Genomic DNA, 71,910 nt, shown 5'->3' with positions numbered 1-71,910 from the left:
TGTTCTGTAAAATTAGCTTGAGGGTAGAAAAGGAGATAAACACTTCAAAAGAAGAACTATTTGCATTAAAAGACAGAGTTAGTGCAAGTAGCTATAAACAAACTCTCCGTAAACACAGGCTGGAAACATGTGTTTCTTACTCATGAAAAGAATGAGATTTTGGAGTCGTCTGCTAGTAGAAGGAACCAAATTGTGAAACCCAGCAAGGGATGGAGTCTATCAAAGGGATTTCATCGTTCATGAGAGATCGATGCAGCTGCCTATGACAGTAGAAGCCTGAGTTTTGTGAAAAGAGATCCTTTCCAATCCTGTGCCATCATAACTAATGAATTGCTGCCAGGGTTTTGCCTCTTCTAGTTCTGTATGGTAGTGAATTTTCCACGCTGGAAATGTTGCGAGTCCCACACATGAGGACGGTGCTCAGATCTTCTGCTTGAGAGAATAACTAAAGTAGGAGCCTGAATCATGCTACTTGAGAGTTATAAACTTCACTGCTCTAGAATGGTCATTATTAGCCAGTGAAATTTATCTTCACTCTTTTGCATCTAGAAGAAAAAATGTTCTTAATCTGAAATTGCCAGCAAATCACCCTGCTTGAATATTAGGCGAGGAAGAAACAAGATCTCCTAAAGCATATTTTCCTACAGAATATGCATGTCTCTCCTATCATCTCATCTTCTCTTTTAAAGAGTTCTTTAAAACAAACAAACAAAAAATTACCTTCAATGCCTCTAGTCTTCTGTTTCCCTTCTTTGGACTGTGTTGCTAGCACCAGTCCTAGCTTTTCAGCCCCTGAAACATCCTTTCTAAGACGGACTCCTTGCCCGCTGACGGGAGAAGCTTGCATGGTCACCACTTCGCCGCAGCTCTTTTGCGAAAACAATCTATTCATTCTTCCTAAAGCTATCAGGCTAGAACTTCATCTGTTGCTGAAGTGGTCTTAGCTTTGGGCGAAAAGGTATACGCAGCCCTGCTTCCACACAGCCTCAGACTGCAGAGTCCTTTTCCATTTTTTTTCATCTCCCTAGCCCGCAAGTATTGAGAACAAGCATGTTGTTTGTTAGCACAGCATGCATTTCCTCTGCCGGCTGAGCTCTGCCCGAATGTGCTCAGACCTTGAGTCACCCGAGTGTGTTGGAATCAGCGGAGGGAGCAGCAAACTGCTTGCAACTTCATGTGAAGGCCTGCTTCGGATTTGCCACCCAGCGCCTAGCCCCTACTGTGAAAAGGGCAGCAACGAGTTTTAAGCTACTAGATGGTTTCCTATACAAATGCTTTGGCAAACTGGATTGCAGAAAAGTTTCCCTAGAGGTCAGCATAGCAAAGAACATGAAGCTAGAAGAGAGACTGCACTGATACAAGCACTTCTGCTGCAAAATCTTTGTTCATCCTCCAAGTGCCCCTGTGGGGATGGCCTCTGATTTATTGCTTTAGAATAGCTCCCAATTCCGGAAGTAAACTAATACATTTCATGCCATTCTCCCTCCAGACGTAGGGGTGAAACATAGCTTTTATAACAACTTGGTACTTCCTGGGAAGATGATATGACGATCCTACAATTAAAGTACGAAATTCTGCCTCAGAGGCTAAGGGAGGTAACTTTTCAGAGGTGCTGAATATAGAGATCTATAAATGAAGAGAGCCATAGAACTATCTCTAGCTTTTGCATACAGCTTCCTGTGTGATGTTCAACAGGTCACCTCGCTATTTCATCTCAGTTTTTCCCAACAGTAATTAAGGAGAACAGCCTACATTTTCATATGACTAAAACTGATTTTTTTTTTCTTTAACGTCCAAGCTTACAGGATCCCTCAGACGACAGGTGAGTAAAATACTTTGCGGATTAAAAATGCAAATTTTTGCAGGCACCATTTATCCAAGTTGCATTTCAAAGGCAGTATGCAAGCCTGCAGCCAGAAGTGCAGCTCCAGTGGAAAGTTTTGACCACATTAGTCATGAATGAATTCAGAGCCACTTATAGGACCCTTGCACCTATTTAGCACTCACAGGATGCTTAAATTAATAACTGTACTTATCAAGAGGGTAAAGATGTGCAAGAAGTTGCAACAAAAAAAGAAAAGCAGGAGGTTAAGATAAAAGGTGTTTTTAGTTTCTCCTTTGCACGTATCGTGTCCCGAGAGTCACTCTGCAGTGACTATAAACAGAAACTATGAGATAGCTCTGAAGGAGAAGCCTATTTTGTAAACTAGTGGAAATGAATCCCATGCTACACATCCTCACAGAGGGCTAATGTAACATGCTCTAAATACACGCTTCAGCCAGTCTTGTATAGCTTCCCTATGTGAACAAGTTCTCCATAAGTCCTTTTACATCACTATTCAATTTACCAGCCATCCAAATTCCTAGTTTCCAGTTAGATACAGCCACGTAAATTCAAAAGGCTGTCATTACTTTGGACTTATATCAGTGCAAATGAGCAGAGACCCTAATTTCCAGCTGTATTTCTGGTGTGCTCTGAGACAATGAATACTGTCCCACGCTTACAGAATAAAACCTGTCTTGCCGAATCCTGTGCCTTATCCCCAGGGTCCTGAGAAACCAATGATCTGACTTAAATCAGTTTCTTCTGTTCTAAAAAGGCACTTGCTTCAGTTTACCACTTGCATTATACAGGCAGAACTGATCTTCTTTCTGAGAGTTTTTACAGACACTACACTTGGAGATATTGTGAAAACTCCAGAGAGTTTACTCATAAGACTTCCTTATCTCAGGCCACTGCTACAACATTTCTTCCTTTCTCTGCAGTAATTTAATACCACCTGGTCCTTGATGATGGCCTCTCCTCTCTGTGAAACATATCATCAGAGTACTCTCAAACACTAACTAACCCGGACTTGAACCATCTCATTCCAGAAATGGACAAACAGGAGGCAAATAGTGAAAATAATGAATGATAAAATGACCCTGAACTGTAGTGCAATAGGAAAGCCAAGCCAGCCTCCCCCTCAAAGAGAGAAATCACACACACAGTTTCTTCAAACTTCCACTCTTCCTACTTGCTCAAATTGAAAACAGTTTTTCATCTGTTCCTCTGAAGAGCTCTGACCACATGTAGCAGTAGCATGCTTGCTTCTCTGTTCTTGCAGCTGGCATCCTTTCTCTGTTAGCTGGAAAATGTCTTATTTTATAGTTACACATTGTTATTGTGTCACATTTGTCTGTATTCCGCTTCTGCGGTTGCAAAGAGCCTGAATGATAAATCGCCTTTACACAAACAAACACAGTCTTTGGAAACAGTCACTTTAAACTAAGACTACTAATTTTGCTCATCTGCGTGTATACCAATACAAACTAATGTTTTGTTTCAAATAGAAAATTAGAATTCTTCAGGAAAACTGGAATCGTGCAAGACATTTGATTTCTGCAGAAGAGTCATATCAATCAAGCTTGAGCCCATAGGGGCAGGTACAAGGTTTTTCTAATTCTTTTCAGCTTTTGGACCTTTCTGTAGAAGATTTAACCTCCAAAAAGTATACTGTTCGTAGGTACTTTTCGTGATCTCTTAGAAGGAGTTTGCAGATCAGAGATTAAAAGCCACTGTACTAGCATTTAAATGCCTGCCTCTGGCTTTGAACTTCTAAGATCCAGAAAGCAATCACTGTATCTCAGCAAAGGGAGGAGGGGCCAAAATCCACTCTGATTAGCGATAGCATGACTAATGCTATCATTAGTCAAATACCAAGACCACCGGAAAATTTATGCAGATTCTTCTTAGGTTCTTCTGTCATTTTATGAAAGTAACAGTTGTAAATGTTTCAAAGTATATGCATTATTTCAAGTCTCCTAAAAGACTTGAAAAGTCTTTTGCTCTGTTATCTGACTTTCCTTCCCATTTCCCATTTTTTGTTCTGACAAGGACACTGGGTTTGCTGCCTGGTGCCACCACAACATCCCTCTGTGGCCACAGAGCTCTGATGCAAGTGACCCAGAGTAAATCAGAAATCTTCAGCAGAGTCTGCGGAGTTACCTGCTGCAACCAAAACCAGCATCCAGGCTGCTATACCTTGAAAGATCATAGGCTGATGACCATAATAAGCTTCCAGAGACTAAACTCTGCTCTCTGCTGTTGCAAATAATTTCCTCAGAATAAATCCAGAATCATTCCACAGATCTCAGCATTGCTCCTCCAGACACAGAATGGGAAAGGGAAGCAGCCAACTCCAGGAGCATCATTAAGCTCTACATTCAGATAAACAGCACCTGCCTTGAAATCCAAGCCAGACTACAGTTAACACTGTCTGGTGAGAGGCACCTTCCTGAGCCATATGGCAAGTGCAGGAGATGCTACTTTAAGCATCCAAAGAAAGCAAGTGTGAAAATAACTGGCAGAGACAACTATCTTCATGATTTCTTCTTGCTGCTTTTTCCTCCTGATTTTGCTAAAAAAGATAACTACAACCAACTGCGACAGGCATTTCTGAGTGGAAGAGGGATAGTCTAGTTCTAATATGAAAGTAGTACATCCTTGTGTTTTTCGATGTCCCTTTCCATCTGTAAGAGTTAAGGTCTTAACATCAGAAACGATACGTAAGGTATACTAAAAACTATTCCAGCCTTTTCTGCTGCACTCTGTAGTCACAAGACCGCTCATATGACCAGAGGAGTGTTAATGATAAACAAGCTTGTAGCTTGTTCTAAACATGGTTTCTTCCATCAGCTGATATTTCAGCAAACAGCATCCCCAAGGGCCCACAGCGCTGTCCCATTTAGAATTGTGTATTACCCTGGTGACAACCACAGCCGTTCCTGAAGGAGGAAGCACTGTGCAGTGATCTGTTTTAATACAACAAAAGGAACTGGCATTAGAAGAACAGCTAGGTGTCCGTGGACCACAGTCCTCACTGTAGGAGCATCTGGGCTAGCCATTAACACCCCCACTGTAAATGCTACTAAGCCAAGGGATAAGGAGGTTTATCATTTATAAGGTTCTGGGAAGTCAGTGAAGAATATCCTTGTTGCATTACAGGTTTACATAATGCTGCAACGCAGAAGCACTTGCACTTTCTGTTATCTGCTTTAGTTTCCTATGTGAAAAATTGCTGCTTATGGGCAGGAAATTCTCCAAGCTTCCTTCATATTATTAGATGCAGCGTAAGTCTGTCACAAGCAGCTAAGGGTAGCTAGCACCTACCTCTTCAAGTCAGTTCTGCTGACACTCACCGGGGTTATACAGCCTACAGCCAACTGCTATCCGTAGAAATGGTAGATTATTTTTAACTGCTCTTTTGACACTTCCCTAGGCTACTTCAGGAGGCATTTTGGCAGTTATCAGATAAAACAGAAGGATGACTCTTTTAGGATCATTCTTTAGAGATGACTAATATTTAACACATTAGTCTGGCAGCATTTCAGCCAACAAATCCTCCATCTCGTTGCTTTGAAAAAAAAAAAAAAAACAACCAAAAACGTATCTCACAGGTTTTTCCTCACAAAACAAGAGAAGAGCAAAAATAACTGTAACAGAAACATACTAGCCAAGTTCAACTCAATTGAAGACAAACAATCTTTATGACAGCAGTCAGCGTCCAGAAGACAATACTTCTAAACCCTTGGACGTCGCCGTGCCTCCACTCTCAGCCAGGACATCCAAGAGGCTCTGGCCCCATCCCAGTGAGAGATTCGCCACCTCCTACCTGGGATATTGACAACCAGTGGACCATCCTAATGTCAGTCAAGAACAAGAAGAAGGTGTAAAACAGATAATTTTCAGCCTTCTCATGACAAATATGGGAAAAAGAACAAATCTTCACTACCTTGCAATCTCAGATCTTTCTGAAGAGCTTCAGCAGAAAAAGAGAACATGACTGTTTTCGCAGCTGCTTTGGTCTGCTGATGATACTTCTCCCCCTAACCTTCCCCCGCTCTTTACTCTGTGCCTCACAGCACAAGCACAGCAGGCCACATTAACAACATCAGTGGCTCACAGGCCATAATTGCTTATCCCCTGTCCTGCTTTCAGGGAGAAATGAGAGATCTGTGTGAAGTGGAAGGCAGAGGAGTGGAGAAAATGTAGGTGCTACTGCTGCTTCCCCACAGCAGGTGTAAGTGCCTGCTACTCCTATAGTAAGGAAACATCTGAAAATCAATACTAATGTTGCCAGGAAGAGGTAAAAAAGAGACGGCATATATCTGGTTTGCAGCCTTATCCTGTGCTTCCTTTATGTTGCCTTGTATTCATAGACCAATGCCCACTTTGAGCCTTGCAGGGCTGGATCAGAGCTATCAGCCCCATGGGCCTCTTCAGTGGTTTCTCCCATCTGTCGAGCGAAGGAGACAATCCCACCTTGCTTTTGGCTGCACGAACACTTCAGCATTTTGTTCCCATCGCTGGTGCACACAGCTTTGGCTCCCACTCCTTCTCTTAGTTCCTAACTCATTGCAAAGACTCCCTGATCTTTTGCCCAGGCACCGCGCACTTCCTGATTTCTTCATTTTCCCAGTCGCTTTTCTCATGTAGACCTGGAATGTGATATAGTCCTTGTTTTCTCCCTGATTTCTCTGAGTCTCCATTCACCCTGACCTAGAGATGTCTCTGATTCTAAACCTACTTCTGGTGTGACCCAGTTGCCCATCGTTCCTGGCTGAGATCCCTTAACAGGCACAGCTCAAACTCCACCACTAACATTGTGTGCTCCAACAGCTGCCAATGGCTGGCAACTTCCCAAGCAGATGGTACCCCCATCCCCTCCTTGCTCTCCTGCCCTAAATATGGAAAAATCCAAATAAAAATGGGTATGGAGAAAAAATATGATCACTGCCAGGCTTAGCAAGTGAAGAAAGGTATATTTTTAAATCTATACCCTAATATGTGTCTTTTCCTCCATTTGCAATGTAACATACTGGTTCCTTAAGAATCTGTAAATAACCTTCCCTCCCACCCCCACCCCAAATGGTTTCCTCCAAGTAGGAAGGAAGCAGATGAGGAACCTTATTTAAAATTGGAGAGAATAGTCTGGGCATGGAGAAAGGACAGAGCTTAGGGTGGATAATAGCTGGGAAGGAATTTTAATATGAAGTGGGGAAATTCTTCCTTTGCTGCCTCCCTTTCTATTCGGTGGTTGCATTTAGCATGAGGGCATGTCTAGGAGCTAGCTACCGGATTACCAATGAATAATTGCTCCTGAGGGACGTTAAACATCTTCTAGAGGATGAACTCTTCTAAAAAGCCACTTTGTATTTTACATTTTGCAGATCATTTCTATATGTTCAGGTCACCCACAACCTAAAGCCAGAAGTATTTTCTAAGCAGCTTTTGAAATAAATGCGGTTGTCTTTGTTACCAAGGGGCGAATCAAGCCAGGTCTTAGATTAACCCTACAATTTAGCTCACATACCACAAGGTTGCAGACAAGTCGCATGCGAATGAGAAGTTTGGTAGAATGCTTGACATACAGTTAGAGGCAAAAAAGGAGGAGAAAATAGCATTAGCATTTATGGAAAGAACAAGCTGGCTGTGGGAGGCAGCTATGGATTAAGGTAAATGTGATCACCTTACCTAGAAGATGTGTTTTTCGTAGAAACAGGGCACATGTAAGCGCCACTGCACAAAGTGCAGGCGAAGCTAAAATAAATGGTAGCCTGTACCAGTCACCCACGATCCAGATGAACTGGAATAGGTTCAGCAAAGGGAAACAAGGATGATCAGGGGAACAGAGAAGCTGCCAAGGGCTCTCGCCTTCCTGGAACCAGCACTGGAAGCAAAAGAGAAAACCCCTCTTTAGGAGGAAAGGGTGTTTCTTCTTCAAATACTATTTTCTATAGCTGCTCTGTGAATCAGCTGTGGTTTTCAGTGGTAAAGGGGGCAGGCACCACCATTACAATTGATCTGCGTGTGAATGCCAGTGAAGTGTGTATAGTTTGTACTTAAATTCAAAACTTGTCAGCACTCCAATGTGAAATCTAACAGATCTCAGTGGCATAGCTCCTTTTATCTCACAATTTCAGGGTCATTTATCAACATTAGTTACAACTCAAATTCCCAAAGGGGTGAAGATTTCTATGCTGGTAAGAAAGTGACTCATATAAGAAGGCCAAGGGGTTTTTCCCAAGGCCGCACAACGACAGGGACCCCACCAAAGAAAGATCGATATCGAGGCCTTCCCAGAGTGATTAGAGAGTTACAGAGATGACAAAAATATCTACAGCAACAGTTAACTCAAAAAAAAAAAATCACAGAGAGTATTTGAAACTCCTCTCTAAGAGAATTAAGACCAGGATGGTATTGGATACAGATTGGCAATATACCTGCTGTGTGCACCTTTTCCAAGTCTGAAGTATCTGGAGTTGGTCACTGCTGGGCATAGCTAGCCGAACTGGCAAGCCGTGCAAGTGGATGACTCCAGCTCTTTCCCTCTCCTTGCTTCTACCGCGCCCCAGCTGGAGAAAGGCAGTGACTCCACTGGCAGCTCTCCTGTGCGGCAGGACAAAGCAATATCCTCTTGTTCAATGCCAAACTACTCTCGACTCTTCCTCCTCTAGCAAGCCCCTGCTGATGAATCGCTCTACCACCATGCCCCTCTAAGATACATTGGTATCTCTCGCATTTTCAAATTAGCCACAGATACCTAATGTCTTGATGGCCATTAAACTTGCCACACACTTCACACTGCCCTTGCTTTAGCAGCCTCGGATGATCACTGCTATTCTTTCCAGATGGAGGCACTTGGCTACAATATTCGGTTTGTTAATTAAAGGCGACAGGAGTTTGGTGTTGTAGCTTGGATAGTTCAACGAGGTGGCTCAGGGATGCTAATGGCCAGCAGGTGGCTGTGTGTGACAAGATTCTCATGAAGTTTTAGGGAGCAGCTGTACCTGCGGCCAGGAAAGCCAGCACATTTTTTCCAGCAAATGCTGCTAATAAATAATATGCTGTGATGCAAAACTCTCATGTGAACGACTATGCTGGCAAAAAAAAAAAAAAAGGGCAGAGGGAAAAGGCAAAAAGCAAGGAATATACCATTAATGACAGTGCTCTGAAAAATTCAGGTGTCCTACGCTGGCTCCGTTATTTTCCATGGTGCTGATAAGAGATGTGGCATAACATAAAAATTCAAGGTCTTGAAACTGTCTTCTCAGAGCTCTGGTTTTCATGCATGTATTCAGTAGTGGTATGGAATGGAAATGGGCAACGGTTAGGTTACTGAGTATAAGGTTGCATCCTAAATGTGTGCTATAATATTTGAACTGTTCAAAATCATCTGTCCATGGACACATAGACATGTCACCCACAATTATCTCAGTAGATTAATGTAAGTGTATCCCAGTGCTGCTGCACGTGTGTTTGTGACGCACCTTACCTGGCAGTCAGCATCAGCACTTTGCTTTACTAGCAGTCAACAGATTTTGTTCCCACCTCTGGTAGGCCCCTTGGCATTCCCCTGTCGTAGTTACTTCCATCCGTAAATGTTAAGATGGGTGGCTGTCCTCAGAGTATACCTTCAAATGAGTACTATATTGTCAGATTACTATGGAAAATAACCAAACTTTTCTTAAAATGTCAGGTATTAAAGAACATTAAGTCTGCAATTGATTCCAAACCACTTAGGAAGTGAGATTTCTGAAACTAAAGTTTCCAGCATACATAACATACAAAAATGACTGAAGCAAGTAGTGTAACAGACTATCTGCTACAGGCTTGTTTTTTCCAAGAAAATTTCCAAAGTGGTTTCCTGTAGGAATAACTTCAGCAGAACATTATTAAACATGTGTCATCCTTCTTGCCTGTTTAGCTAAGTGCGAGGGAAATAGTGATGACATATTTGCCAATATTTGGACATTTTAAGAGTCCTCTGGAGCCTGCTTACCTTTAGCATGTAGTTTCAGGTTGTAAGCTATCCTTCCCTCCATTCCTTATTTTGCAATACATGTTGTATTAATAAAGCAGAAAATGGGCTAAACCAAGTGACCTCTGAATATTGTAGGACAGTTTTACACACAGCGGAGCATGGACTCAAACAAGCTTTAGTACTACAAAACTGCAGTTCACAGTGAGCGCCTGAGATGCTGCCAACACCACTTCTTTCATTCTTCTCTTTCTCACATTTGTATTACATTATTCAACCCCAGAGGCTTTCATAATCCCTCACAAACACATGTTATTCCAGCAATGACCTTTGCTTTACAGGCACCTTATGTCTGCATATACAGGCACGCACAGCAAAAGCGTGGGTAAACAGTTGCTTGATAGGAACTACAGAACTGGCAACTTCCATCACAAAAGAAAATCTGGGAACTTGGCAAAACCAGCCATCCCTGGTTTGAATAGCAGAGTGACAGCTAATTGCCTGGAGTTTCCTAAATTTTGCCTCTGTTGTTTGCATCTCTAAGACACAGAATATTCATCTACGTCTCTAAAACTGTCCCACTGAGATCCATAAACAACTGACATTGTGTGTTAAATGCTCCTGTAGCGTTAAGTATCAGTGAATGCAGTATTAATAAAGAGGATGGAGGAGACAAATTTTTCAACAACTTCAGCTTTGATATTTTTCCATACTACACGGAAGCAATAAGGGTGATGGTGGGGGAGTACCCCAGCACACACAAACAAAAAGTGTATTTTCTGAAGATTTCCCCAAAATAGCATTGTACTGGTGGTTAGATCCACCTAGGATCTCCTTGAAAATGAGGAGATTCTGCCCAGGTTCTCAAGTGATATGCATTTCAGCATTTTGCTGAAGAAGCTTCAACCTGAAGTAGAGTCCAGTCTGGTCAATGTATTTAGATCAAAGATTAGCTCGCACTCCAGGACTAGCACCCATTCTACCGTTCGACGTTAGTAACAAATGGAAGCCCCCACAAAAACATGCAAAGAGAGGTTAAAGTTTCTTTCATGAGTCATTGCTTAAAAACATACCCAGTCATAACTGTTTAAGTTAAAGTTGCAGGCAAAAGCAATCATCTGAAAAGAAATCCAATTTATACACATGACTATCTAGGCATCCAGGTGGCTGTAAGAGCCAACACATGAAGTGACGTAGTTGGACACTGGCAAAAGTTTCGTGCACCAGCTAGTGCCTGACTGCAATTATCTCCATAATTTCCCAAGCGTTCCACAGCTTTCTTGTACTTAATCCTACAGGGCAAATAAAACGCTACCAAATGAGGTCTTCTGAGAAAGATGAACCCCAAAAGGGAATCACGGCACAGATACAGCTGACACCAGTTATTCTGCGTTCAGGAATTCATACTGCTAAGATTGAAAAGCCACTTCAATCACTTCACTTCACTTGCCCCAGAATTCTTACTTCGGTTTTAACAACCATCTAAAGTCCTTAAGTCAAACTGCATTCCCACATCCCCCCTGTTCCGACCCCCCCAGAATAAATGCACACTTCAGAATGCCTCAGTGACAATAGGTTTCATTAGAGCTGAACTGATAATGATGAACGAAGTTCAACTGCATCGCTTCTTTTTAGGCAGATAGGGGGATTTTATATCCAGTCAAAAATCTGGTTTCTGACATTTCAGTCACTTAAGTGGATTTATGAAATCAGCAGCTGGAAGAGACCTTTTCTCCATCATTAGAGAGTATTATGTGTACCTGGCAACCGTGAGATCACGTCTGACATTAGTAATGGCAGAAAGTCTCAAAGTTAAGGTGGGCTACTAGCTTCCCCTATTCAATTCTCAATTGTTACAGGCTCGATCTTGCCTTCAGATACAGTTCTGGGTATAGCTAAGTATTACATACATCCAGCTAACACCAGTGGAATATCTCCTGCTCTGCCTTTTGCATTAGACTGTTATCATGTAGAGACCATCCACCCTCTCAGGCTCTGGAAGCAAAGCTCATTGCAAAGTTTCCTGTCCCAAAAAGCAACCCTAGATTTTTAGTCAGCTTATTTCACATACTAATGGATAAAATATTTGGCTTCTAAAGATGAATATAATGAGTATAAAGCTCAAATATGGAGTGCATTTTATTGCATTACAATTGCCATTGGAATTGCCAGAGGGTTAGTTCTGCATGCTACTCTGATGTTAACATCTGCATGAATGGGAAAGCACTTCCTGCACACCAGGAAGCTGTTTCAGAATAGTCAAAAATAGTAGTGTTCAACAGTTTTCTTTAAGTTACGCTCATCAGGAGGCTACAGAAACTACCAGATAGACCATAGATTCCTTAGCCGGCATTTTCAAAAGTTGATTTGAGTTTTCAAGGTGATGAATAAAAAGCTTCAGGAAAAAAAAATGGTTAGCATAGGAATTCAATATTATTTTCATGCATAATGGAAGACTGAACTTTATAGCTTGTTACAAATTGAGGCACCTCTCTTGGGTATGAAGTCTTACAACCCAACGTGTTTCACAAAAGGTAGCAAGAACACTACCGGCACATTAGCCTAACTTTGAGTGAAATCCCATGGAGTATTTTGATCCTGCAATATAAGGAAATATCCTTGACTTCTTGGAAGAGAAGCAGGAGAGAAAAGGTGTTTGCAGGCACAGAAACATGCCAAACTGTGGACCGACTTGTGATGCAAATTTGGATCACTCAATTTGGATGACACTCTCTCAAGATGTATCAAAATCCTATATAAGCAGTTCAAGCTATTTTCCCCGCAGGCTGAGGAAGAACACTAAAGTTTTCCTGGAGTGTGTTGAAAGAAGATAAAATTTGGATGCAATTTTTAAGACTTATAAAGGTTCTCTGCGGAAGAAATTCTCACCTTCCATTCTTATGGAAAAGTGTACCTCTGGAACCAGCTTACTGCAATTCATTTGCCTGTTTTCTGATACTCATTACTGTAAGTAGGGATGAAGCACTACACAGGACAAAGTGTAGCGCTTCCATAGTCTCAGCTTTTACAAAGCGTGTTTTACTCAGACTAAGATAAATCTACAGTTTTGTTCTGTTTATACACACCAAAACACTTCTGGAATAGTTAGTTTTTTTTCTTTTGTTTAACTCCATGACAAACAGTGTCAGCTATAGCAGAATATCAATAATGTAGTTATTAATTAACACTGCACAAGTTTGTGGTTTTTTTAAAAAAAATGGAAGTTTATTTGTCTTTCAATGGCTCAAATAGCAAATAAAAGGACAGGTAAGGCATCAGCCAAGACAAGTTTCACATGTCTGGTGGCTTCATAACACCTCAGTTCCCAGTATACAGGTTCCAAAGCAAAGTCACAATGTTAGTGGTTAGACTCCCTGGCTAAATAGACCAAAATGAGTACACAGTAAGATGAAGACTGGCTTGTTTGCCATAGTTACATGAGTAACTTCAATTCTGCACTCGGCAGTCTACTAAATGCACATACAAAATTCCTATTGATAAATATTTAACATGACAAATATAACTTCTAAGAGTTGAGTCCCTAAAATGTCTGTTAGCTTGAAAGTTAAGTATTTATTACCTAGTTTGCTTGAGCACGTTTCAAACTGTCAGTTATAGGCTTACACATGTATAAAAAGTGTAACAGTTTGTGGAATTGATCTAGCCTGTCTTACCCCAGAGGAGTCCAAAACCCTCAAACATTCTGGTATATTTTTAGTTAAGATGCAGCATACTAACCGTGTGCTAGTATTCTTGCTGTTCTGAAGCAACTGAGGCAGTATGTTTTGTTTGGGGATTTTGGATGCATGTGGTAAATGTTTCTGTATTGCAAAGCATATTTGATTGTTTAATATCAACATTAACTAGAAAAAGTAGCTACAATGTTCCCCATTTTAAATCAACATAGACTAAACAGTACAAAACTTGCAAAGAGCTTCAGCATAACACACCATGGTTCCCATAGCTGAGTATTAGGAACACAAAAGAAATTAAGTGATGACACCAGAATTTCCCAGACAACATCTTAACTCAAAACACGTTAGCGCTACTGAATCAGCTCCACTCCACCCAAATCCAGGGAGTTAAAACCCAAGGAACAGCTAGACAAAAACTACTTGCGAAAGGGAAGTTTCAAGGTATCAGCATATTAAGATTTGAACATCCATTCCAGGCTTAACTGTGCCATATGCTTATGACTTCAATTTTATATGTATTCTGACCTTTTAGTTTTAAGATACCATATTGTTTACTAAGTTACAGATGACAGATTACGCTCTGTATTATTCACAAAACCAAAGTATGGCACACATTTAAAGAACAGACACTGCTAGCAGACAGCTAGTTAGCAAAATCATTCACGTAACTGCACTCTACGGAGAGGGCAGTCTCACACTGATGTACAGGGACAGTCTCCATGCAACAAGTTGAAAATATACCCTTGACTAAGCAACCTGCTATGTTTAGGTTTTAAAATTAAGGCATATTCAAATGTTTCAATGTAAAAGATTACTTTACTCTTCTCTGTTAATCAGGTAATGCAGAACCACATATAATTTCTCCCAACATAACTTTTCACATATACATTATTCTTTTCTAATTTGCATAATTCCATGGCAAAACAACTGCATACTGCTTTGTTAGGTATCATGTTCACAATTGTAATTTTCAAGGCAGTAGAAGACGAGATGAATTGACAATTATCAATGATAAAAAATGTATGCTTTACAAGATCCACAAAGAAATACTTCCCCTTCCCCGCTTACTATTAAAGAAAAGACTGCCTATGAAACACTACATTCAGAAGAAATGTGGTAAGGTAGGCAATCATGAAATGGACTGAACTTTGCTTCTCTTGAAGCCACATCAATTTTTTTCAGTGAATTTGACTTTCAGTGCAGATCCAATTCATGCTTTTAGTGGTACATTACAATTTCCAACATGTTAGAGTAATTTCAGTCACTTGAGCCTTCAATGGCATGCTTATAAATTATGTTTTTTATTAGTATGGTCAGGGTAGGAAAGGAATTCAGGGTTTTGATTATAAAATGCAACATCTTTCTCTGATCCTCTTAGCTAGGCTTTTTCTTTTCTTCTTCCCATTCTTCTCTTTGCTGTCTTCCATTTTTCTGGCTCTAATTTCTCTCATTAAATCAAAAAACACCTAAAAAAAGATGCAAGACTGTAAATGCCAAAACATTCACAGGCACTCAATTTAAGCTATCACTTATGATACCCGTTTCAGCTGGTTAAAATAAAGTCACTTATACACAGCAAGTTTGAACAAAGGAATATTAATCCAAGAAATCTTGCATTGGTTCTGAAGGCTGAGTCTATATGATGCAGAACTGCTTCTTTTATGGTACCATAAAGTTCCCAAGTCTTCTGATATATGCTCATGAATCCTATTAGGCACAATTTTCCACATGGTTTAAAGCAGAGGAGTCATACCACTGTCCAGAATTTTTTTAAATGTACTGTCTGCTTCTTATTGAGGACACTCTAGGAAGTCAGTTTATATTTCAAGTATTTTCAGTGTTTAACTGTATAGGCTGAAAAAGTGGCACTTCCAACGCTAACAGCGTATTATCAGATCAGCAGTAGGTACTTAGTGTTTCATAGTCAGTATGCCCCATGACACAAGTCTAAAGACAAAGTGACTGGGACATATCAGCGTTTCCTTTTTAACAAGGTTAGCAATCATAAGATTACCTAGTCTAAAAACTAGTTATATAATGTCAACTGCCACATTATAGTCTCAAAGTAGATACGAACTTCATTTTCATCATCAAATGGTTTAGTGGGAAACAAAAGCAACAAAGTTTGAGATGTATGAATGACCTGCCTAACAGATCCTATTCTCAATTAAGGCTTTAGGGTGGGACTACATCCAGTTACTTTATTCATTAGAAAAGCAGATTGTGACATGTTTGACCTGTAGGGGGCCGAAGGAAATAAGTATTTCATCCGTATTATCGTAGCAGATCAGTTGAGCAAATCAGTTGAGCAATTCTCAGACTTCTCTCTCTCAGGAAGATGTTCTCTAGATTTATATTTTGAAGGACTTGATCCATTTCTGTGAAAGACAGCGCAGGGGGCCTGAAAGACTCCTTTTCTACATAGCACAGTAGGTTTTTTAAATTTGCAATGACTAATCTCATATTGATTGCAGCACAAGCATCAACCTTCATTACAGTGGCTGAGGGAAAAATCAACGTAACTGAACGCTTCCGTCAAGAATAAGATTGCCTTCAGATTTCTAAAGGTGGATTAAGTTACTTAATTGCATTTAAATATCTGTGATGATGGTGTGATGCAACTGTCAACTTGCTTAAGCATTGCTACAGCACTAAGCTGCCTGGGATAACTTAACTTACTGAGAAGGTGCTCAGTTTCTCTCACCTTTACCAAACTGAGTGGAAGCTGACCATGTTTTCGCCAACTGAGCAAGCCACTATTTTGACATTCAGAGAAGTCAGTTTTCTTAGAGAATAGTGACTTCAATTCATGCAATAAGCCCCATAATTTCAGATGCTCCAAGAAAATACGCAACTAAGAATAGCCGGTATTTACTATTGCCAACACCACCTTGTTTATGGCCTGTCAGACTTTGACTCTATATAATACATGCTAATCACCTTGTGATCTGGATCCATAACGCCACTGGCAACAGAAAGAAACTTGGAGCTAGATCAAATTGCAAGTTAATTTGAACAGAGTGCTGCAGTAGCCTGCTACGTGTGCACAAAAGTTGCTGAAAGTAGAGTGCTATTAAAAATGTATATTGTTTTCCCAGGTGGTAAAGGATGGTGAAGTAGATTTTGAAGAGCTAGGAGTTTCTCAACGGCTGTAATAGATGGATGCTAACTGCAAGTCACGTACCCAAACTTTTAAGATATACTTTAAAAAAAAATAATAGTAAATAAAAAAAACAGAGCTGAATTCAGAAATGAGACTGAGTTCTGCTGTATTTAGCTGACCTAATATTCCATCCAGAGCAGCATGAAATTCTTACTGTTCAACTGAACAATCCATTTCTTTAGGAAGGCAACTGACAGCATACAAGAGTCAGATTTTAGATATTCCAAAACAGCCAAATTCCCATTATAGCTATCATGTGGCAGTTGACAGTTCATATGTAAGGATTCACATTAGAAAATTTTTCAATGCATGATCAAACCTGTCAATAGGTCTGAAAGGAAAGGCTAGCACATTAAGCTGCTTATTTCTTTGGCCATCCATCAATTACTTTTGTAGTTTACAAGGCCGAGAGACGTTTCTGAATTCGGTATTACAAGAAGTCCTGTCTTTTAGAGCTCTAACTGACATTCTTACAGCTAATCAATAGTTTATCTTCTTGGAGACAAAGATGCTCTCTCTGCTCTATCTCACAGCCTTCTGAACCAGCTTCTCTCTATCCATTAAAACTCATGACACCCTCCTAGGCTATTGAAAACTTAATTCAATGAAGAATGGATGAACCTTGTTAACATACAACCAGGCATCTGTGGCAGAGAGGGTTCCAGTCCCACCCCCATATACTTCTGTAGCTGTTTTCATTCTGGCTGAGGACCAGCTAGTATTCTTTGCTGTTCAGAAGCAGCTTGCCTTCTAGTTATAGAAAACATGATAAGAAGTCTAGGCAAAAATAGCTGCCTCAGGAAATTTTTAATGAAATGTAAGGCCTTGCCTAATAACCTTCTCCCTGCAACTGAGGGTGGAATAAACTTGTTGTACCTGACATTTTCACTGTTCTACATGAAATGACCTAGCCATACGCTCATCACAAGCTAAGGGAGAAAAGTACTCGATTTGCATTTCACAAACAATGCTAAGATAACTAGAACATACAAAGTATGATCCATGGAGGAAGGGTATGAAGTAAAAACTGATGGATGGATTCTTTGTATTAAGAGGAGGCCAGTTATTACCTTGTCAACATTAGCTCGTGTTTTTGCAGAAGTTTCCACATAGTTAACATTCCACTGATCAGCTCTGTTTTTTGCTTCCTCCACAGAAACTTGCCTTTTATCTTCCAGATCTGATTTGTTACCAACTAGCAAAAAAGGGACATTCTCATCTTCTTTTACTCTCAAGATCTGCTCCCTGGAAAGGGGGGGGAAAAAAAAGGGGAGGGGGAAGAATTAAGCAGTGCATGGAATACTATCCTTAGAACACAAAGAGAACTCATCAGAATAAACACACTTCCATCAGAACAAACACTCTTCCATCATACAATGAAAACCCACTTATTCCTTTTATGAAGCTTACATAAGTGAAATCTCAAGCCTCATAACAACACTATATAGAGTGAAGACCAAGACAGACGACGAGTCTTCCAGGAAAGAAGGGATGAATCAGTAAGAGATTAAAACAGTAGAACAGGATTGTTTTAGGTGACAATTTAAAGTAATCTCTTCACTAAAGGTGTAATTTGAGATTATTTCCTCTTGTCTTTATATTACTATTTGTAAGTGTAGAAGTGTTTATAGTGAGTTTTGCACGCATTTTTTCCTCTAATAAAACACACCAGCCATTTCTTAAAGCTGACAAAAATTATCTACTAAAGTAGCAATCTACTGCAGCACACCAAGAGAAAACCTCTTCCTTTCAGGAATCTTTCAAAAGTGAATTATATTCAGTCTCTGCAGAGATCTTAGTTCAGTTATAAGCCAATATAAGGTTGCAAATTGCACACTCATTAACTTTTCAAGGGCAGACCCTTCCACTGTTTACTGAACTGCTAGGATGAAGGGTTTAAAGTTGTGAATAAAACTGAATACTACAAATGCCTTGGTACAACAAGTTTTCATCTAATTAGAAATACATTCAAAGCAACAGAAGAACTGTTTTCCCAGAAGTAAGAGGGATACCATCTATTTTGTCCTAAAAAACAGTGCAAAGTCAGTAGTGAAAATTAGCCCTTCCTGGTGGAGAAATTCTTTAAAGTTCAACAAAAGCACAGAAAACCATACTCCTTTCATTGGTTGGGGTGAAACCTACTGCCAAGTTTTAAGTGAAACTGAAGAGAGTTAACTAATATCTTTCTAACCAGCTTTGATGCACTGTGCAGCAAGATCCTCCTGCCGTTATTAAAAAAAAAAAAACAAACAACTTTGAATAGCAAACCATCATTTTGGGAAACTCCACTCAGTGCTGAGAAACTGCAGTTAACCTATAAATTACTATTTTTTTTTTTAAATCAACAAATATATATTTGAAGCAGCTTATAACATCATGGTCATCTCTCAGGTGTAATTAGAGCAACATCCCCCCAAAATTAGAGCAAAAGTTTTAATACTGTCTTCAGCTATCCAGAAGTAGTTTAAATAGACAGTGGATTAGGAACTGTGACCAGGTGAGAATTCAGTGCACCAGTGCAAATAAGACTTGTGCCAAAAATTAGCAGCTTTCATCACTGTTGCTCAGGTGATGCAAAACAATTTAGCCATTTAAGGAGATAACAGCAATCCAGGTTACAAAATTCTATGGTGATCTCTCTCTGAAGAGAGCATATTTCTTATATGCTAAATAAGAAATATCTAATTAAAGGCATGGCAGGTTGAAATCTAAATGTTAAAAAAAATGCACTAGAGTCAGGCCATTTCTACTCAAAGCAAGAGCACACTTTGTCAAATTGCCTTTCAAATGTTTAAAAGTTTAGTTGTTGCAGGTCTGCTTTCTGTTAAAAAAAAATTACTTAAAGACCACTGGCATCTCAGAGCACACTAGAAAAGCCACAGAAGACTTTGAATAGTAGTAAACAAGTCTCCTGTTGGAGTTCTGCCATTCCAGCAGAGCAAAATTCCATGGAAACAATCAAACATCCAAATTTTGCTTGTAATTTCTTTCAGAATTGTATCGTAAGTAGTATTCCCGCAGGTTGCTCAAAAACAGCAGTGGTATTTTAACTGCACCTTAAAGCCATGCAGATTGCTTTTATACAGAGCAGAAAGAATAGTGTGATTTTTCTGAGTTACATTGTAGCATTTAAGCTTCCAGTGTTTCAAAGCCAACTTGAAACGCATCTGCGGTTTTGGATTGTGGAGAGTTTTAATCTCTTCAGTGACGGAAAGAGATTTTCCTTCCACCTTTGCTATTTTAACACGTATACTGCCAAGGCTCACCTTTCCTTAAAAAGTAGGACTTTATCTTTAGAAGATCATACCCTCTGAAGCATTAACAGGATTTTAAACAGACTTGAACAGGTCATTTTGCATGTAGAGCTCAGTTATATTAAATAGCGCTGCAGGACAGAGAAGACTCAAATACCTAGCATAAGCCGGCAAACCACTCAAGCGCTCTCTCTAAATACACACACACATATCTATCTATATGTGCAAGCATGTATACATGTTTATGTGCATACAGAGAGACAAATAAAAAACACCACAAGGGGAAAAATTCACTTCCACCACTCTCCAGACCTCCTCCCTTAGGGGTCATATTAAACATACTCTGATACTTGGTGCTAATTAACTTGAGCTATGAAAGCATCTCCAAGAAGCGTTCTGTTTCAGCTCATTTCTTTTGGTATTCGTCTCCATTCTCATATTTTGAAGGCCATCTCCTCCCCTCCTTTGCCACACTTAAAATGGGCAAAGTTTTTTTGGTCTCTTTAGTCCTTTTTTTTTTTTTTTAATAGCAGGAAGTGTTTTAAATAGGTTTTATCTTTTTACCAAAATTAAACACTTGTAATTTACTGGTGCCTGTTTTATATTGCCTCCTAACATTATAAAGGTCTTAATTTGCTGCAAGCCTGAAAAGCGTGTTAACAAACAAACAGCTACCTTGTTAAATCTTCATTATACCAAAAAAATCCAATCCTAAATTTTGCTTTTACTGTGTTCCTCCCTATTAAGGGAAACGCTCTCTGACTTTGATTGGAAGTATTAACACTGTACAGTGTAACACTGTATGTACAATTTTGTCTTATAAATCCCTGAACTTACATCCGTTCATTTTACAGAGAAAAAGAATTCATATCCAAGCAAAGCTGAAAGAGTAGATTTACAGCAGCCCTTTACATAAAATGCATAGCTACTGCAGAATATTCAAAGACACGACTCATCCCTTTTGTCCATAAAAATCATTTTTAAGAGGTAGAAAGACCTATGTTGCTTATATTATAAATTTCGGAGTCTCCCAGAATCCAGTGCTCATACTCATCACAGCCAAAAACTTTGCAGACAGACATCACTAAATGTGATTCTTCTGCACAGTTTTTATTTGGAATCTGGTTACATCATCCTCATAACTATTAAGCATGCTAGCATAAAACAGCTGAACCTGCTGAAATTGCCTTATTTGCTCCAGGTGCTGTTTCACAGGTTAAAGAAATACAACACAATCCTTCATATGAAGCAAGAACTAAAAAAGCCTCTTGAGAAAATGCAGTATTGTATCTTACACGTCACCACACAGTCAGTCTATAAGCAATTTTGATTATGTCCTTTACTTTGGAAAGCACTATGCCCGCTCACAAATACTGCTTCTTTCACTGCAGCGCAAGCACCAAGCAGCACTGTTTTACAAAGGGCAGTAGCTTTCCAAACACTGCTAAGTATCTGCTCTGTGGCAATAGCCTTTTTGGTATTCAGAAACACAGCATCAAAGATACCCAAACTGGTATGCAGACAGTGAAAGCGTGGTGAGGCACCTATTCAAAACTTTTTGCAACTAGTCAGAGCTGCTGATGTCTAACCTGGATATCATAAGGATGTTTAAAAACAAAACAAAAAAACCCCCACCTTTTTATCCCAGTATAATTACAATAACTAACTTGCTTTGTAACTTACCTGAAGTCTGCAGTAGCTGCAAAGGACTCCAGCTCTGTAATAGAGAAGACGCAAAGAAAGCCTTCTCCACTTCGGAAGTAGTTATCTCTAATTGCAGCATAGTCCTCCTGCCCTGCTGTGTCCAATATATCAATTTGTACTTCTTCTCCATCCAGAACTACTTTTTTCCTGTAGCTGTCTGCTTTGGTGGGCTCGTAATCTTCTACAAACTAGAAACAAAATCTTTATTGTATAAAAGCATGTCTGTACACCAAAGGCAGGAAAATAAATACAGATGCAAATGCTATTATTTGCGTATAAGGATATAAAAACATCTATATGATCAGCGTAAGAAATAAGTAAGCATATATATTTAGGCTATGTGACAGTACTGACATGATTCAACATGGATATTTCCATAGTCAAAGCAGGCTGTCCACAGCCCAAAAAATGTATGGGTTTTTGCTTTCTTCAGCCATTACAAGGAAACTTTGGACATTACCTGGGTAACTGCAAAACATCAGTGGCTGTGTGCTAACTAAGCCTCTGCTTCTGGTCAAATACAACATCTACCTGGGTTCCATTACACTGTCGGACTCTCCTGACTTTAAATATATTTAATAACAATTTTTTAAAGGACTCTGATGTGATAACTTGTATCTTTTAGGCAAAAAGAATGTCTTTCATTGGCAAAAAGTGAAAAGATTTCCTGGGACAAAAAGAAAAAGATTTCCTTTCCTCTCTTCACAGTAGCTTAAAAGTGAAAAAAAATTGGCATTATTTCAGGAATACGCAACTTACCTAAGGGAAGAAGCTTTGAGTTACAGTACCTAAATAAGTTGTAATAGCTCCAGTGACCAATGACAAAATATACTGATAGTATGACTGAGCAATTTCTAAAAATCTCAGCTAATTGCTTAGAAATCTGAAAAATGCCAAATTACACCTTCACAGGTGTCTTCAGAGTACAAATCCAAAACCTCACAAAAGATCTTTTTTTTTGTTCACTTTAATGGCCAGCTTTCATACCATGTCATATACATTTAGACTCTTTCAGAAAATAACCGTACCAATGAACGCTTAAGTTACACTGTGCGGCAGACATCTCATAAGAGAATTTCTAGTGCAAATTCTTACCTCATCATACATAAACTGCAGTGTTAAAGCAGATTTTCCTACACCACCACTTCCCACCATGATGACTTTGTGTAAAGCCAATGAATTCTGTCCTTTAGGCTTATTTGCTGCCATCTTTGGATTGCAGAAATTTCACAGGTGTAAAATGAGAAAATCTAGAAGAAAAATACTGCTCCATTAGTTTCCTTTACCCCTTCCCACATGCACTCCTTAAAATTGATTCAATTTAAACCCCTACATATCTAAGGACTTGTATTTCAGTTCTGCTATTTTCAGTGAAAGCTATCTGCTTTTTTGCTAGAAACCACTCCACAAATTATACTGAGCTCATTATCTTTTCGCGGCATGGGCAAGGAAAGCCTTCACCGTTTCGAAAGGGCACAAGTGGGTGTGCAGCATCCAACAGTGATTAGGGGAAGAGACTTACATTTTGGTATGTAATGTTTTCTTTTAGAGACACAGAATTTGTCAAAAATTCTTGTTAGTTTACTAAGCAAGACTTGAAAAAGAAAACCACAGTAAGTCAACACCATACAAGAAACCATGAGATATGACAGCTGCAGGGGAAGGAAAACACACATTTGAAGGAATTTCCAGTTTAAATAGCAGGCACAAAGAAACAACAAAAACAGCAACAAGGATTGGTTAGCGTACTTTTTCACTAGAGAGAAAAACAGGCAAACGTGTCATTTAAATCCTAAAAATAATCTGGTTTCACTGAGTCAATCAGAAAACTGAAAGAATAATCTAGTTCAGGCAGAGTGAAAGATTCAGCTTGCCTTTGTAGACGACAAACGTTGTTATCCTGTACATTTGGAACAGATGTCTCGGTCCTGTAACTGTTTGCCCAAGGGCAAATCTCTGTACCTCACTTATATCAAAGGGCTCTATGACGGTTAATTCTACAATCTAATGTGCACATGCAGATGTGTAAAAAAAAGTTATGTTTTAGTAGAGCTCCAACAATTATCCTCCTACTCCTTCCTTTCACTCCCTATCCACCCCACCAGTCATATAACTGTATGCGTTAAAGTCAGAATATATTAGTCTATAAGCAGTTAGCACGGTTCTTAAAATACGGGAAAGTCGCTGCACAGATTTACAGGAAAATACCATCCTCCTAAGACTTAAGGCTAAAATAAGCCCTGATGTTCAAAAAGTGCAATGATTTCCATATTAGAGGACGCAAAACACAAGAGACACTTACATTAGCAACTGAGAACTAAATGCAACTTAAATTTTGGTAATTAGAAAGCTCACCAACAACACGTTTGGAAGACAAAATCATTCAGTTATACACAGAAGTATCAGACAATACAGTGTAGTAACAGGATGCCATTACGTCTGCTCAGCACGTGATTATTTGACAATCTCATACTAAAATTACATCCTCTAGTATAACAAATCACCCGCTGTGCGCAGTTCAAACAGTTGTTTGAAGCACAACAATTTTCTTAAAATTTACATCAAACTCCCTAGTCGAGGACATGCACTGAGTTTTGTTAGCAGCTGAGGCAGTTAAGTAAGTGTAAAAGCATGCCAGCTGAAGCTTCACTGGCAATTAAGCCAACCCTTCCTGGGGGCAGGAACAGGAAGCAGCAGCCTACGGGAAGAGCTGTCCCTGGATCACATCGGTAACACTATTCACTACGCTGTCAAAGAATTCTGAAAATGCAATTGAAAATTAAGTGGCTTAAATTGGTTCTCCCAGAAAGGTTATCTAAGTAAACCGAGCACCAGTAAGCTGGTGTACGAATTATAGATATGTAGGAGAGAAATACAGCTAACATTTTGTTACAAATTCTTTTAAAAACTTTAAAAAGGAGATGGATAAATAGCATAAGAACAAAAAAATACTTCATTTTTGGCCATCGTGGCCTAAAAAACATTGCTTTCTTTTCACTCAAGAGGGAGTACGAGAACATGAAAATAGCTCCAAGCTATGCACCTTTTCAACCTACTGCACTGCATTTTGAACTACTCCACATTGTTTTTGCCTTCATGCTTTTCTCTTAAAAGAAAAAATGTACCATGAATGTCAGCCTAACCTGCTTTTTAGTATGTGTTTCAGGCAGGTAATATAAGGAAACATTCCTCTGAATTCCAGCTCTCAACTGGCAACAGCCCAGTTGACAAGTTTCGATTACAATACATACATTCTGGGCTCAGAAAACTGAAGCACTAACATACTCGGATATGCCCCATACTAACCTTACTAAGCAGAAAAACAGAATACTCTTCTACAAACATTTCAGTACTGAAGTACCTCCACACGAATTCAGCAGGACTACTAACAGGCGAGTTTGGGCAAAATCAGTACTACAATCTGTGAAAAATTTCAAACACACAGTAGTCATGTTTCACTGTAACATTAACTGAGAATTAACTTACAGTCTTTTGAGATTAACCAACATGAAAATTCGTGTTTTACCAGAAGGTGCAATTCAACTGGGAGGATCCCAGTGCAACAAAGTAGCTTGACAGGCTGCCACTTTTTGTACTTTCTGCAACAGTCAACACTTACATACTTGTGAAAAGCCGTAACAATGACGTCCAAGCTGAAAGAGCCTTATAAATACAGAGGTTAACGAAGGTGCTACTTTTCACTGTATATTCTCTAACCAGAAGGATCTTCTGATAGCCGAGCATTTTCAGGAGCCTTCATAATGTCTTTTCAAAGCAGCATAAGAGATTGAGTCAAAGAAAGAAATTCAGAATTAAAAAAAAAAAACAAAAAACAAACTGACCCAACCAGTCCAAATGATACCCTGAGTCATCGAGTCATCAATAACTGTCAGTGAACAAGATTCCAGTAAGATAGTGAAGATAGCAAAACTCCACGCTACTGCATACTTCAAATCTTAAAGATAAGCTTGTCATAAGTACTCTGTCATTTTGTAGTGGGAAGAGGCTCAGCGAGGTCAGTTTCCTCTTAAGTTCTTCAAGATCCAGGAAAGAAATGTAACACTGGCAAAATTCAGGGCTGCTGAATGGTAGACAATGTGGAAAGAGAGAGATAAATACATTCTACAAACTAACAGTTTAACTAACAGTTAACTTACTTAGTTCTACAAACTAAGCAAGTACAGTCTGATACTGTGCAAACGGCACTCCTTCCAGAGAAACGGCTTTGAAGCAAGTATCCCACCAGAGAGAAAAGAAACCTTGAAAGAGATAAGGTTTAAACTGCTGCTACACACTTCCACTTGTTTAAGTCTGCTTTTAAAAGTGAAGCGGAACACAGATTCAAATTTTAATAGTAAGGTACCTGACATGGCATTTCATACAGAGTAACTTTTTCTACCCTTAAAATTGATGTGGCTTGACTTTTTTTTCGTAAGTGTTGACAACAAGCATTAATTTCAGTTTTAACTACAGTTTCTTTACTTGTCCTATCTTATAATTTTGACAAAATTGACAGGCACTGTGCCAAGAACCCAGTGTTATGTTGCTCAAACAAAGAATACTTTCATATGTGTACTCTGATTTTTTAAAAAGTTTTACATTGTAAAATTGTTTTGCGGTTGGAAGATAAACACAGGCTTATCCTACAATAGAGCTCCATGTCACCCTACAGCAGAGAAAAGTTCACATACAGCCAGCAGGGTGTTGTCAATAGCTGTATTATCCATTTATGCAGGTCAGCTTTTTACCACACCCATCAGTAATCCCCATGCCAGCAGTAAAGCTGACGACATACATGAAAGTTTGTTTGGTTGGGTTTTTTTAAACATTCTTTGTGCAGTCCAACAAGTTGTAAAAGATATGAAAGACTAACTGGATCAACAACACACACCATACCTTCACTCAGAAGAGCAAGGGCATTGTCTAATCACCATGCTATGGTCTCTCCTCACTTCTGCTGCAGATAAAACTCCAAGGAGCTGCCCTTTTCCAACATGTTAGAGCAAACAAGGGCATAAATGAATCTCAGTGGCTGCTGAGCCAAAGTAAGCAGCTCTCACCACAGCTCCTACAGCTGCTCGTCACCTGCTCACAGACAACCACCCCCACAATTCTGTGCTCCGTCCAGTGGCAGGTTTCCAGCTGGAACTAGGATCATTTTTGTAGAGCCAGGTTAGGGAGCGATTAGGTTAAATCTGAAGAACTGCAGGAGAAGCAATTATAATTCATGTTCGCTGCAGCAATGGCATCTTGTCCAACAGTGTAGTAATCTGGTCCAAGGAAAGGAGAGCAAGTAGGAAAATAACTTTTAAGATCATTTTGTGTAGCGCTAGGAACTTGTAGCTGGAGGTGTAAAATTGTTGCCTATCGAGTGACTGGCTTCTACCTGTAGCAGTACTATCTTTTCCCGAGTTTCACACGTGATATAGCAGGTGCTGCGTGCAAGAGGTGTTATCTCTATTTCCCCAATGGATTCAAACACAACATTCAGTTCCAAGAACCAAGGGGGTGAGGTGAATGGCGTTCCTGTAGCAAAAGGAACTTGGGCAAGAAAGCTACGTAAGCATCATGTTAACTTTTTGCATAAGGTCTTGGAACTCTGATGGTTATCCAGATCCACAACAGCAAGTAAGCTAATCAGGTACCAGCATGAAAAGGGGCTTTCATCTCTAGGGACAATGTTTTCAGGCAACGTATCTTTGCAAATAGATGGTAGGGAAGAAGAAATTGAAGTAGGAACCTTTGATCTCCCTACTACATTAGTCTTTACTTTGTCCTCCCATCTACTTCTTTAGCCTACTTAAACATATTTTTTAGGCCTCTCGGTTATGTGTGAGAAAACCTTATATGCTTCTTTCACCCCTCACTCATCTTGCTCACCTGGCCAAATTCAGAAGACTCCTCTTAATGAAGTCCCTTAACGTCCTATTTCTCAGCCAATCTTTGGAAATTACTTGTTCTAACAGAATAACTTGTTGTAAAACAATTAATTGAAGCATGCTTTGTTACAGATTTGTGCCAACTGTCCTCTACATCCCCCTGCAATACACTCGCATTGAAAGGGAGCAACAACATGGCCAGCACAAAGTATCCGCATATTAACCCAAACAGGACTGACAAATGTTGAGCTCACATTGCTTCCTTTCCTTCCTCCTTTCACTGATATAGATTTATCTCTGTTTAGCGAGCAGCTGATTTTCTGGAAATGTATGGGAACAATCATATCCAAGACACCTAACCCTCTGTATCTCAGAATGTCCCTGAAACCAGCCAACAGCAAATATTAAGGGAGAACAGAGCATGTGACTAGACAGACTCATTTTCTTAGGGAATCTGGCCATTAGAGGCCAAGAAGCTTCTCTGCCCATTTTGATCCTCTGGAGTCCCGCAAAGGAAACATCAATGAGAGCAGTCCAGGGAAGGAGAAGTGCTACATTGTGAAGTCACATCACTACAGGCACAAATTCAGCTGGCGTCTTCTGCAGCTCTTTACATAAAGCTGAATGCAGGCTTTGTGAAAACGCAGGTGTCCTTAGCAGGAGAACTTTGACTTGCTGCAGGCATTTGATTGAAGGGGACTAGTTAAACATAGCTTTGTGTTTAAAGACAGGTGGCACGGTTAGCATAATAGATTCTAGTTAATAAGTAGAGATAGCAGTGCCTTTCTTCAATTACAAAATAGTTTCCTATGTTGGCATTTTTATAGCCTTCATAAAACTATGACATCAAAATTGAATTCCAGTTGCTTTGTTTCCTTCCCTTTAACAGAAGATTACATAAAGATTTGCATGACTGTCATATTAACCTCATTACCCACTCATTTCTATGATGAACAACTTTCTTCCCTGAGGACTGTTTCATATAAAGAGCACCAACTAGAACTGGTAGATCATGCTTCATGGCACCTGCTTTTACTCGATTCTTTAAATCGGTGAGAGTAAATTTGATAAATTTGGAGGAATACAAACGATTTAATTGAAATATACGTGCTAACTGCACAAAATTAGGAAAGGCACATAGCATGGTTTGACCAAATACTTCCAGAAAAGGCAAAATGTAGTATTAATCACCATATGATAACTAAAGAAAATTTAGTAATAGTTTCTTTAAAAAAATCATTTTTATTATAAAAACTAGCATCTGCGCTATTCTGCACCTTATGTTTAGCATAATCTCCCAACTCCAGAAACATTAGCTACAATTTTTTAATCTTATTCTGACGTGAAAATTTATAGGAATTATTCCACAGTAACTTCATCTTCTAAAGTGAGTTTGAACAGTCTCCAAAGTTTCTTAGCTCCTGCAAAGCAATTCATAATTCTGTTGTCTCTCATGGCCTATGAGTTTCAAGTTCAGCACTCTCAGGAAAAGTGCAGGAATAAGAATAAAAGAAATTAAAAAGTGGGTCAATACATTTGATGCCCCCAGGGACCATCAAGCAATATAGCCTTATCCATTATTAAAAGATCATAATTTTATCCAGCTACTTCATTTTTATTGAGTCTAGTAGCTTGGTTAAAGATAGCAAAACTGTGCTTGCAAATGTATTGTTTGAAAATGACCAGCACAGACTAGCATACTACATGCAGAATATCTGGAAGATACCTCAGGAATGACTCAGATCTTCCTGCAACAAAAACGTTCCTGGAAACGGAGGGAGGCAGCTCCAGGCAAACAGAGCCTAGCTAGTCATCCCTCCCAACAGCTGGTTCCAATTACAGTATTCAAACCAGATCAGCAAAAACACCCATGACCCAGAAATAGACAGGATACATGAGGACATAGGATGGAATACATGATGCCAGCTGTTTTAAGAACTGGAGAGTAAGGAAGCCTTTTAGGTTAGATTAGCATTATTTTGATAAGTGACATTCCACATCTCAAACTTGACTTGTGTTTTTATTACAATCTAAACAAGCAATATCTGCCATAAATTAGCATCAATATTGTATTAAGCTGAAATATATTTCAAAAATTCAATAATCACTACAAATTCTAAATGGTAGCCTAAAGAATGAAGAAATCAAATTTTCAGGTAAATCATCTTAGAACTTACTAATCTCATTAGACAATGAAACAGGCCTTCTGAACCTCAACCTCAGAACAAGTCATAAACACTTCCACAAAATGTCTTTGCCTTTCTGCTGAAAATAACCCTTTGATGTAAACCTGTTGAACTGGGAACCAGGATTCATAGCTTCGCATGACTCAAACAGTTTTCAAAGCACAGTCAAGGTCTGGCAGGAAATTTTTCCAAAGACTCCTTAATGTCACTTGTACCTCCCATACGGCAAAACAAATTTACTAAGGTGACTACCCATCTACTACAACAAAGCAAAGGGCAGAGAACTGACTTGAGTTCAAACTCTCCGCAACAGCAAATCTCCTCCTGTAGCAGGGCGCTGTATTTCCCAGCTTTTCAAGATAGGTACTTTGAACTGTAACCTTACCTAGGCACTGAAACAGGAAGAGTCAACCAGTGAACTCTTCAAGTAACTAAGGTTGCATCCTTCCTATAAGTTATATTATCCTGCTAGGAAGAACAGTGGTCCCCGTGTTCCAGCACCTCTATCACTCCTAAAACCACAAGAGCTAAGATCCCTCCAGCAAGTCACTAAACCGTTCACAAACAGTAGACAAGTTTGCAGACTTCCCTGCAGTTTTCCCAAAGCTCAACACAGCCTTACTGTGTCAGTTTCTTGGAATTAAACAGCAGCTTCTTAAGTGAAAATAGGTATGTATTCCATATATTTTAAGTCACCATGTCAGCATTTTTGCATACAGCAGGGGCGAGAGGACTTCTGAGAAGACACTTCAAAGAAATTTCTCTAAACCCATACAGAATGGCATACAAAAACTTGACAAACTGAACAGCAGATGCATTCCTGAACAAGATCAAGGTGCTAAGATTTTAAATCTTGCAGTGTATTGTAAAGAAAATGAACAAGCTACATCATCGTCCACATAAAGAGCTGACAAAATGCATGACACGCAAGCCCGTGTGTTCGCAAAGCTGATATAAACTGAGCCTTTCACAGTCTGACCTACCCTTCCTTCTGGCAGCACAGACATTTGCAACAACTCGGTGGAAAATCAGTTCAGAAACTGCTCTGGCCAAAAACTAACCTCTATTGGTTTCTGGACAGATCAGCTACCTAAACAAGCTTGCTGGCATAAAAAAAAGACAGACCAGAAATAAACATGGCTGAGCATGGGGAAAGCAGGACTACAGCAGCTCCAGCATATAAATACTGAGGAAACACAATGCAAACATGAGAGGCTATTTTCCTTCTGTTCAACCATAATTTAGCACTGCTGAACACTCCCCACTTTTGATAAGTTATGTGATGGCTATCCTGGAATATCTGCAAGATATCTAGATACCTGCAATGGTTTATCTGGACTGATCCAGAGACACAAGCAGGAAGAAAAGCCGACTAAAGCACAGCACCTAAGTTAACACCAAGAGCAAGTTTATTTTCAGAGTTCAAATGACTAAAGCTATGCCATGAAGTAATTTTCGTAATATACACATTTACACAAGAATCTAGAACACCGTTTCTGCTTCCTGAAGCTCATTACATGACTGACACCCTGTACCACTGTATGCTAACCACCAGGCAACTTAGCTTTTTGACACTGATAGCATTGAAGTGTTGCTTCAGTGCAAAGTGTATGTGTCATGCCTTCTTCGAGAATACAGACGTACACACCTAGACTGTTAACATTATGCACCATGAGGAAAGAATTAACAGCAGCAGCCATGGCAGAAGAAAGACCAACCGTCCCCCTAGTCTGTCAAAGTTATCCACTCTAGAGGCTTGCAGGTTCACCCAGGCAAGAAAGCCAAACAGGTTCTGTGGTACTACAGGGGATTTTCTAGTGTAAGCAGAACTAAAGGAGGAAGAACAGGCTAAAACAGAAGAGGGGGTCCTCTGCAAAGAGGCTCCCATACCAAATATCCCTTATCAAGTCCCTTGAGGAAAGTCAAGTTACATTCATGGGAGATGCTATGTAAAGCAGCTACGAACACTGAATTATATTTAGCATTTGATACAGGACAAAGACTTTATTTTATTATTTTAATATAAAATGCAAGTGGCAAGACATAGTCTACGAGGATAAATTTTAGTAAAACAGAAACAACAACTCAGAGCCATAGGTTAACGCTGTTCAACTGGAGGGAAGCACTTTAAGGACACGGTTAAAGTTGTGTCACCTAAGACATACTAGCCACAGCCAGTTTCACTGTGTGTTTCAAGTGTGAGAAAGCAAGTTAGGAAGCTAAGATTCCTAATTGTGACAAGTCAGGCATCACTCCCACTTGCCTAGAGCTGCTGTTTCCAGCTATTCTGGAAAGCAACAAAAATGGAGTTCCCTGCAAGGCACTGTTCCAGGACTTACAGCACGAGCCTTAACACTTCACCGTTAAAGCAGTTCAAGACCTCTGCTTTCAAAAAGTTACTGAGAGCATATTCAGTGTCTTGCAAACAGCTTTTTGTGCCAGTCATATTTCAAAAGAAAATCTCAGCCACATCAGTATGTCCTTTTTGCCCCAGTACACTTATAGTTACTTCAGCATTCATTAAACAAACTTAAGGAAGACTTAAATGGAAGTATATTGGCGTGGCTTGACAGAGCAGTCTTTAAAGTCTGAAGAAGGCTTCCAAAAGACATACTGGAAAAATCTAGGCTTGCCAGAAACAAGTCCATAAATCAGGTTTTCCTATAACATAGATACCCCATTTATTGTCAACAACCCTGTACTCTTTAGTTAGAAGTTCAGTATGCCAAGATGTGCTTTTTCTAGAAAAAAGCAATTACTCAGATTCATTTTTAAAGCTAGAAAGGACAATTAAGATCCACACTCTATAACCCTGAAACTCCAGCTGAACAGTTTTGCTGCTTCACTGACAGGAGAGTAAACTCGCTACAGAGAGAACTAGAAACAAATAGTATCTGCAAAATTTAAACAAGGTCCCACTAGGTTCTTGCCAGGCTGCACGCAGCACGGTTAAGTACACGACAGTAGGGAAGCCATCAGTGTATTCTAGTAGTTAGAAACAGTCTGGTTGTGTTGCATACATTTTGTTTTACTGTGAGACAAATTCTGATGTTGGTTGCTCAGAGAATTTATCCTGCTCAAAACAACTTACTTTGCCTCATTAGCCAGTCATATAGTATTACAGTGAAAAATCACATGGACACCCTGAAATTCTTTCAAAGTATTAGTACAGACAGAACGAACACAGAAGCCTTGTTTGAATAACACTCCTATGAAATTCTTGACATAGAAAAAGTTTAAGCTTTCAAATAAAGGGTTTTTGAGGCAGGCACTGCCTTCTTCTGTGTGGTCAGAGCCCAGTTGGATGAAGTTTCAACAGCAGCAGAGCGGCACTACCAAATATATCGTCCTTCACATTTTATTAATTGGCTTCTGGCAATGAAGGATGCAGGGAACATGTGCTCCAGCAGGTGCAAACACATTTATATCAAAGGCTGCAGCCCAAATGGTGCTAGCGCACAGGCCCAGACATTGGCAATAGACACTGAGAGGCAGGAACCACCAAAGTCTCCGTCTCCTCTTCACAAATACAGGCAAGCGCTCTCTCTGCCCACAACAATGTCCCAGCCAAACAGAAACTAAGTGAATACGAGCGTGGTGGATTTCATCTTTCAAATAATTTCTCTTATTCCCCTAGCTGGGAACTTTCCCCTAGCTGGTAGCTGGGAACCATCCAGCTATAGCCAATAAATTTCATTAGTGAGATCTGACTTGGCAATTAAGTTATTTCAATCATTTTATGCCTTTGCCATCTGTTTTACCACCCAATTACAAATTTTAAGTACTCTTTTGTAGTATCATTGTAAAAGTGTTACTTTTGCAGCCACATTTTGTTCTGGTAAATTCCCCCTTCCAGTTCACATACCACACAGTACAAATCGCTCTTCCTAAAATCCTATTGATTTTTCTGTTTTATTCACGGGAAGATTTCATTACGGGTAACTCACTGAATGAGCCTGGTTTGCAAATACACCAGGACTTGCAATTAACCTTTTGAGTAGGTGATTAAAGGACACAAGGGGCTATAGAGCTGCTGTTAATGATGGTAATACAACGTTTGTGAAACTGGAACACTGCTCCATCTGATCCCTCCCAATTTTTAGAGCTTGCTAATTTTAAGACTACTGAATCTATCAACTGAAAATTCAGAACAGTCAATCTAGTAGACATGAAAGACTCAATCAGGCAATTAATTGCCTTTTAGTTCAATATATGGTACATGATAAGAGTTTAATGGCTACTTCACATACTGTAGGCTAAAACACGCAGTGGCTAGAAATCCACAGCATTTGATCCATGAACTTTGTGCCAGATTTTTAATATTCAAGTCAATTTATCAACTTCCATATTCAGTGTCAGGGCATGGTGTGTTTGTCATCTTGCCCTGCTTAAAACAATGAGGATTAGCTTTTTCTTCCAGGGCCACAGAAGACGTTTCCAGGTTGAATGTTCTCAGAACACACAGAAATAATTTTAAAAGTTTGCTTTTTGTTCTGACTCGAATTCTTATCGACAATTCAGAACACTGCAGAACTGTTAAATGACTTACAATAACAAAACTGCGCAAGTTGAAAGCGTTAACAGAACTAGCTATCTAAAAACATTCTTGGCGATTACAACAACGTACGCAATCACACATCAATTTCTGAACCCAGAAGCAAGCAGGATTTTCATCTTAGACCATCTGGACAATCAACAGAAGCAGCTACCAAAAACTTCAGATAAGTAACAGAAAAATTAGTTTGCTAATCACACTTCAAATGAAAGCAATCTTAGATAAGCCACTAGTAAGGATGGTACTCTACTGCACATCACCAGATGGGTCCAAAGCCCTACCAACTTAGATGCTTTTATGCATACACATATAATGCAACATTAGAGCCACAAAGGCATTTCAACAGTGGTCACAGACCACATCCAGTTTCTTTTAAAGGTCAGCCCCTCCAGGGAAGAACTATTACAGATGTCTGTCTTTGGTGAAACCTGATATCTTTATCAACATTTTAAACTGATTTAATCCTACACAGGCTGCAACGCTGAACAGTAGCAAACGTGAGCTGTATTCGTTTCTGAACACAAGAACTTTAATTCCAGTAAGAAGTATGTGCGACCTCATACCTTTCTGATGTGGTATGGTGTAATACGGGATTTCCTCTGGCCTGCAAAACCTTTGCTACTGCTGTCTTACGAAAACCTTTTATTTCCAGCTCATCACTTGCATATTTTCAGTTCAGCAGCAGTATTTCTAATATTGCCAGATATGCAGTCAGAAGTTAATTCTGCAGCTTTCAGACCCTCCCAAAGATTTTTTTAATTGTTTTTTCTTTCTTTTCTTAATATATAGGCTGAGTGCCTGCATACAATCTAGAAGAGTTAGTTTTGTTAAAACACATTTATGTTGTTCACTGATAATGGCCAGCATGAAAGATCTCAGTCTGTTGAGAAACAGAAATGAAAATCTCTGTCAAACAGCTGACAATTCTAAAAGTAACTACACCAGCCTGACTGGGTCAGTTATGACCATTTCAATGTTGTGTTGTATTGTAGTTCACTGCTAACATTTAAAATAAAAATCCTACGTTTGGCTGTAAAATTCTTTCTGCTTCAGTTTCTCCCCAAGAATTAGACTTTTTTTCCTAAAATCTAAAAAAAAAAAAAAAAAAAAAAGAAAGAAAAAAACCCCAAGAAACTTGCCTAAAATGTGTATTATAATACAATACTTTGCTCCTCAAGCAATGGGTAGTTTTCTTCAATTTTTCCAAACTATAGGTAAGATCACTAATACTAAGTTGTTTTTGCAATGCTCTTCAAATTCCCCAGCCTGAAGAAACTCAACTACATTGTGTTATTCACATGATCTCAGTTCTTTGTCAGATTTGTTGGATTATTTAATTCCTCTACTCCTTTGGAAAGCAAGAGCTATTAAGCTCAAGCTTTGCAAGAGGCAGAATACCACAGATACAGGCTAACCTTTATTTAATCTTAAGGAAAACAGATGCTCTTCTACGGAAAAGTTCAACATGAGCCACGTTAACAATTTTCCAGTAAGATTACTTTTGCCAATAGGTTCCAAAAGGGAAAAAAAAAAAAAAGAATCAGCACAATAAAGAGATTTCTCAAAAAACAAAACAACCCTCCCCCACCAGGACCTCCTAAGATTTTTGAATAATTCCACAAAACATTTCATAGCCCACTCTATGGCAGCTGGGAGCAGAAGAGTTGAGAAACATAAGCATTTCGGTGAGCAGCTGCTCGACAAAACCATGTTTTTAATTGTAAATCCGTAAGTAAAACTAACGTAACTATACGCTCACTCAGAGTTATTGGCTGCGAGGAAGCCAGTTGCATGGAAATGCAAATAGAGGCTTCCGTAACATATTTTGTGGATCAGCTTCTGGCCTCCTGAAGAACATCTACTGATTATAACCCCCTTTATCTGAACACAAGAAATACTAGGTAGCAACATCCACAATGGGATTCTTTAACAATGCATAGAGACATTCAAGGTACAATAAATACTGATTAAAAGTTAATTTTTCCCTCACAGTAGTAGTAGAAGGGTAAAAAGCAGAGCTTATGTCTTAGGATCCAAGTTATTACCAAAATAACATTTAAGTAAAAGCACTGAAACCTTACCCAGATTAAGATTTAGAACTTAGTTAACTCCTCTAAGGGCAAAAAGCAACAATGGCTTCTGCTTAACTTTTGCTACATAATTACAACAGACACACACAAATTTTTCCAGAAAGAACGCTGCACTTGGAAAAATCATTTGTTTAATTTCACCCTTTTTAATGGTTCTGAAATAAGGACATCTATATTCTTGTAAAAAAAAAAAAAAAAAAAAAGAATTGCTCAGAAAATGGTTTCCCGTGTTTCCATGTCCCTATGCTGTATCATAGTTGAAACAAAATTAGTATTAAGGTAAGCCAAAGTAAACATTCATACTAGCAGTTTCCTTAGACTCAGCTATGATTGCTCTTATTGTAGTCTCTACTTAACAGAGGAAAACAATCAAGTAATACCATTTTATGATCTCAACAAGTTATAGAGTGTATATTTTCCTATTCCTGTGCCGCATGCTGTTGCACTAAGTAATCCCATGATGAAAGTTACAAGTAGCCATCTTTTCTTCCTTATCGCCCTAGCTGTTAACAATCTTTCAGAGGGTGAACCTGCTTAACAGCTAGCAGGTTATGGCATTTAGCCCAATGGATCTGCTCTTTAAATTCTGAATGACAATTCCAGAGCGTTTGCAGAAGGAATCTGGACTCTAGTGTTCTTTTTCTGGATTAAATTTTGCTGTTTTATTATGTACCATACTCCCAGTTCATATTAATGAGCTGGAATCTCACAGTTATTATGCCTGAGCAGTTCAACAGCAGGTTTAAAAAAAAAAAAAAACAAAAAACAGAATTGAAGTATCAAGGAAAGATGATTTAACAAACCACGTAGTCATACAGACCAGTCCTGCATCACTGAGCTCACAATGTGAATGGTGCCACTGCAAAACAAATATCAAATTATCATCTTAAAAATCATTGATAACTTTGAGTGTGTAAATTTATAACTGTGAACAACAGTCAGAGCATTCAAGCTGTAGTAATGTCTACTGTGCTATTGATCATGACTCTGCTGGAACACTTACTGAGGAATTATAATAAACTCTTAACTGGGATCTTGTTAAATATAAATTTTGATCTTACATAAAAGTTGTTAAAGCGTGCAAATCAAAGTTTTATTTCTTAAAATAAAAAACTTCTGAAGATTTGAATGAAATTTTATTTGCATGTTATACTACAAAGGTGGAATTAATTTAGATGGTTAAGTGTGTAAAAACTTCGTATTTCAGTAGTCATACCAAAATAGTCTTCTACACAATAATTGCTTTCATGCAGTATCTGATTTTGCTCTTTCTTTGTTCTCTGTGGGTAAAGGATGAGCTTCTACCAGCCTTGCTCTTAGTAGGGCTTTCGGGTCAGTCTACTTAAACAGCATCCATGGCATGACCTCACCCCGTCAAGGGTGTGATTTGTGACTTACGCAGGCAGCATGCCTGCAGAAGTCTGTCACATTAACACTGTTATCCTGCCCGCATAATTTATTTCATTTGGAGGCCTGAAATAAACTCCACTGGGGAAAGCTTTGCTGAAATGAACTACTTCCATACTAAAAGCCCTTTCAGGAAACGGCACAGCTTACCAACAGAATTATACTGTAACAGCCTTGAAATGAAAGATCTACCCCTGTACTATCTGATGGGCTTCAAAGGGGACTACTTTCAAAGTAAAGGACTCTGCAACATTTAGGTGCCTTTCAGTGTTCTTAATAAAAGTTTCATGTTTGGAAGACTTCCATGTTTACTGTACTTTGTTTAATGCTGACTGAAACATTGCTGCCTGTTCGTATGTGAGTGCCATATGTAAGCATCCTCAGACTGCGGGAGACAAGGACCAGAGTTAAAGATCTGTCTAACAGTGACACTGAAGGGGATAACTTATAATTTCAGAGAACAAAACGAAATGGGTACCAAGCTGAGCCCAGGTACCAGGCTCCTCTGCAAAAAATCACATCTTCTGTAATCTTCTTCACAGAAATACTTGTTTGGCCATATATTGTATTTACGTGCCATTTGTAAATGCAACCTTGTGGGCCACTGCACCAGATGCTCCCACAACGTTGCATCAAATCACCTAGCAAGTTTACTGTTTGAGAGAAAAAAGTACAGTACATTAAATGAACTGCACTGGTAGGAACTCAATGCACGTGGTAATTGCTTGAACTAAGGAGCCAGTATCACAAAATAAGCATCATCAATTCAATTAAGTAATGAGTGCAGAGTTACTATGCAACGCAACTTCTTTCTATCTCATTTGTGTTACCCTCTCTGCATTCTTGGCTCCTCTCCATGTTACCATTATAAACAGATTAAGACATAGCTTGTTTTGAGTTCTGTTCAGTATCAATCTTTGTCACTGTACTTCATGTTGTCTAACGTCTCCCCACATGTTACTAGCTTGCATATTTCAGAGTTATCAATCTATCGCCCCAAAGATGTTAGTAATTTTGATAGATACAAAACCCTAAACAAAATATTAGCAATAAAGTTAAGCCACCCTCTGCACAAAGGCAATCAATCCTCTCTCATCTGGATGTTCTAAGACAACATTAGTTGGCTTACACTACATTTCCTTCCAACTTCCTACTCAGTAATTCCAGAAAGCATAGGACATTCTGCAGACCCCTTGGTAGGATTTGTGGTAGTTACACTAGCTGTTCTGTTTTCTTAGTTCTTCACATTAGTTCTTGGTAAGGTAGGAAAGGGACCTACAACAGTTGCCCCATAATTGTGCACGTGATGCAGGCAGGCTATAAAACATTCACAAGAATTAATACATTCACCAGAATTCTGTCACTAGCATACCAAACTGCCTTGTTCAGTTGAAACAGATTTCAATTTAGATGCAAAGTAATGTCAATAGCTTGGAGCCATTGGTAGTTAACTGGAAGTTGCCTGTAAAAGCTCCCAAGAGAGGTGGGGAGTTCCCCATCTAGAACAGTCTAGACATGTATCAGTGACTTATTCCTACATCCTATTGTGCTTGCTAGGTTGGCCAAACAAACAAATTAATCAAAGTTAGAAGATTCTTCTCATATAATTATTTCTTCCTCAACTGTTAAGCTGCAGGAAAAATAACGCTGTTGGCAATTAGCTGAAATGCAGTTGCCTAAACAACTCTTTATGTAACGAGATGCTGTACCTATATTATTCTTTGATACAGGACACCACCATACGTCAGTATGACTTAACTGAGGTTAAAGACAAAACTGTTTTTACGGAAGCAAAACTCAATACAAAGCAGAGTCTTTCTTTCCCCCTTAAATACAGGCTACTACTTCTATGGATTATTTATATAAAGAGTTTATGCCCACAGATGACATATTACAATATATGCACAGCCAGCAGACATTTAGCTTTCTCTTTGATGGTTAAAACTCCTAAGTTCTTGAACTACAAAGACAGTACTTGAACATTGCTGAAGCACATGCAACTCTTAAAACACTTATTCTACACCCTAAAATGATAATCTTTCCCCTTCCTCAGTTTCAGAAGAACATGATAAAGTGAAGACTGAGATCAGGGAATTTGTAACAATAAAGGAATACATTCACTATTTCAGTATCACAGCTTATATAACCCCCACAGTTGACTTCTCATTGACAGGGTTTTTTGACTGCTCTGAGCAATAGTACTTCACTTTCATTTATCCAGAGAAAAAAGGTGGGGGTAAGTAACTTCTACAATTTGGAAGTTACTGCAGAAAATATGTTTGGCAAGCTGTCTCACAAGCATAGACTAAAGGCTTTAAATATCACATAATTCCTCTTCATTCTTTTAAGAACGCTCACAATTTTCCAGGATTTAAATGCTGAGGCACCTGCTATCAGATAAGTAAGTAGGCTGAAAAGAAGAAACAGGATTTTTAATTAAGAATCCAGTTATCAGTATAATTATTAGTAATCATAACTGAGAGAATGCAAAAATCTTCTTCTCCCAGTCTAGGCAGCTTCTCTCCTAGGAGCTCCTCTCTCCTCTGTTTAACTTCCATTGAACAAAACAAAGAATCACTGCTAGATTTCTGTGCGGACCTCTCCATGCTCTACCTCTAAACATTAAGATGCCAGCAGAGCTGCGTATCCCTCCTGCTTGGGAAAGTGTAAGGGTTTGTACTCCAGAAGGTAAAGCCTCTTTTCAATGAGAGTAACTGCAAAACTTGCAACAAAACGTTAGTCCTTCTCAGTCTGAAAATAAACATTGTGACAGTCTTTCTAACAGGACAGGTCAGTGACACTACGTTTCTTTTTTCTTTCATCGTTTTATTTTTAAAATGAACGTGGCACCTGCCTTAGTTTTAACAAAAATAATAAGTGGTCCCCGGAGACTCAAGCAGACACATGGATCATACAGAAAAAAACCCTCTCTTTCCAAGTGACTCTTGGGACGCGCACGGCCCACTTAACTCTTTAGTTTCGAAGGGGCTCCAGTGAGGGTTAAGCTGGGGCTGAAGCTGTTAGCTCCCATTAGCAGAGCCCGAAATAAACACGAAATGATTCGGCTAGCCAAGTGCATTCAGAGGTGCCCCCTGTTTCGGGAACTGAAGGGGCATTACCTCGCGTGCCTCCCTTTGCTTTTTAGGCTACAGTCAGTCACGCCACGTCTTTAACGTGCGCCGGAGGGTGGGAAAGAAGGGGGGGGGGGGAGGAAAGAAAAGAAGGAGCACAGCACACGAAACCCAGCAGCAAGCGAGCGCTGCAGAAACGCTGCTCATGCTCATCCTCAACACACACACGGCAGCCGCTGACACGCTTCCAGGGCAGGAGGCGCGGCCGAGGCGGCCGGCCGCCGCCTCCAGCAGGACCCGAGGCGCCCCGGACACACGGACGGACACACACAGACACCCGGGCGCGGCCCTTTGTTCGGGCCGCGGCAGCCGCCGCCGCCGCCTCGCCGCGCCCCTCCGCAGGTAGCGGCGCTGCCGCCGGGCACCGGCCAGGCGCTCGGACACGGCGGCGGCAGCGGCGGCGACGCCTCCCCCTCAGCAACAGGAGGCGGCTCCGGCTCCCGTAACCTTCAGGCAGCGGGCACCGCCCGACCGCCCGCTGCGGGGGGCGCCGGGCCGCGCCCGCCTCTGCCCGCTCCCCCACGGCCGGGCCGGGCCCCCGCGGGTGGCGCAAACCGCCGCGCCGACCCCCGCGCGGGCAGCGCTGGGGGAGGGGGGGACGGACACGGACACGCAGCCCCACCCCACCGCTCAAACCGCGCCCTCCGCACCCGCTGCGGGAAGCGGGGGCGTGCGGGGGGCTCCCGGCCTCAGCGCCCTCCCCAGCGAGGCGGCGGCGGCCCCCCCTCCTCCCCGCGCTGCCCCGGGCTCACCTGCGGCGGCAGCGGCGGCGGCGGCGGCGGGGCGAGCTCCGCTGCCCGCTGGAGGAGCGAGTGGGGAGGGCGGGGCGCGGGCAGAGCCCTGGCGCCGCCCTCCCGCGCGCAGAAGCCGGGGGGAGGGCGAAGCCGGCGGCAGCCGCAGAGGCAGGGAACGAACGTCCGCCCCCGCCCACGGGAGCGCGCGAGCCCAGCGCGCGTGGAACGCGCCGGGACGGCAGTTAGAAGCAGGGGGGCGCGCGCACGCGGGAGGGAGGGGAGGGGAGGGGAGGGGAGGGGAAGTAGTGCGCGCGCAGCGCGAGCAGGGGCCGAGGCCGCCGGGGCGCCACGGGCGGAACCCGCTTCCGGAAAGAGCGGGGGAAGGGGAGGGGGCGGCAGGCGGGAGGCAGCTGCTTCCGGCAGCGGGCGCGCGCGCGCCGGGCGAGGGCACCGGCGCCGGGTCGGCTCGCGCCTTGGGGCCCCGCCCCGGCGATGGTGGGAGGGGCGGTTGGGGAGGGTCGTTGGTGGCGGTCGGGGTAGGGGCGGCCGTGGCAGGGCTGGCTAACGGCCGCGGTGGGGAAGTTGCCCGCTGGAAGCGCCTGCTCCTGGTGGTAACTGCTTTCCAGAGCTGGATGCAGCCTCCCTGGTTAGCACAACCCGGTTTGGCGACTGTGTCCCTGCTCCCCGCAGTGGCGCGTTCACTCTGGAGCCTAATGGTGTCTAAGTGCCTCTTTCTCCTCCGTTGTTTCAGCCTTACCTTTTGAGTACTGTGAGACCACAAGCTTCATCATAGCTTCATGTCCACTCCTCCTTCCCCCAGCTAATCCCTGATCTAGCACATAGATGAGGCATGTTCCCCGATGGTAAGGAGATAAGTTGCTGACATCTGTCGCTGGATTTATAAGCACAATTATTTTTAGTGGGGAAAACAGAGCATGAGCTTCCCTCAAGGGACAAGTACAAGCTGAGGAAACATTTAATACACTGGGTTTAAGAAGAATTATCATTGGCAGAAGGGAACATGAAGCACTGAGATTGTTACATATTTTATGGTCATGGACCAATCCATGCGTAGAGGGTTTTAGAGAAGCCAAGCAAAACAGGGAGATAAGAGAGGAGAGTTTCCACTTTAATAACAATAATTCAAATAATAATAACCACAACAACTCCTTAATAACTATATCTTTCACTGTTAAACCATGGAGTGAAATGGGAGCTTTGTGTAAACACAGCATGATTTAAACCCCTCATATAAATGGTAGACCTAAGCATAAGGTACAAATTGACTACTCAGTATGTATTTTTGTTTTATCAAGCGGTAACCGGCCAGCAGACATTTGCCTCAGTCAAGATACCTTTGGCAATCAGCGCTTAGCTAGCTGAGTATTTTTTTCAAAACGTCAGTGAGAACGAGGGGAGAAGGCGAGTAGGGATTACACAAACTGTTTGCACTGCTGGGCTCCCCCGCCCACAATTATGTGGCTGAACCTCGTCCATGTTTGGAATTTCCAGCTTTTAAAAAATCTCCACTGGAAATCTCCAATGGCATAACGCAGCCCCTTGTGTTCTGTTTGCAAGGCAGGTGCACTTCAAAATCTTCTCTGTTGTTCCCCGTGCCCTGTGCTCCGTGTTTCTGCCATCTATGACGTCTTAGAAGTTTAGTCAGTGTTTAGTCCGTCTCCTCTAGGATTTAGTTTCTTTGGCCTCACGTTTCAGCGTGAGCTAATTTTTGCATACTCCACAGAGTCTGGGAATGTCATCCCAATACAGGAACAACCCAAATGCAGCTCTTTCCAATTAAATTCCCAGAATATGTTTATTCACACAAAGTGGGATGGTTGGATCCTGTAAAATGGGAGGAAAAAAAGGAATTTTGACGACACCGAGTCAACGGAAGAGCCAAAAAGAAACACAAAACATTTTGGATATTTCAACGCAGGGGAAAATTGACATACTAGCTGTGTCTGGTCTTTTAATAAAACCATAACAATGTGGGGAGAGTAGGAGCATGACCTCTGTATACATACAGATCAAGGGGTCTTCAAGGAATCCTGGCCCACGTTCTGCAGCTCTTTGGCTGCCTGTGTAGTGTATTCTTAATACATATTGCAGAACCCTTCAGTTGAAAGACTGGCTGAGTCATAGCTAAGGTGCCAATAATACTGTGGTCTGCAGCTATTCAGTACCTCCTCGTGTGGAGGGGAGCCAAGACTGGGATGTTAGTTTTGCCTCCACTGATTATTCCCTATCGTCAACATCTGCATTCAATCAGCCACATGCCCTGAAATGGAGCAGTTTAAAGATCCTTAGCTGCTAAAAAGGCATCACTAGTCATTGGAAAAAAAAAAAAAAAAACAACCTCGCATACAGTCGTAGTCGCTCCTATTCTCCCCTTCTTGTTCCCTTCATCTTTTCTTGCCTGGTAATCACACCCCTTCACTCCACACTGTGTGGAAGGCAATGGAGGCTCCGCTTCTGAAGACAATCAAGTCTTTATATTGATTTTAATAGAAGTTTGGATCATGCCTAAAACGTATCAGACGCTCTTTCGGTCATGCGGGTGTATTTTGGTTCAGATCAGGCGTGCGCCTTTGAGACTAATCTCTTGCCTGGCGTGACTTACTCTGCTTGAGGCAAAGGTGCACTGCAGGAGTGCACCTGATGCGCTTCCACTGCCAATGGGCGTTCTGTCCACAGGACCGCACTAGAGCTAGTGCAGAACAACCCTCCCTCTGTAATACACAGCGTGGCTGTCAGGTCCGTGGTACCAACTGTTGCGCTCTGTAGATCTGCCCCTTTTGCACCATGCTGCTTGCTAATGTAGACATAGTCTCCGTCTTTTTGATCTGCTTCTGTCGTTTTATTTTGAATTTTTGTCCTGCGTCCTGCATATTAGAATTCAATTAAAAAACATATATATACCATATCCCTCATCCTCCATTTCTGAAACCACCCTGGCACCTTGTCTAAGCCAGGTGGAGGAAACGAGCTCTTTAACCCAAGACTAATAGAAATATTTCCATGAAAATGCATTCCGTGAATATTTCCCATTCACTTGCTAGTAAGCAGCCATACTGAGAGCCTCTCTATAGCACCCATGACAGTTTAGGATGTTTCTCTGGTTCTTCAGTTTAAGAGAGCAGCTGGAGTGCCAGAGGAGAGTAGGTGTTGCAGCTATTCCACTGAGCACATAGGAACTTAGGGTAGGGCAGCCCAAGGTAACAGTGGGTTTGACTTGCGCGATGCTCCCTGGTATTTAGATGCTGCAGCAGGCACCCGAAACCGCAGAGATGGAGTAGTACACATTGGCAGTATGGTACTAGGCATGTATGTGGCAATTGTCCTTCTTTATGTATTAGCGTATGTGCCAGTACAACTCTGTATATGAAATAGAGAGAAAAATTACAAGGAGTCATTAAGCAGAGGTGTATTTAATTGTATGCTATGAGTATTTGCATTATGTACCATAACACAACTAAGGAAACAACTGAGATACTGACAAGAATTTCAGTTATTTTAAACAATTAAAGATATGTGGAGTATACAAAACATGTCCTAGTGTTTGGGAAAGATATTGCTGCGTGGCCTCCTTACCCAGTGAACAAAATTAAAAGCAAAAAATACTTATTCCTTTTACTTTAGCACACACTTTATAGCACAGAGTATATATCCAAAATATGAATTTAACACTGTAATTTCCTCTTAGTTTGCTGTTGTCATGAATGAAGGAACCATGTTCTTTGGAAAATGCAGTCTTTACTGCCTAATCACACACAAAACACCTATTCTTCCTTCAAGACCTCAATAAATCTTTAAGGGTAAAAGAGACTTCATTTTTCTAAGGGACAAAATAGACAGGCAGCAACCACTTGCTGGTTTTTGAGGACACCCTCCTATTTCAGCGCAGAATTGATAACCCTGGCACCTGCTGTGTCTGTGGGTGGGCAGCCCTTTGTGTGCTGGAGTACTGTGGCACCAAAATCAATGGAGGGGAGGCAGGATTTCCTGGTGTTACGGATAATGTTTTCCTCTTTTATGCTGGGTGCACAACTGTATTAGAAGTTAGTAGACAACATTATCTTACCAATGCGTAGGGATGCATGAAATGTGTTTGTGATTTGATGGAGTTTCTAAGGAGCAGGCTCATATCCACCATATGTCCTGGAGAGGGTTACTCAGGGCAAATGAAAAGAAACTTTCACCTGTCTTCATCGCCTGCTAGGTGTGAAAAATAAGTGATACTGAGTAAAGAGCATAGCAGACTATTGCTTGGCTAATTCTAAATGTACTCCTATTTCCCAATTATGTAACTGTGTGTGCATATAAGGAGTTGTCAGGTTTTAGTGACATGCTAGAGGTACATAACTGACATGCCCGAGTGCAGACTTGGTACTTAGCTCCCTCTTTACGCAATGGAGAGTGATGGCTGCCTCGAGAGGGTGGTGCAGATGTCAGCCAGGTTGAGTCTCCCTCTGAACGGGTCCATTTCTCTCCAACAGCTACAGAAGGAATTTGATCTGACAAAGCTTATTTTGGAGAGCCTACTGGGTTGGGATTCAGAGGATCTTAATTCTACTCTGACATTGTCACTAACCTACTCTGATCTTAGCCAATCCACTGTCCTTCCATTTCCCATCCCAGCTTTGCTCTGCCTTATATTTAGAACTTAAGCTCTTTGAGGTAGGGCTAGCCTTTTTCTATGTTTTTGCAGTATATACAGTCCAGAGAATATCTCTGTGATATGCACAGATAAACATCAGCTATTCTCAAGATAAAGCAACCAGATCAGATTCTGAATACTGCCGATCAACACATAAACACGTAAGGAGATGGGGGAGCTGATTCTAATTCTGCTTGATGCAAGAGTATCTTAATGTCACCTGACAGAGGAGCTTCCCATCGTCTGTGGCTGCCTCCAAGACTGTCATACATGTACTCATACGCTTGCAAACAGGTACATGCTCCCTTACAAATAGGATAGTGTGATTACTATAATAAACTGCTGGGTAATGAAATACTTGCATTTGCTTAGCTCTACTAGCTGTCCAAATGACATGATTCTCAGTAGTCCACCTCAGCTGGTCATGGCTTTTAGCATTCCCAACTTTCTTACCAGTCTCAAACAGTCACTTTGAAAGATAATCCAGCCCCCAAATGTTTTGTGCTTACAGAAAATGTTCAGAGAAGTGACTTGGATAATAATGAATTCAAACTAATGATGAGTTTGCAGTCATTCATCTTGTCATTCATCAGGACTAGGAGAAATAACATCATTCTAGTAGATGTCTAGGAATCTGGCAATCTGAGATTCAAAGGTTACAGCGCTGTTGGTTTATGAGAAATCAGAATAAACAAAAACATTATTAGGAACATAATTAAGAAATTATTGAATTTCTAAAAATATATAGGCATTAAAATGATAACTCAGTGCTTACTGGATAAATTTGTAACAAGACTTCACAGTTTAATTAGGTTGGTTTTACAATGTAAGATATGGAAAACAGTATCAAAATGTTTAACATAATACGATTATGTAAAATGTGTAGCTTCTGTGGACTACATATCCTCATGGTGTTGGTGTAATGTCTTTACCTGGCATTTATTAGGACTGAAGTCCTTCATGGTATTGTTTTTCTTAAATAATGTGTCCTCCCCACATACCATTTTACTGAAACCAGCATTTGCCACCAAGTGCTGCTTCCCTTTTAGTCAGCATATTATATAATTCAGATCCTGATATGTATTCAATCAGAACGCTTACGCCTAACAGTCATCTCCAGACCAATACTGGTTCAAAATAGCTCAAAGTAGACCTAAAGTCATTTCACTTTTCTGCCATGAAAATATTACAAAAATAGCATGAAAATGATTTTTCTAATCTTAAAGTTGCCTATATTAGTATTTCATTCATCTTTTCCTTTTTGTATCATTTTTGCCTTCCATATCCCTCATTTTTTCTTGCTCCCATTTTTCATATTTTTGTTTTTTCATATCTTTTTATGACCTTTTCTCTTGTGTTTCTTCAGTCTCTTTCCCCCTTTCTTTCTTTCTTTCTTTCAAGGTTTCCTTCTTGCATTTCTTCTAATGGGGCATATGTTACAGTGAAGTCTGCTAAACTGCAGGTTGGTTGCTAGTTCTGCTACTGTGGCAACCTTCAGCAGTCAGTTCCTCTCCCCATCTCTCCGTTTCCCCACCTGGAAAAACTAAGCTAGTCTCCTATGTGGGTAGCTTTGAAACACATTGAGATATACTGATGGAAAGCTCTTTTTAAGCACTGTTACTCTATCTTTCTCTATCCCACCTTTTCTCCTCTGCCTCAGCTACCTCCTCAATACTCATGATTTCCAGCTTCCCAACTAACTCTTAGCTCCCATTCTTTTTTACCTCCCTCCATCTAACAGTAACATTTTCAATGAGGACTTTCAACATATCATGGTTATTACCAATTCTGCCATATTCTGCAGATAATGTGCCCACTGCATTCACTGTATCTCTATCTATAGTCTTGAAAGAGAGCTGGAGCAGCTCATAAGTGAATGATTCCATTGGTTTCAACTGACCGGGGTCACTAAAGAACATGAATGATGATGCAACATCTGATTTTGGTTATAAAGCAGATCAGAAGGGTCTTAGAAAGGATGGGATGAGCAAAGAAGTTTCATTTATGAGTCACTCCTATGGCATCTAAACCTTGTAACTGGAAAATGTGTATAAATGAAGCCTGCCTCCCATGTTCACTCATGAGGTTACTTAAATCATGGTCACATATCCCTACTACCTTGGGAAAAAGATTTAGACAATGCATATTTGAAGATTATAATACTAACACCATTCAGAAGTCAAAATCTTAGCCATATCTTGACTACGCTCAGAGGAAAAGATAGGTACTGTCAACATCAATATATTTCTACATCTATGACCATTTGTTACAAACCTATTTTTTCGATGTCTGTCCATACAGCCTTTGGCATTGAAGGACCTTGGTCACATTCAGTGAAAGAGCAGGACACAGTCAAAGCTTGTCAGTGTTAAATGCCTCAGACTACAGTGCCAGAAGTCCTGTTCAGTAAGTTGTTAAGTAAATCTGATTTAATCTATATGGCTATAGTGAAATAAAATGCAGACACCAACATTTTGATGTTACTCTCTCTCAGGGACAAAATGTTTATACTCCTTAAGTGTGAAGATGATGTAGAGAGTGAAGGAAAGATGAAAAAACACATTGTAGCATTTACGGGCTGTAGAGCCATAAACTATAAATCATATTGGACTAAGCTATGATCTTGGTGGTTCTTAAAAGCTAAGCAGCACTGGGTTGAGCTAACCTGACATAGAAGAGCAGCCAGGATAGATAAAGGACTTGTCTGAATGCCTCACCATTTTTGATAAACACTGATTCATGCTCCAGTTACATGTTCTTATAGTCATGAAATTCTATCAGTTCTGATCACTCCAAAATCCCATGGCACTTTCTGAAACAACATGCTGGTGCCTCTGATCTGAACAGGTATCAGTTCAGATACAGTGACACCTCTTACACATTTTGTAGCTGTAAGTGGAACCATTGCTTTTCACTGACTTCCCCAGGTGCCAACTCTTTGTTTAGAGTTGCTGTGGGCTGTTGTGTAGCTGCTGTTTTCTCTGATCCACAGTTCAGCTGAGGGCCTCTGGAAAGATGCAATTCCAGAAAAGGGCTGGAAGCAGGCCAGTGAAGATTTTTCTACTGATGTATTTTGATTTTTATTCTTTAGATGAAAACAGTCAGGTCTGGGTGTAAGACTAATAGGAAAAGTAAAAAAAAAAAAAAGTGGCAAAACAAACAAATAAAATACAAATAAAAAACCCACTAATGTTGCACTGATGCACTGATGCACTGATGTTGCACTGATCTTATTCCTGGAATCTCTTCCAAACTGCTATTGTTCAAAAAAAAAAAAGTATAACTGGTGTGAGAACTTTTCCCTTGTTCTGTACTAATTTTAGAATATCTTTACTGAAACCAATAGTTTCAGTACCAATATATACAAGAATATTAATGAAAAAAGTATTGATACTTTTAGAAGGAAAAAACACCATTCAGTGGAATGGAAAATCATCAGAAATGGAAGAACTACGAAATTACTGAAAACGTTTTTTTTTAATATGATTCACGATGTTCCTATGGCAAGCATTGTCCAGCATATTTATTATTGAGTCATGAATTTTGCAAGATGCAGAAAAGTATGACCAGAATAAACAGAGTGGTAATAATAATGAACTTCTTCAAAGAGCCTTAGAAAGACAAACCAGTTTTAAAGGGATAAGATAACTTCCAATTGTTTGAGAGCAAGAGATTTTCTCTGGAGATAACTTTGTAAGCATGCACGTCAAAGTTTCTTTCAGAAGCAGTTTTCGCTGAATGCAGTACGAGTAAGAGAGCTATCTAAATCAGGTGGGCATGCAGGATTCACAAGGGTAATTCCTATTATCTTATATACTGATAATAATGCTTGGCCAGTTGCTTTTTTTTCCCTTTTAATGAATTGACCCAGTTAAATCATTTATGTATCTAATATGCATGAGATGCTATAATTAGAGCATTTTTAATTATTCAACATTCTTAACTCTTCTCTTGAGTGTGGTAATTTGATAAGACAGTTCTGAACACTGGAACAACACCTTGATACGAGGAGCTTTCTGCCAATACTTAAGCTGTTGTTTCTCATGTATAATCTTAGTCAATATTATAATTTTATGTAGGTATGAAGGTTACTATTTGTCTTGGACTATTTGTTTTCTTATGCAAAACTGGTGGTATTCCTATTCAGGCAAAAATTATTTAAATTCATCTACCTAAATATTCCATATTTGAGCACAGTGGAAAAGATTATTTTGTATTTAAAAACCAAAGTGAATTTCAGGCTTATGAACCATGCTGGAGGGGAGTCTTTAACCGTTATATCCTTTGTTTATTTGCACAGCTACTGTGCAGACAAGGTGAGCAGTGGTATCTTTCTTCACATTATTTTGGAAGCATTCTCTTCAAGAGGGTAAGGAAATAGTTCACTTCACTGCTTATTCAGGATTTGATCAAGCCCCTGGAACGAGTATCAAGTTCACAGTGAGTCCAGTAAGCTCTGGATCAGGGCAAACACTTATGAAAATGACCACTAAAATAGTGAACACTGACAAGTTGTGGTGCATCCTGTATATGCATACCTATTCGCATAATCTGGACTGAAGTAACCTACTTATTTTACATAGGCCACAATACACGTTCTTACCTAGCAGAAAGCATTTCAATGCATTGTTCAAGCAAATATGAGCTAAAATGCCTTTCTAGGAATACTGAATACAAAGCAGGTAATTTTGAAATGGATGTACCAAGCCACAGGTAAAGATCATGATTATACCTGAAGTCAAATCTCCTTTCACTTTTAAAAATAATTAAGCATTTGAGAGCATAAACCAAGCTAATCCCCTTGGGGGGAGTGAGATCTAACACAAATGTTCAATTACATCATCAATTTACTTGGTCATCTTTTACCCCCTTTGTAAAAGCTGAAGTGCAAAAGTACTTATCTCCATCAGCTGCAATGACTTTCCCTGAGTTATATGCTTGACACCTGTCTATTTGGAGACAAATATCTGCTCTTTTTTCACCTGCTTTACTCTTCTGGGATTCCTAGGTTCATGCAGCATAACTTCTTCTGTAATCTTAGTGAGACCACCAGACTGTTTACTTCCTGCTCAGGTATTTACGTGCAAGCCAAGTTGACCACCTTGACATGTTATGAGACTATTTCAGGCATCACGGTATGAGTGATGACACAGCTGAAAACAGAAAGAAAGCTACGTTGTAGGACAAGTCAAAACATTGCCACACAGGTTTTTTGCAGGGGACAGTTGTAGGCCCGGCATTCCCCCAGTGCCTGTGCATGAGGCCAGGATTAAATCTTGCACTGCTGCTGCCATTGCACACTGATCCCTGCTTATGGGGAGAGGTGACAGGAGGCAGCCACAAAAGGATGCACAGACTCCACATAAGCACTCTAAAGGGCTGTAGAAGCCTTTTTTTTTTTTTCCTCCTTCCCACCCTGAGCTAGATCAAAAGCTCCCTTGTGGATTGCTTCCCTGCTTTACTGAGCAAATACTGTTGTCATACCCAACTTTTCCCTTGATTAAATCAAATATTTTCCTGAAGATGCTGCACTTTCTGAAAAGATGGGGGTAGATATTGTGCCTTCTCCCTGGGACTGAGATATGGAAGAAGAGCCTGGCTGACAGGATGCTTCACCCCTTCTAAAAATTAGCAGAGTGGAGAGGTTCCTATGTTCAGGCACTAACCCAGAGCCCAATTTTGTGGGCTGGGAGCAAACCTCCTGGCACCTGTGGGTGCCCTGGTGCAGGTGCTACAAATAGGGGCCCTGGTGTGTTGTGGCATAGACAGAGATGGAGGAGCAGCAGGGGCAGCAGTTGCTGCCCTCCTGCAGGCATCAGCACATGGGTGAGTGGCACCTATGGAGGGCACCTTCCCCTAATGGGGTGCTTGCAAGAGTAGGCTGGGGGCTGCTACTGCCCCTCCTTCCAGCTGCTTGAGGTGGGGGTGGCTGGGCTTTCAGAGGATTGTGGGTTCTGCTCTCCCCCCTGGTTCCTGCTCTAAGTGGGTGTAGAAATTGAGCTGCCTGAAGCCTGTAGCATGATCAAGGCCTTATTATTGTTAAGACTGGACACCTAAGGCTGTGCATAGGTAAAGAATGCTTAATTGTTTAATAAAATAAAGATATGGCCACATATCTGTATTTAAAATCAAGACTACTTGCCTATGCAAAGGATCTTTCTGGCTTTTCTCCCCATTTTCTGTCAAAAATCTTGCAAAAACTAGATATTTGTATGCAAAATTCAACTAAAAGGTTTTTTTTCTGTCACCTTTCTTGAAGCATAGCACCTATGATTTTAGCAAGCTTCTTACTTTTTCCTCCTTTTTCTAGCTGCCAAAATGAATATATGGCATTATATTTAAAATGCTCTGACATTTTTCAGGTGCTGTGAAAGTTATTTCTACCAATGCTGTAATGGAACAGCTGCATCTAAAATACCAACAAAAACCATGGACTGAAACTCTGAAACTTGTCCATTTTTGCATGGTAAGAATTGCAGATTAGGTTGGAGAAGGATATCTGATATCAGAGCAGGTCACTGAGATGTTTCCAAAATTGCTTGACTTAAAAAAACAAAAAAACAAAACAAACCACCTAAATAAAACAAAAAACCAAAACCAAACAAAAAAAACCACCAAAAAGCCCATGGTGCCTATTCGAACCTGGCTTCTGATTTGTCTTACAGCAGTTGATGAAAAACAGTTTCTTGTATTATTTTAACTCCTCAAGGGTGAGTGCTGTTATAGTCTGATACTTTGGATTATTTCTGTTAATTAACATCAGCATATTTATAGTCTATAAAGATAACTCCTTGCCCATAAGACCGGGCAAAAAGTCAGTTCCTCAGATATTGGCCTGGTACGTTTAAGATACTGCTCAGAATCTCTTCTGCTGTGCTTTAGCTTAAGTCACTCCATACTTCCTGCCCTCCTAGTAACTAATTATATTTAAGCATCTTCTTTTTGAACAGTGGTTTAGCACAACTGTTGTGAGCTTAATGTAAAAACAGTCACACTTGTTTTCATGTTCTTTTCATTAATGCTCAACTAAGATCTTCCTCTGAAGAAGAGGTCCTAGCTTTGGCAGTATTGAAAACATTTTCAGCAGCAAATGTTCTTTATTAATTGAAGGGTGACGAGCTTTCAGATGAGAACTACTGAGAAGAAGCTCAGAGAGTTTAATTCCCATTTAAAGTAAAATCTTGAACTAGAACTTGTGTCCTGACCCTAACCAAGTACACCCATAATGCTGACCGGTGTCTCATTTTCACTAAGACAGATTCTTCCCCAAATAAAAGTCTAAACATTTTCTTTGTTAGCTCCTAGTAACAAGGTGAAATTGGCTCATGTTAGGAGATAGATCCTGTGTTCATCCCAAAAGGAAAGGGAATGGAAGGCCACTTTCTGCACTAAAGGCTTCTGATACATAATCCTGCACAACAGGATCTTCACAAACCCATTAAGTTCAGTGCTGCCACTTTAGAGATAGTTATCATCGCTCATCTCTGTGTTTTACAAAGAGAAATCAGTATGATTTTTGTTGGACTGGGTATTAGTGTTTCATATCTGTCGTGCAGTGATATTCCTCTTTGGCTGACAACTAAGGGCCCTTTCTCTGTCTTCTCTGTTCGCAAATGTGCTAGGATAAGCCACTTCGACGGCCTGTCAGTAACCCTCCAGATAGTCCACTGCTCTCTTGCATGGAGAAGATACAGAGGACACTAAACGGTAACAAGCTGTCAGATAACTCAAAGTGTATTATTTAGTGTTCTATGGAAACTGCCTGTGCCTCTCTAGTGTTGATGTTCACACAGCAGAGCCAAGTGTACAGTCCTGGATGTGAGACTTGTGACTCATCTTTGAGTTAAAACCTTTGGGCTATAGCTATTATCAAAGCCTGAGGAAAAAGCTGTATCCAGCACAGCACTCATTAATCACAGGGTAATAGTTATCATTAATAACCAGAAGTCATACCAGAGATGATGATTTCCTCATTACCTAAATCGTATCCTTTAAAGCAGGATAATGTTGACTCTACTTCTTGATCATTGCAACGTGATTAAATAATATTTCCCTTTTTACAGCTAAATCTTTGTTTTCTGTGATGAACAGATTGGAATCTTTATCCAAACAAAAAGGGTAAGTTTGTTTATGAATAAATGCAAATGAGCAAGCATGGCCCCAAGTCCAGTGAGAATTGCCATCTGGATGGCTTGTCAAAAATATTTATTTAGCTTGGCGTTCTAATGGTGTGTATTACTTAGAATGCACATAACTGCCGGTTTGGATTAGCCCTGCATGGCAGGGGTTGTTGGGTGAAGAGCGGGGATTTGTGCCTAGGTCCCAAAGTTGCAGACTGAGGTAAATAGTTTTCAGCAAACTGACATGATAATGCAAAGAGCAGAGCAAGGATATATTGCCTTATTGGATGGTTATCAAAAGCTGAGCCAAGGAAGAGTTATTTTTGATATGTCCCTGGAGTTCCTTCCCATGATCAAGAAAACTATGCTGATTTCCTTTCTTCATGTAACAGAACTTTTAGATATACATGTTTTTTTCTTTTAACTCCCCCACAATCCCTAGGCTTAACTCTCATGTTAGTCCCAGTGGAACTGCCTGCTACATAACATCAGATATGTTTTATATAGAAGTTCAGCTGGAGAAGGATGGGAAGGTGACGGATGTGAAGCTGGCTCACCTTGGAGAGGCTCCTGTGGTAAAGTTCATCTCACTTCCCTATGGCCTTCAGCTGCCATGCCAGAAGGTCTCAGGCCTCCTTTTGGTCTTGTCACATCTGTCAGCCTGTGCAGATTTCTTGGCTCCTTTAGGGCACCTAAAATGACACTAGAAATCTGTTTTGGATCTGAATCTCTCACCTAAACTTGGTAAAGATATTAAGTACAGTAGCTCTAAAAATAAAGGTAAAACTCATTTGACATCTCCCACCTTCGAAGAACTTTACAGTATCCTGTATAAATATTTGTATCCTCATACTTTGTTGTTATCAATATTATGTAATATATATTCTTAGTGGAGGTGTCTTTTTGGTGTTACCAGAGATTCTCAGTTGTGTTCACCTGCCTTCTTTATGAGTATGTTAATTCCTGCTTATGGTGGGTTTTTTTTCCCCTTTTAAATCTCTCACTAAAATATTGGTAAAATATCACTCTAGTTTGCATGCCAAGTTCTGCAGTTGTTCAGTATTATAGGTGATTGTCCGGATCAAAGTTAAAACAACTTGTAGTGGGGGAAACATACTCTGATCAATGAAGCTGGTTAAACATGACTTGAATGACTTGAAATTCCTGGTGTGACTGTAAATGAAAAAGGGACTAAATCAACTCCAAATGAATGTAACAATTTGGATCCATCAGTGCTGGAAAATATTATTGAGATGGAAATGCACATCGAGAACTGGAGCACAGTAGTTGCCAACAAAAGAAAAACTGGCAAAGATGCAATTTTTTCTGGAAAGAACATATCAACAAACTATTTTTGCTAATTATATCCTCTTCACAGAGCCTTCCTTCTCCTAATTATTACATTAACATTATGTTTTAACTGTTATGTGATTTCAGGGTTTTTTTGTTTGTTTTTAGATAAACTATTCAGTTAAGTGAAAGTAATATGGAATAATCTTAAAATTACCAACGAATACCAATCCCCTATTACCAAATTACCACCCTTTAGAACGCATATCCTAAAGGATGATAGGAAACATGACTCTTTTTCTCTTATTCCTCTAGATTTGTGACGATTTGGTGCAGCATCTAAGGTAAAGAATCCTGTGCAGAGCCTCCTGTTGAATAGACAGGAATTCCTGACAGTCTTGTGTCTCTCTGAATGTTTTGGGGAGTCAGGAATAGAATGATTTTAGTGTAGTGATACAACCATTTCCTTTAGCCCCTCCACCCCCAAAAGTCAGAATTGGGCAATAATAGTATGAACCCAGAAAACAACAGAAGAACTGATGCTTTTCTAGGACTTCATTTCACGTGGGAAGTTAGTTTCAGTGCTCCATATTGGAAGGTCTGTTGTTGTTTTTAACGGGCTTATTTCCAATCTGTGCATACAAGGATAAAAATGCAACAAATTAACTTGACAAAGATACTCCAAGCAGTTGGTCTTACTCATTTCTAAAGTCATCCCATCAAAACAGCTAAATTGCATCTGCTTCTATGAAACAATAAATGTAACCCTCTTACACGCTAGCCCTAGCTGCCAGCGGAACGCTGCCGTGGGCTGCAGGTGTTCGTACTGACTGCAAACGCCAGACTCTCCATCTGTGGAAATGGGCTGGTGATGTAAATCTGCCAGTTCTGAGTTTTCAGATCCAAAACCGATATTAGCTTTTCTCCCTCTCCTTGCATCAAATAGGCTGCTTCAAACAGCCTCACGTTGTCCTTGTGCAAACATTATTTCACATCTCTTCAGCCTTCTGTTACAGCAATGAAAACAAGGTGCTATTACATGGCCTGTTTTTCTTTCCAGCTGTGTAGGAGACTTGCTTTAACTTTCTCATGCAGCAGTAGGGTGCTGTAGTCTTTCTTTTTTTTCCTACTACCATGTTTTGTTTTACTCTGAATAGATACTGTTCTAAATCGGGCCTCCTCCCTCCAGTTAGAAGTACCCTGAGCGATCTGACCAAGGTTCCAGGTTTACTAGTGATGAGTATATGTAAGAAGCCAGATTCTTATTTAAATACCTTGTCAGAAAAAATGAAAGGGAAGATGAAGAGAGAAAGAATAATCATTGATCTTACATGTTTCATATCTCTGTGGACCTCTAACACATTGTCTGTTTTTCTTCCCTTTCTTTCTTCAGAAATTGAATTATATTTAGCTTTATAGGTGTGAACAGATATATATCAAAGCTTTAAGTTGCACTTTCATAAGCTTTTTGACTTCTAGTGATTTTTAACTGCCAGCCATTTGGCTCCCAGGGATGGTAGTTAGCATTGGCACTAAGGATACTACTTGCCTGCCTTCCTGTTTTTGTTAGGATATGCTGCTAAGTATCACTTCTACACCTCCTGGTGTAGTAGTGTAGTATTTCATTTGGTCCTAAGGCAGTCCATTTGTGGTTGAGTTGTGTGGAGGTTTTTTTTTGTTTTTTTCTCCCCCCTCCTCATATGTGAGTTTCAAAGTAACTACAAACTGTAGTTGTAGTTAGTTAAATGCTGTATTAGGCCCAACTGACAGGCTGGCACTGTGTGTACATGTGCCTGCTTCCTCCCTTTCATTCTGCTTCCAGTTGGGAAGAGAGTCATGGAAGAAGGTGAGTGTCTTAAGTTTCTCTTTGGAGAGAGGGCTTGTCCCAGTGCAAAAATCCAGGCAGACTTATTTGGTCCTTTTTTTGATCCCTGTTGCATCCATATCTACACAGAAAGTGCAGGTGTGGTTTTTGAAGTCAAGCAGAAGAGAGTTTAGCAAGAGTTGTAAAAACCCATTTCAGCAGATGGGTAAGTACTTGACAGCTTAGCCTGTGCGGAGCTCCAGGCTGTCACATCAGTATCTAAGTAGCTAGTTAGAATCTGCATGATTTTGTTTTGTGAGCAGCATGAACCATTCTTTCACAACCTTATGCAAGCCACCTGTGTATTCTTTTTTTTTAATTGACATTTTTAATCTGTCAGTTGTATTTAAGATCTGCCTCTCTCACAGGGTGCTATGACGTGCAGCATTAATATAGAGCTTGATATTTTGATGAAAAGAACAATGTATGAGTGCATTGTATTAGGGGAGTGTTACTACATGACTAACTTTATTGGAACATCAAGAAGAGCTCTTTGTAGCTGATGAGCTACATCTCAAGCTGTCAGATTTGTGTATCATGCACATTTATTGCTTTCAGTAATGCATATTTAACCAGTGTTGGCTATAATTACATCGCTTTTCGCAAGCGCGCCAAGGATTCACATTTCCTGGCATCTTCTAAGAAAATGTATAAGCAGTACTACTACATGCCAGATCTGATAAGGAGGGGGCCTATGTCATTCTGTTTGAAATAGTGCTTTTTCTAGCAAGTTAGAGATAAAAGATTTATCCATCACATTCAGTAGTGTGGTAATAACTGTTTCTTACTGGTAGGATGAAGAACTACGATGCCTTTGGAAAGATTCTAGAAGACCTGTCAAATCTGTATCAGATTCCAGGAAACAGGTTGCAACTAGTTTTTACTTGCAAAATATTTAAAAATCATGGTCTAGCTTTTTACTTAAAACAAAATTCACTTGCTTTCTCTCTCTCCTAGCGAAATGAAAGCTAAGGGATACCTTGCTTTGCAGTCCCTTGAAAAAGATCTTTATTCAATGTCTCTTCTAGACAGGTAACTTGAAGACTCCTCCTTACTCCCTTCCCCTCTACCCCCACTGCTTTATTTCACTAAAAAAATAAGTCAATTGATGTAATTACAGAGCAGGATGTAGAAGGCTAACCAGTTTTCTCCCACTGGAGAGCCTGAAGTCTTTATGAAAGTTTGCCAACCCCAGGCATGCCAAACAAGATGATCTACTGAACTCCTGCCCTTTATCTAAGGGACTTGGTGTGAAACTGGTTGGGTGCAGAGCTTAGTGTATGTATATGTATGTGACCACCCACTAAGAGCAGACAGTACATCTTAAATTTAGCAGTCATTTTTGGCTCTCACTTTGGCAGAAGTAAAACATACCTTCTGGGATTCTACTTTCTGGATATCTCGCTTTCTGTTCAAGTTTTAGATCAGGAGTAGGGGGTACTAGCTTTCCCTCTATTCTTTCTTTCCTCACTTCTGCTGTCAAGGAGTAGGATTACAGATAAATGGGTGACAGAATTCCCTAAACCCTCTAGCAATTGTTCGATCACTTTCACTCTTCCCAAAACAGCAGAGTTGAGGGCAATGTTTTCCTTCCTGATTCTGAAGTGTCTTTTCTGATATCTTGCCTATTAGGTACTCTCAGCAAGCCTGGCCTTCTGTAACTTGAGATACACTCCTGGCCCATTTTCTGTATGGTGTTCCCTTATGAAGCATATCAGGTCCATGAACAAAGGTGCTATGTCCTTGCTAATCCTATATTGCTCAGTAAATTTTAATCAGTTAAATAGATCATTTTTCCCTTCTACTGATACAAGTTAATGCACTGTGGAGTTCTAGTACACAGCTATATAACTGTATGGCTATGTGCATTCAGCTCAAAATATTTGAGGTTAGAGATTGGTTCTATCTGAGTTAGTGCAACGAGTGAGGAAATAACCTAGATAAACTATCTTTCACTTCAATATTTTCCTCACCCCTTCATTTTAAAGCACATCAAGTTTCAACATGAAACAGCTGAAGCTTGGGCTGAGGCTGGAAGCCCAAGTCCTAGGAGTCACACATAAGATGCATGGTAGAGTTTCTGGAAATTGTCATAACAAATGGAGATACATTCCACTTTCAAGAAGGCATCTTTCCCCTTTCATTAGGGGTACAAATAATCCTTTACATTGACGTAGCTAGCACTGCATCTCAGGAAACGCTAATCGAGATGTGTTTTGAACTAGAGCACAGGATGTAAACAGAGTTACTGAAGTACTTCATGGAAAAGTAGGACACCTGGTGCCAAGAACTGGAGGTGACTTTTTTTTTTCTTTACGGATTCAAACAAAAGTGTAATAAAGACACAACACTGAGTTGTTCTTTGTTCACAGTAAAGATCCTGTATTATATATAAAATGTGTGGTGTAGGGATTTGCTGGGTCTCTTTCCTTGTACATTATACACACGTGCAGAGAAAATACAAAGGGGCCAGGTGGCTTATGAGCTACAGCAACACTGACTTCACAGCAGCCCAAAAGCAAAGCTAGCAATATTCTGAGGTTATGTGGGAAACCACATTTTGGGAGTAACCATGAGATGTCAACAGTAGTAGCTGAGATAATACTGATGTTGCCTGAGAGGCAAGTACATTTAGCTGATAAGTTTTCTGGCTCATCTACACTGTTAAAATTGAGCTTTAACCATTGGTGTGTTATACTCTGTAAAAGCACTTCTAGTATATGCTTCTGCTATGCTGTTGTGCAGCTCAGTGTGAGGTCCCCTACGCAACTGTTATGAGTTTCCCTCCTACTTCAGACTAGTCACTGAGTGCTAGGAATTCAGCTAATGTTTTTAAGGCTGAACAAGAGGTTATTGTGCAAGAGATTGAAACTTAACCTAGTCTTTCGAAAGATGTATCTGATGACTTTATTCATTGAGATTTTTAGCTGTTAAAATCCAAAAAAATGCTGTGATTTGAACACACACTGTGATTAGAGATGCATCCTTTTAGGAATCTCTTTCTGCCCACCCTACACTTTTCTTCTTTTTTCCTTTAGCATTAAGGTATGTAATAGACTTCCTTTACTGACTTGTGTATTAACTGTTTGTTTTTTTAATTCCTCAGGAACTCCTATGAACATTGAATTTTACATTTCCCCCTATCAAATTTTGGAAGAAGAACTAAATCCTGGTAAAACTAGAAAAGCAGTGTAATTATATATTGCAATAACTTTTTCAGCACTACATGTTTCATTAAGCAAAAGGACATCAAGAAGACTCAGAAATATGCCAGGAATTTTGCTACAGTCTCACTTCATGTTAGAAATTTCCTTACAGGATAACTAGTGTTGTTTGTTTTGCTGTTGCTTCCACTAAAGTGAAGCAAGTTAGATTTCAAATTCTAGTTTAGTGGAATGACTTATATGATGCACTTTATCACAGGGATAAGGTGTGTCAGCAAACTGCTTTCTCATTTCTTGGCTGCTAATTGAAATTTCAACAAGTGTGGTATCAAACAAAAATATCTAGCCAGCATGAAAAAGGACTGGTAATTGTTTGATCTGTTTCATGGCATGATCAAAAAACAGCTATTGCTGCCACGGCTATTGGGCAACCTTGGCCATTTAGATGTTGTCTCTGCAAGTTTTTCCTTACTGCCCAGCCATTGTGGCTGTTAGTTGGGTGCGAAGACCTTACCACTGTGCGTTTCAGATGCACAGGATTAATCTATGCTGACATGGGGAAAATAATGAAGTTTTCTTTCTCTCTCAGATTCCCAGGTATGTGGAGCAAAAATAGTTGTAACTGTTGAAGGCACAGATATACTCCACAAACTTCCTATTTCTCCATTAATTGCAGATTCTCAGGCTGGAGAAGATGGGTGAGATTCTGGACGCTTGTCGATACACAAATGAACTTGGAAATCACTGACACTAATCCCACCATAATTTGCATTGATTCTGTGCTAATAGAAAGTATACATAGTTCACTACTAAACCCAGGAAGTTCTGTTTTATTGATGGCATTATCCCCCATGGTTATACCTTGCATAACCTTAGCTTTCACAGTTTTCCCAAATGGTCTTAGTCATTGTGCTCATATTTAACTCTGTAAATTGCGTAGGATTATGGATCTAGTCATAGATTTGAGGCTAGAAGGAGCCACTGCAATAATGTTAATTAACCTCCTATCATTCAACCAGCAACTCCTGCATAATTTCAGAATAAATAAAGCATGCTTTATTATTGCTTTTATATTACACCTAAACTATATATAATAGTTTGCCATCCCACCAGAGACGCTATCACCTTATCTCTCTGTACTTTAGTACTAGATTGGAGGAAAAGTTTAAAGCTATTCTCCAAAATTAACCATTACAGACCAATTTATAGCAAACATCCTTATATACTGCTCCTCAGCTTCCTGTGGCTCACTTTTCCTTCCTGCCAGTCTTCACGCTAACATTGCTTTAAAATTTGAGCTATACTTGCACTTCTAAAGCAAAACCTTTCTCAAAGCAGAAAAAGTATGAAACCTAGGAAATTACTAGGGACCCTGTTATGCACATACAAAGAGTCCTTTTTGTATCAGTTTCTCTAATGAGCTTTCTTACCAACTTTTTTTCCAGCAGTCCTGCTTTTTACCACTGACTGATGAGCTTGGCATGGATTTGTCAGCTTGTTTTTTGTTGAAATCTCACCAACCTATTCCTATGTCCTCATCCAGCATTGAAGAGATACAGAGGCTCACAGGCATGTTTTGCTTTTAAGATTGTTTCTGTGATTCTACATGGCTTGTTTGCTTTTTTTATTCCCCTGTGTTAATGTTGTAAGAAGAAAAAATGGGTTCTGGGGTAGAAAATTTTCTGTTCTATCAGCCCAGGTGTAACATTTTAGCAACCAATGTAAAAAAAAAAAAAAAAGAAAATATGAAAGAAAACACATCTTAAAGATGTGACATTAAGAAAGGATAGGCTTATGGGCAAAGCTATTACACACTCTACCTCTGTTTCCCTTCAGTGAAAAATGAGGCAAGAAGGAAGATTAATGCTTATGTTTGTGGATTTTCAAAACATTGGTTTTGTTTTTAATAATAGCTTTCATTTATAGTCATACTCTCAATACTAATTAAAAATATCAATTTAGGAATTCAGATTGCTGGCTTGAAACTAGTTCCTCTATATGAGCTGATTGTTCAGTCTACCCTTAAAGAAAAATGCAAGGAAGATTTGTCTACACATAATTCCCGTTTCCTTGTGGTGAGTATAGTCTATGCTTGACAGCCACTCTGTCCTTGTGCAAGGTACATGCTGAAGCACCTTTTTCCTATCAGCAAAAGCAATGCAAACTTCCCAGAATTTCAATAGTACCTAAATGCTTTTTAGGGAAGTTATTTAGGAAACAGTATTAGACTCTTTAAAGTAAGACAACTTCTCATCCTCATTAATGAAACACGTTTGGTGTATGGTTACTGAAGTCATATTTGTCTGTGTGTTTAAAACTCTCAGATACTTACTCTGCTAAAAACTGCTCACAACTTCATTAATGCCTTAAAAAGAAGGAAACTTATCGGCTGGTCTGAGAAGCAAGGCCCAAGATGGTATTTATCTAGATTTTTTGAAGATCTCTATCATGGATCATTTCTGTCACTGTTTTTATTAAAACAGAACTCTTGATTGGATAACACTGAGAAAAAAATATATATGTATGCATAAAGGGACTAGCTGGAAGAAAAGTGTAAAGAGTTATGACAGTGTTGTCAATTACTAATTAGAGCCATGGTTGTTTAACTGTGGATGCCTTCCCTTTTAAACTGTTTTATTAGAAAAATATTTAATTTATTCTGTGTTAGACATAGATGCGAAATTTTAGTAAATAAAATGGTGGCTAAGATGCTTTGCTTTTAAGTTGCCTACAGGGCAAGTACAAGACAAACGTCAAACATCTACATTTTTGCTAGGAAACATTAATTTTGAAAATCATGGCAACAGAAGGAGAGGGCACTTTTTTCTATTGTACTAGTAGTATTAGTTGATCCCATTGCCTACATAGTTCTTAGACTTTGGGGGTAGTGGTGCCAAAGGCTGTAGTGAATTTACACTGTTCCGACAGAAGGGTTAGCTAAGTTCTGTTCTATAAAGACTATAAACTAAGAAGAATTTTTAATTTCCACTGGATTGGATACACATGAGAGGCTCAAACTCTTCAGCAATTCTCTAAAACATTAATACTTAGTGAGACTGTTTTGCTTCTGAGTCTAAAGATTTTATATCTAGAAATAAATCACTAAATTGAATTCTGACCTTGAAAGAAATGCAGAAAAGCTCTTCTGCTCCACAGATAACCCAGAGCAAAGATCCTTTACTCTGCTCTCCATCTTTTCTTAATATCAGCCCTGTTAATTAGCTGCCCTGCCCTGTTCCTAAGGTGACAGCTCCCGCTTTGATCAATGCATGTATACTGAAGTAGATAATACTATATTTCACTTCTAATTTTGTGATATAGTACCATGGAGAGATGGCAATTTATTACCATCATCTCCTCCTTTGGAAATGAGTCACCAGGAGATAATCTAGCCAAACATATTTCTCCAAGAGAGCAGTGGTGGTGCAGGAGCAACACATGATAGGCTTAAGAGGAGAGATTTCAGGCAAAGCTCTTATCCTCATTGTACAAGTAGTATTACTAAGATGTTCGCCTGAGAAAAAAAGGTTATGGTTAATATTTCTATAGCTTGCTCTAGGACTCTTATGAGCAGTTAGAATAACTGGTAGGACTAAAACTCCTGACCACTTGGCTTTAGAGGTCTATTCCCTAAATTGAAACGTGTGGGGGAAGGTCTTGGCTAGCTTTCTTCTATGGATTATATTTCTACGGAAACACAGACAGACCTGATGGACTTGCTAGAAACATGCCTTTCAAAATTAGTTTCGCTGTCAGATTGTGTGATTGCCTGATAATATCAGGTCTCACTTTCTTGTTTTCGCTGTTTGAAAAGTCAACATATTTGTTTTTTTTTTTTTCAGTCTCTTCCAGATTGCCCAAAGCACTGCTACTTCATAAACAAGGGTTCAGAAAAATCAGATTTAGCAGGAGCCTTGGTCAGTAAAATCCCATTTACCCATCCAAAGTGTGTGCCTGGCATAATAGAGGTTCTTCGACATCAAATGGCATATAACACTCTTATTAGCAGCTGTGTCTCTGAGACATACATAGATGAAGGTACATGGTTTGGCTGGAAGTAATGACAGAATATTAAAGGAAAATTAGTTTCTAAGCTGGGTGTTAACAGATTTGACTTTTCCTTGTCAGAGCTTGCAGAGCATTTTAAATGATCAACAATTCTTAATTCGAGTATTATACTCAGTTGAATATTAGAAACAAACAAACGGACTTCCTAGGCCTGAAACTTCTAGGAGCATGAACTCAGTTGCCAAAGCAATGAACAATTAGATTCTACTGTACCAGCCTTTTCAAAACTACTGGCATGTCATTCAGCCAAAAAGTGCCCATGTTTAATGTGTGGGGGAACATATCACTAAATAGTGATTTTATTTCTAGATGACTCAGAACTGCTTTACTTTGAAGTGGCACCACAAAAGAACACCAGCTTTTCTGTTTCTTTTCCTCATCCTGTGAAAGACAACTTAGCCTGTGGTATGTGTGGAATATTTGATAAGGTCCTTTTTACTGGGTTGACAAAGATCTTGGTTCTGTCTCGGTTCTTGCACTGTGCTTTTCAGTTACAAATACATTGTAATGGCTGCTCTTAGGGATGCACAACCATGAAAAACAGAGTAGCACTTCTGTATAAATCACTTACTAAAGTGTTCTGTATTTGGCATAAACCAGAAAGTAATGCAAAAACCTCTGTCTTGGCCTCTAGTTAATTAATAAGGTGTAGCTTCTAATTTTATTGATCATCAGTATATTAGGAAAAAGCAAGCTCTGTGCAAGAGCATTGCTGCAAGCCCCCTTCCTGCTAGCTTCAGTTTTACTCCTTTGAAGCATCAGAATCAAAGGAAGGTGTTCAATGTCTACAGAAGCATTTGTTTTGAAATGCTTATTATATTCTGTTCTTGCTTAGTGATAATTGATGTCATAACCTCCAGAGAAATCCAATGTAGTCTTCATTTAAATCCTCAAGATCCAACTCTAAATTCTAGTGATGACTTTATATCAAGAGCTGTGAAGCGGTAAGTCATTTTGTTTTATTTAGTAACATTTGGAATGAACCTTTGATGTCCATTTAATGGAAATACCATGTGCATTCACAGTGCCATTAACTCAGATGACCAACAACTTCACTTTAGTAAAAGGCTGTACAATAGTCAGAATGAGTCACTCTACTGTGTCATAAGTATCTTTGTCAAAAAGGAACGTTTAAACATTACTACTAATAAACAATACTTATTTCTTGTACAAACATGTGGTGAGGGGGAAATATGTATGAATGAAGAGACTTCTACCTTTTCTTTTATATAGATGCTTTTTATTTTATAAAGATGCTTTTCTGAAGGCTCTGGCTAATGACAGTCTCATGACTGGTATAGCTTAGATACATTAGCCTGAAAAGGACTTTACATCTACCCTAGTCATAGTTTCTACCATCAGTCATAGTTTCTTTCTAAAAGGAGAAGTCTATGTGGTATGTCCATGATACTGTTTCTGGCTTGCTTCCAGGAACTTAAAATTCCAAGAGAGCTGAGTTGCTGTGGCATATAACATACACTAGAGAAAGGATTGAGAGCACCAATTCTTTTTGCAAACAAGAAGCAAGGTCGACATAGGCTTGATTTTCAACCTGTTCAGTTAGCTTGCTCAGTGTTAGCTCACAGGATACTAGAAACAATTTCTGGAACTAGGTATCTCTACTGTTGGAAGGGTAGGGGGAAAACTCTAGTGTAGACAATGCTTTAGAGAGGAGAGGTTCTATACTTGTCCCATACAAGACATGACCATAACACTGACTCTTTTATAATTGTGATCAATATTATTAATTTTCATTAAGTTTTCATTAAAAGCATCCCTGTGACTTTTTTGATCTCCCATTTCTTTGTATAAAAACTTGTTTGTGCTGGTAAGCTTGAAAATCCAACACTTGCAGCCATTATGTCAACACAGTTTCCAGTATAACATACATAGTTACATTGTAGTTACAATGTAGTGCCTATAGGGTTACATGAGACAAACAGATGCAGGGAAAGAGGGAGTGCTGTTTGTCACAAACAATGTAATTCAGGTGTCAGCCACGGCTTTAAAAAAAGAAGTACTAATTTGAAGAATGGGTGATATCTGTAGTAGTGACTACTAACTAGTGTTTCATTTCCTCCTCTAGTTGTATGTCAGTTCCAGTTGTCATGAGAGCTATTTTCAGGAACGCTGCCAAGGTGGAAGCTGCTAGTGAAACAAAAGACATGGAAACGGGCACAGAACAAAAACCTGAATTGCGATGTGAGCCAGTTACAGATTCTAATAGTCTTGAAGGGAGTCTTTCTGCAGCTGGTCAGCAAGATCTGGTAGTGAAAGATGAGCAAAGTGCTCAAGACAGCACAGAAGAAAGTCTTTCCACAGCCGAACTGGAAACTTTGGGTGACAGCACAGACAAGAGCATCCCTACAGTGAGCACACAAACTTCATGCAATACAATAGAAGAAAGTAATTACACAGCTTGTTCGGAAGCTGTTATGACAGATGCTAAGTGAAACACAAACTCAATCTATTGTTTGATAAACAAGAAAGGAATACTTTGTCAAGAGCAGGTTTTTTTTTTTTTGCAAAAGTAGTTGAAGAGAACTTGGCAAGCTAAGTTTACTGTCTACTTAATTTTCTTTGAGTGTTTCCTCTTTCTATATCATTAAATAGAGGTAATACTCTTGAATTTCAAGTTTCCAAATTTGGAAAGTCTAACAATGCTCTAGGAATCTTTATTTTTGTCTGCATTATATTCCACTGTAGTACTGAAAAAAATTGTCTGATGTATGTGATACAGGCTGTAATGTAACGTGCACAGAAGAAAAGTAATCTTTGTCAATGTCAGCATTAAATTAAATAAATAGAAGGAAAAATTGGTTTGAACAATTTTGTACAAATGTAATCAATGCAGTCTGATTAAGTTTGTCTCAGCCTAGACCCACCTTGTTTCAGACATGCAGAATGGTTACAAGCAACTTAAACTCCTCACTTACTGTAAACAGTTTAATTACTGTAAAATGGAGATGGGCCTTTACAAAGAAAAGGCTCCCTGACCAGAGGAATTTGCAGTCAAAGTTAAGGCAAGCAAAGGAAAGGAAGTCAAATACAGGATGCTGGCATAGAAATACAAAGTTATCAGAAATACAGTTGCATGGCTGACAGCATGTTTCTGAGAAAACGTGAAGGCAGGAAGCCCTGCTTCCCTAAAAAGTTGGGCTGGGGGGGGGGGAGGGGGAACACCATGGGAATGAGGGGGAAGAAGACTCAGGCTAGAAGGACTGGCAAAATAAATACAAAAGCAACATCCTTTAGACTGGAAGAGTGTTTGGTGTGGTCCAACAGGTTCAGAGCAGACAGTGTAACAGAGTAAAACAACAGAATTATCAGTACTTTTGCATTTGCAAAGAGTGGTATGTAAATAGAACTGTAGGAAGAAGGGGAAATTTTTTTTTTAAACTAAAGGCTGTGCAAGTGCACTGCATAGTGGTTGCAAAGGACAGGAAGAAGATTTTGACATAAGGTGAAAAATTCCTGCAGTTTTTATGTAGTACTAGGGAGAGTCACAGCACTCTGCATGTCAGGAGATCCTGTTCTGTTTTGAATAGAGCTAGCATATCATCAAAAGCAACTTATTCTATAAGTGTAGCTCATCCATAGCATTAGGCATTCTATGCATATAATCAGTTTTGATTCATTTTTTTGACATTAGAAGAAACCATACAGGCAACCTGCTCTACTTCCAAGAAGAGAACAATAGAGAAAGGGTATAACATCAAATTCTCACATAGAACAGAAACATGTTTAGTGAATCACTGTAGAGCTTTTGAAATCATCTCACCTTTCTATGAAAGTCATTGTTTAAAATTGAAAGCAATTTAAAACTTTTTTTTGGACAGGAGCCAAAGTATGGTAACAGTTTATGGGAATAACCTCTACTAGGAAGCATCAGAATCAGGTTTTCCTGAAATTAAGTGAACCATGAGCTCGTTCCTGATCCACAAACAATCCAATCCAGTTCGGACAGTTTTAAATACCACAAGACAGAGAAACTAATGTCCTAGTTGCTGGACATGATGTAGTATGTCCAGTGACAAGCCCAGTTGCTCTACTAACCAAACAGTCTGCTCCTTAACCCAAGCCAGGGTTAGCCTTTCAGGATCTGTGCAGAGTTTTGCCTTGCTACAATCAGACTGCAAGCAATCACCCTTACCATTATTTCTACAAATTTTGCCAGCGCTGCCATTATGTCCATATTTTCCAGCTTTAACTGCATTGCACTCCGTCCCAGCTGGAGCTGTATCACTAAGGTCCATGTCCTGAACAAAATCTAAAATGTCTCCAAGATGTGACTGTTCCTGGATAGAATTCAGGTACTTAAGCATATCATCTTCATGCTTTCCAATCACATCTAGAAGATGATTTATCTTACTCAAAGCAGAGTCATGTCCATTAAGATGACACCACGATAAGAGAGCACTGAAAAGTAGAAAAAAAGTAAATGAAAAAAGTGATTGCATGTACCTACACAAAATTCCAGTTCCTGGTAGGGTGACAGCAATGTGACAAGGTATCTATATAAAAGTACATACATTTCATTTACAGTTTCTGGGAAATTCAAGCAACACAGTTGAAAATATTAAGCTTATAGATAACTTTCCATGAGTATCTTGGGGAGGATATGCGAATGACCACTCTATACCCAGGTAGGTAACTCCCTCTATTCCAGACCTGAGAAGTCTCAACTAGGTTGTTAGCTTTGGCCAGATTTGTTGTTATTACAACACCGCTACCAAACAACAAATAAAACACCCCCAAACAAGAAAAACCCCATCCTCCACTCAGTTTTAAAGGTTCAAAACTTACTTCAGGGTGCCTCTGAACTGGCCACATGTCACCATCAGCTCAGCACCTTGTCTGTAACCCTGATTGAAGCCTTCCTGGAGTGCAAGCTCTTTCCCAGCCTCAATGCCATCCCTATAGCCTTCCTGTAACAGAAAAAGTGGTGCAAGCGGCTTTTCATGATGTGCAAAATTAGAGCTACAAACATCCTTTCAATGAGCTATACTTCTCTATTTGCTAGATATTACTCATATAATTCAAGAGTTATATGGGATGGTGATGGAGTGAGTGACATATAAATACACATAACACTGAGTGCACAAAACTTCTTTCTGTAAGAAACTGCTAATGAGTACAATGCAAATTAATTTCCTTATCCTCTAATAATGCTATCACGTAATGTAGAACAATTCTTCTTTCACACCAAAATTCAATGTTGTAAGAGTGAGAACTGTTATTTGATCACAGTAGAAAAAAAAATAGTGGCCTTTCTAGAGAAACAGCCAGGAACTAGAATGTTTCTCTATTGCACTCAACATACAGTTTTGACCTCAAAAAAATGTTAAGGTTTTTGCAGTATCCACTGAGAAGATACCACACAGTTTACATAAAAACAATAAACAGCCCCTTAAGAAAATCACTTATTTTTATTTTTATTTTAAAGGGACTCAATTGTGGAAACTCTTCCTTGGCAACTAATGCAACAACCCCTCGACAAAATCCTTCCTCATTAGTGGCCTAGACAACAGCTTCCATTCATGTTCTTCAGCCAAATGTTGTTCACTCACAAACAGATGAGCTGTTGGCCCCACTCTGAATAACATATCTGAGCGCAGCAGGCCTGCATTCATTATATTTGGTGAAAAAATTCTATCCCAAGGATTCATATCCACTGAAGTCACCTAGATTTTTTTATACTTGTTTTTGTTCTGTGTAGAATTTCAAAGAGGAAAGGGTTGTGGAAACCAGCTTTCATAAAATACGTTTTCAGTAGGAAAATAAATAAGTCCAGCAGGAAAATAAATAAGCCAAAGAACTATAGAGATTGCAATAACCACTTGTTCTACCAGGAGCCACACATCTGAATGATGAATATTACTAGGAGAGTGGGGGGAAAAAAAAGCCCATGTTTCTTTATTAGCACTGTTTAATTATACTGCCCCACATTTACTAGCAGTAAACCTACAACCGTGAAGCAAAAAGCTTGAATCCAGATTTAGCGTTGCATTCCACACATGCACATACTTGTATAGAGGGAGTCAAGATCTTTTGCTAAACTACTACGTGCTCTGACAGGCTACTTGGATAGCGTTGCTGCAACTCTCTGCTCTACATTTTCCTGATGTTCAGAAGAAACTATACCACAATAACTTTTAAGCAGCCATTTTTAGTTTTCCCCTTAAATCAACCATATCAATCAAGGCATGTATCAGTAAATAAAAAATGGTTAAAAGACTATAAAATCATGGTTATAGAAATACCTTCAATCTTTTCTTCATGGTGCTATTCCATTCTTTCTGTGCTAGATATATCTCATCTGCATCTTCATCAAATATATCCTCACTGGATTGGCTGATGGCAACTTGTACCCAGGACATTACAGCACCAGTGACTGTGACCTTTGTTTACGTGTTAAAGCAAATACTGGGAAACTCTCCAAAGTCCTTCTGACAAAGTACTGCATTAGAAGCACAGGCAGAAAATGTGAGTTCTGAAGAGAAGTCACTTCAGGAGCTGATTATTTAACCTATATGTTTGTTTCCACAAAGACACTGGATGCTGCTTACAGCTGTAGCTGTCAAGAGAAGACAGTCAGATCACCAATTGTAAAACAACTGTTTCAATTTGCAAGGGCAGTTTCAGACAGTATTTTCTTCATTTATTTAGGTCCAATGGCAGTGACAAACATATGCACACCAAATTAGTATGTCTAAATGTTGCTAATACGTGAGCAACAGGCAGAAACAACTTTACAATTTGATTTTGATAGCAGGTGACAATAGCCTCATATAGCTTCCATGCAGTACATTAAGTTATATGTAATTGCTTGCAGAGTTTTAGCCTTAGTAACTGACACTGGACATTGATTTTCAGTTTCATGGTTATGCCAAATGTTTAACCCAATCTTGTTCATCTTGAACAGAAATACTCCTGTATACTGTGAATAAAGAATTGGCTAGTTCTCCTCTAAATGGAAAAAGACAGAATTGGATTGTTTCGTCTTCTGCACTGAAAAAAACCTTAAGAGGCCATTTGCAGTTAATCAAATAAATTGCTGGGAATTCTTATAACCCATAAAATACTATCTTTCTCAATAATCTGTTAAAATGGGTATAGGGTACTGATTTTAAATTTCATTTT

At 39.8% G+C, this 71,910-nt stretch overlaps 3 protein-coding genes across 26 annotated transcripts in view; 1 reads left to right on the top strand and 2 right to left on the bottom strand.

Moving 5' to 3' along the window:
- Nucleotides 1–14,780: 14,780 nt before the first annotated feature.
- Nucleotides 14,781–42,099, bottom strand: RALA (RAS like proto-oncogene A). Of its 6 annotated transcripts, none has more exons than XM_068935960.1 (6): nt 41,620–41,819; nt 37,133–37,188; nt 22,715–22,869; nt 21,599–21,807; nt 17,732–17,906; nt 14,781–14,964 (listed from the first exon to the last, which is right to left on the bottom strand). In XM_068935960.1, the coding sequence occupies exons 3-6, from the start codon at nt 22,826–22,828 to the stop codon at nt 14,842–14,844; spliced, it is 621 nt and encodes a 206-aa protein (XP_068792061.1). In that variant the 5' UTR covers nt 22,829–22,869; nt 37,133–37,188; nt 41,620–41,819; the 3' UTR covers nt 14,781–14,841. The 6 variants fall into 6 exon arrangements, with proteins under 6 accessions (XP_068792061.1, XP_068792060.1, XP_068792059.1 ...); XM_068935959.1 differs by having other exon boundaries at nt 37,150–37,188; nt 41,620–41,786; XM_068935958.1 differs by lacking the exon at nt 37,133–37,188 and having other exon boundaries at nt 41,620–42,099.
- Nucleotides 42,100–51,442: 9,343 nt separating this feature from the next.
- On the top strand, nt 51,443–66,958 carry LOC138066133 (mediator of RNA polymerase II transcription subunit 1-like). Its single transcript, XM_068933740.1, has 16 exons — nt 51,443–52,087; nt 52,624–52,727; nt 53,884–53,968; nt 54,325–54,379; nt 54,824–54,956; nt 55,987–56,015; nt 58,330–58,401; nt 58,493–58,567; nt 59,761–59,831; nt 60,642–60,707; nt 61,289–61,397; nt 61,640–61,652; nt 62,067–62,268; nt 62,662–62,774; nt 64,542–64,737; nt 65,077–66,958. The coding sequence occupies exons 1-16, from the start codon at nt 52,033–52,035 to the stop codon at nt 65,286–65,288; spliced, it is 1,590 nt and encodes a 529-aa protein (XP_068789841.1). The 5' UTR covers nt 51,443–52,032; the 3' UTR covers nt 65,289–66,958.
- YAE1 (YAE1 maturation factor of ABCE1) overlaps nt 65,986–71,910 on the bottom strand; it is a 7,459-nt gene continuing 1,534 nt past the window's right edge. For 8 of the 19 annotated variants that reach the window (XM_068935946.1, XM_068935943.1, XM_068935951.1 and 5 more), the window contains 3 exons: nt 71,031–71,344; nt 69,574–69,695; nt 65,986–69,186 (listed from right to left, as the gene is read on the bottom strand). In XM_068935946.1, coding sequence (XP_068792047.1) covers nt 68,760–69,186; nt 69,574–69,695; nt 71,031–71,147 — 666 coding nt within the window. In that variant the 5' untranslated portion in view covers nt 71,148–71,344 and the 3' untranslated portion in view covers nt 65,986–68,759. Of the gene's footprint in view, nt 69,187–69,573; nt 69,696–71,030 lie in introns of all 19 variants that reach the window. The other 11 variants (XM_068935956.1, XM_068935957.1, XM_068935954.1 and 8 more) reach the window with 3 other exon arrangements.

The sequence above is a fragment of the Struthio camelus genome, chromosome 2, assembly GCF_040807025.1.
Source record: "Struthio camelus isolate bStrCam1 chromosome 2, bStrCam1.hap1, whole genome shotgun sequence".
NCBI lineage: Eukaryota > Metazoa > Chordata > Aves > Struthioniformes > Struthionidae > Struthio > Struthio camelus.
The sequence above is the reverse complement of the archived record's forward strand: the minus strand, read 5'-3'. Positions and strand labels throughout refer to the sequence as shown.

Coding starts and splice junctions, on each gene's coding strand:
- LOC138066133 (XM_068933740.1), top strand. CDS start 52,033: ATGGAGGAGCAGCAGGGGCAGCAGTTGCTGCCCTCCTGCAGGCATCAG. Junction 60,708..61,288: donor GGAAGAAGAACTAAATCCTG/GTAAAACTAGAA, acceptor TTTCTCTCTCAG/ATTCCCAGGTATGTGGAGCA. Junction 62,269..62,661: donor AGAGATACAGAGGCTCACAG/GCATGTTTTGCT, acceptor ATATCAATTTAG/GAATTCAGATTGCTGGCTTG.
- RALA (XM_068935958.1), bottom strand. CDS start 22,828: ATGGCAGCAAATAAGCCTAAAGGACAGAATTCATTGGCTTTACACAAA. Junction 21,808..22,714: donor TGCAGTTTATGTATGATGAG/GTAAGAATTTGC, acceptor TTTTGTTTCTAG/TTTGTAGAAGATTACGAGCC. Junction 17,907..21,598: donor GCAGCTACTGCAGACTTCAG/GTAAGTTACAAA, acceptor CCCCCTTTCCAG/GGAGCAGATCTTGAGAGTAA.